The sequence below is a fragment of the Mauremys mutica genome, unplaced genomic scaffold (assembly GCF_020497125.1).
Source record: "Mauremys mutica isolate MM-2020 ecotype Southern unplaced genomic scaffold, ASM2049712v1 Super-Scaffold_100264, whole genome shotgun sequence".
Lineage (NCBI taxonomy): Eukaryota > Metazoa > Chordata > Testudines > Geoemydidae > Mauremys > Mauremys mutica.
Genome location: NW_025423297.1, coordinates 382,496 through 453,516, shown reverse-complemented (window position 1 = coordinate 453,516; position 71,021 = coordinate 382,496). Strand labels below are relative to the sequence as shown.

Sequence of the window (71,021 nt, the reverse complement as noted above, 5' to 3'; positions counted from 1 at the left end):
TTTACAGGTAAAGCAAGCAGAGAAGTCACACCAACAAGGATTTTACAGCAATCTGGCTGGCTGGGTGTTTATAAAAGGGAGATCCCTCCCCTCCCCTTCATTTATCACTGTATGGCTTGTGAGGTAACATTTGAAAAGACATAATCTACTGAATATCCTCCTTAAAATGTGTAGCAACTCTGTATGTAAAGTTATGAGATTTTACAGTATGATATTACTGAAAAAGTTGCAACCCTAACCCTAAGTTCCTCAGAGGCAGCAAGGCAAACAGCTGGTCAAATAGCCATTCTCCAGGAGGGGGAAGGTGTGAAGACATTTACATTCCATCGCAGGGACCACTTGAAGCTCATATCTATGACAGCCTATCACCATGATTCAGCTGAGAACTGGATTTGTTTCTAGTACAAAGGACTGAATTATAAAGAGATGTTAGGAAAATGCATGAGACTCTCTCTGGGTACGTCTATACTTACCGGCCGGGTCGACGGGTAGCGTTCGACTTCTCGGAGTTCGAACTATCGCGTCTAATCTAGACGCAATAGTTTGAACTCCGAACGTGCTCCCGTCAACTCCGGAACTCAACCATCGCAAACGGCGGTGGCAGAGTCAACGGGGGAGCCGCGGTCTTCGATCCCGCGGCGTCTGGACAGGTAAGAAGTTCGAACTAAGGTAGTTCGACGCGTAGCTGAAGTTGCGTACCTTAGTTCGACCCTCCCCCCCTCCAGTGTAGACCAGGCCTCTCTCTCCCCCTCCCGCTCCTTTCCTTCTGCTCATGACAACTCCTGAAGAACTAAATGTGGGCAGCAGGGGCAGGTTAGAGGGAGTCCTGGCTGAAAGGAAAGCCAGCCTGTCTCAGCAGATGGTGACAGAAACATTTGTTTTAAATCATTTTAGCTGGTTAACTTAGACGTTAGTTTGTGCTTTATCTTGCATTTCTTTCATAAACAATTCTGACTTTTATGCCTCATTACTTGTAGTCACTGAAAATCTTTTTTTTTCCCTTCAGTAGTTAACAATCTTGGCTTATTGTTTTATCTAACCAGTGTGGTTGGATTAAAGTGTGTTGGAAACTCCATTTGGAATAACAAGGCTGGTGCATATCATTTTCCATTGATGAAATAACAGATTTCATATGAGCTCCCATTGTTCAGTAGTGTGCTGGACAGGACAAGATGCACATTTCTGGGGGATGTCTGGGAGCAGAGAATTTTCTGGGGCTCTCCTGTGGGTTATTCGGGAGTTGCTGACTAGCAGCACTCAAAACTGTGTAGCTGGGAGCGAGTTACATGCTGGAGACTGCGTGTTACCTGCCCAGGAGTGGCTGCTCTCACAGTAGAGCAGTGTAAAAGGCACCCCAGCCTGGGGAACTGAGGGGACACAGCTGTTCAACAGTCCAGATTGTACTGTGCTTAATGTCACAGACACTCAATTTCAAAGTCTCCTAAAACACATAGAAAGTAAATCCATGTCCCAGAAATCGAAGTCTCCAGACAGAGGGCAAGTCTCCCTGGCTCTGCTTCTTGCTGACAGACAGGTCCAGAGACAAAGAGAGAGTCCTGGGGAAGCTGGGAACATAAGCGTGGGGCTCAGTGGAGAAAGGGGACAGGAAGGGCGGGGATATTGCTTAATGCAGCATCTCAGCACTACTAATGTCAGGATAACACATAGTGCAGCCCACTGGAAAACATAATCCCAAATATACATATAAAATGATGGGGTCTAAATTAGTTATTTCTATTGATTTATATAAGGGCAATAAGATATTCTCTGTATTATTGTCTATCCCTTTTAAAATAATTTCTAACATCCTGTTTGCTTTTTTCACTTCCTCTGCACACTGCTGGATGTCTTCAGAGAACTATCCACAATGACAAAAAGATCTTTTTCCTGATCAGCTGTAGCTAAATTTGCCCCCTTCATATTGTATGTATAGTTGGGGTCATTTTTTCCAATGTGCATTACTTTACATTTATCCACATGAAATTTCATTTGCCATTTTGTTGCCAAATCACTTAGTTTTGTGAGATCTTTTTGAAGTTCTTCACAGTCTGCTTTGGTCTAAATTATCTTGAGCAGTTTAGTAACATCTGCAAACTTTGCCACCTCACTGTTTACCCCTTTCTCCAGATCACTTATGAATAAGTTGAATAGGATTGGTCCTAGGACTGACCCTTGGGGAACACCACTAGTTACTCCTCTTCATTCTGAAAATTTACCATTTATTCCTACCCTTTGTTCCCTGTCTTTTAACTAGTTCTCAATCCATGAAAAGATCTTCCCTCTTATCCCATGATAACTTCATTTATGTAAGAGCCTTTGGTGAGAGACCTTGTCAAAGGCTTTCTGGAAATCTAAGTACACTATGTCCACTGGATCCCCCTTGTCCACATGTTTGTTGACACCTTCAAAGAACTCTAATAGACTAGTAAGACATGATTTCCCTTTACAGAAACTATGTTGACTTTTGCCCAACAATTTTTGTTCTTCTATGAGCCTGACAATTTTATTCTTTACTATTGTTTCAACTAATTTGCCTGGCACAGACATTAGACTTACCGGTCTGTAATTGCCAGGATTACCTCTAGAGCCCTTTTTAAATATTGGCGTTACATTAGCAATCTTCCAGTCATTGGGTACAGAAGCTGATTTAAAGGACAGGTTACAAACCATAGCTAATAGTTCCCGAATTTCACATTTGAGTTCCTTCAGAACTCTTGGGTAAATACTATCTGGTTCCGGTGACTTGTTACAGTTAAATTTATTAATTAGTTCCAAAACCTCTAGTGACACTTCAATCTGTGGCAATTCCTCAGATTTGTCACCCACAAAAGGTTTGGGAATCTCCCTAACATCCTCAGCCATGAAGACTGAAGCAAAGAATGCATTTAGTTTCTCCGCAATGACATTATCGTCTTTAAGAGCTCCTTTTGTATCTCAATCGTCCAGGGGTCCCACTGGTTGTTTAGCAGCTTCCTGCTTTTGATGTACTTAGAAAACATTTTGTTATTACCTTCTGAGTTTTTGGCTAGCTATTCCTCAAACTCCTTTTTGGCTTTTCTTATTACATTTTTACACTTAATTTGGCAGTACTTATGCTCCCTTCTATAGACACCTCACTAGGATTTGACTTCCACTTTTTAAAAGATGCCTTTTTATCTCTCACTGCTTCTTTTACATGGTTAAGCCAAGCCACAGTGGCTCTTTTTAGTTCTTTTGCTGTGTTTTTTTAATTTGGGGTATACATTTAAGTTGGGCCTCTAATATTGTGTCTTTGAAAAGTGTCCATGCGGCTTGCAGGGATTTCACTCTAGTCACTGTACCTTTTAATTTCTGTTTAACTAACCCTCTCATTTTTGCATAGTTCTCCTTTCTGAAATTAAATGCCACAGTGTTGAGCTGTTCTTCCCACCACAGGAATGTTAAATTTTGTTATATTATGATCACTATTTCCAAGCGGTCCTGTTATAGTTACCTCTTGGACAAGATCCTGCGCTCCACTCAGGACTAAATGGAGAGTTGCTTCTCCCCTTGCGGGTTCTTGTACCAGCTGCTCCAAGAAACAGTCATTTGAAGTATCGAGAAATTTTGTCTCTGCATTTTGTCCTGAGGAGACGTACCCAGTCAATATGGGGATAATTGAAATCTCCCACTATTATGGAGTTCTTTATTTTGATAGCATCTCTAATCTCCCTTCGCATTTCATCCTCACTATCACTGTCTTTGACAGGTGGTCGATAATAGATCCCTACAGTTATATTCTTATTAGAGCATGGAATTACTATCCAGAGAGATACTATGGAACATGCGGTTTCATTTAAGATTTTTACTTCATTTGAGTCTACATTTTCTTTAACATACAGTGCCACTCCCCTCCCCACCCCCCGAGTATGACCTGCTCTGTCCTTCCGATATATTTTGTACCCTGGAATGACTGTGTCCCATTGACTGTCCTCACTCCACTAGGTTTCTGTGATGCCTATTATGACAATATCCTCTTTTAACACGAGGCACTCTAATTCACCCATCTTATTATTTACACTTCTAGCATTTGTGTACACGCACTTTAAAAACTTGTCACTGTTTATTTGTCTGCCCTTTTCTGACGTGTCAGATTCTGTTGTGTGTGAATGCGTCTCGTCTGATCTGGCCCCTACTTTATCCTCTTCCAGCCTCTCTTCCTGACTAAAACTAGAAAAATCTCTATCACTACACTCTCCTCTAAGAGAAGTCTCTGTCCGATCCACGTGCTCCTCTGCAGCCATTGGCTTTCCCCCCCATCTCCTAGTTTAAAAACTGCTCTGCAATCTTTTTAATGTTAATTGCCAGCAGTCTGGATCCACTTTGGTTTAGGTGGAGCCCATTCTTCCTGTATAGGCTCCTCCATCCCCAAAGTTTCCCCAGTTCCTAATAAATCTAAACCCCATCTCGCTACACCATCATCTCATCCACGCATTGAGACTCCGAAGCTCTGCCTGCCTACCTGGCCCTGCGTGTGGAACTGGGAGCATTTCTGAGAACGCCACATAGAGGTCCTGGATTTCAGTCTCTTTCCTAGCAGATTAAATTTGGCCTCCAGTACGTCTCACCTACCCTTCCCTATGTCATTGGTATCTACATGTACCATGACCACTGGCTCCTCCCCAGCACTACACATAAATCTATCTAGATGCCTTGAGAAATCCGCAACCTACGCACCAGGCAGGCAAGTCACCATACGGCTCTCCCGGTCATCACAAACCCAGATATCCTTGTTTCTAATGATCGAATCTCCCATTACTAACAGCTGCCTTTTCTTAATGACTGGAGTTCCCTCCCCCGGTGAGGTAACCTCAGTGCAAGAGGTTACCCCAACACTATCTGGAAGGAGGGTCCCAACTATGAGAAGCTTTCCCTCTGCTCCCGTTGACTGCTCTCATTCCCTGGGCCTTTCATCCTCCTCAACAATGTGGGGGGCTGTCTGACCGGAGTTGGGAAAATTCTATAGTGTCCCAGAAAGCCTCATCAACATACTTCTCTGCCTCCCTTAGCTCCTCCAGTTCCAGCACCCTGGTCTCCAAAGCCTCCACACGGTCTCTGAGGGCCAGGAGCTCCTTGCACCAAATGCACACACATACATAACATAAGAACGGCCGTACCGGGTCAGATCCAAAGGTCCATCTAGCCCAGTATCCTGTCTACCGACAGTGGCCAATGCCAGGTGCCCCAGAAGGAGTGAACCTAACAGGCAATGATCAAGTGATCTCTCTCCTGCCATCCATCTCCATCCTCTGACAAACAGAGGCTAGGGACACCATTCCTTACCCATCCTGGCTAATAGCCATTGATGGACTTAACCACCATAAATTTATCCAGTTCTCTTTTAAACGCTGTTATAGTCCTAGCCTTCACAACCTCCTCAGGTAAGGAGTTCCACAAGTTGACTGTGCGCTGCGTGAAGAAGAACTTCCTTTCATTTTCTTTAAACCTGCTGCCTATTAATTTCACCTGGTGACCCCTAGGAAGCTTCTGTTGATTATGCTGCACTTAACCCTCAGTTTTACTTGAGCAAACAGGAGATATTTGACATTGTGCGATACGGCTCCTATGCTCTGTTCCCAAAGTGTTCTGCAGCAGGGGAGGGTCTCTGGTAGTGTATGTGTCACTGGCATATTGGGGCGATGCTGAAACTGGGCAGAGTAGAGGTGGCATTGTGGGGCTGGCGTAAACCTTATCTCTCCATTTCCCCTTCCAAGAACCGAGGGGACAGTAACCCTTACCCAGTGAGGTCACATTCTCATAGTTCTCCTGCATGACATCCCAGTAGAGGGCTCTCTGAGTGGGGTCCAGCAGAGCCCACTCTTCACTGGTGAAATACACAGCCACCTCCTCGAAGGCTACCGGCCCCTGAAAGAGCAAGAGTCCAACACTCAATACCTGCTGCCCCATTCACAGCCCCACTATTTGTGGGGAGAGGAGCCCATCAAAGGGAAGCCCTGGGTGGATTGCAGTCAACAAAGTCCCACCCCCACCCTGCTCAGAGCATCCCGGAAACATCAGAGTGAGGGGAAAAAGAGAGCCCCTTATCTCTCCCAGTAGATCCATCACATACCTACACCTACTAGCCACAGACTGATAGAGGAGAGGGAGCCCCTAGCAGGGACCAGGGAGAGCTCCCTGGTAGGAAGCCCAACACCCTCCTCATTGTGAGGAGCTGGATATGAAGGGAGGGGAATCTCCCCTAACCCTCACTGGTGGGTATCCCCTTCATATTTCACAGCAGCCACTGGTTAGTCGGGTCAGGCTCCAGCACTATGAGTCTGGTCAGTTTTCCCAGCCCCATTCACGTGGGTTATTTTCTGCTCCACAAACTAGAGCATTTCCACCTCCGAACCTCCTGGGTCTGTTCCTAGAATCTAGGCCACTTATTAAACAACTCCCAGCAGGTTTGTCACACCCTGTCCTCCCTTTCTCCACCCTGTGCATTTCCTGCCCCGCGCCAACCTCCAAACCAGACTGTGCAAACCTGCCCATCTCCGGTGTATTTGCTGTGCCTCTCCCTCCTGTAGGAACCCACCAACCCCCGCTCAAAAAAATAATCCCTACCTGAGCTGGCTCCACTGCAGCCATTTCTCTTCCCTGTGTCATGGGAGGATGGGATGAGCTGGAGAAAAACATGGACGTCATTCTGGAGCCTGGCAGGGCGAGAAGGGCAGTTGTGGGGGTTTCAGAACAGGCTTTAGTTAATTTCACATCACGAGTCCCCAAGGCCCCTTCCCTGCAGACAGACATCCTAGACTCTGCCATGCTGGGAACATGCTTGATCTCTCTTTATTAGAGTGTAGACCTGGCCCCTCCTGACAGGCTAAGCCCACAGAGACATTTTTAACCTCCCTTCTGCCTCCCCTCACCCCGTAACAAAGTCTCTGAACACAAGGCTGGAAAAGAGCAGAACCCAAGGAGTCACTGTGGGGGATTCCCTCGGACACTTACTCCACGGCAGTCACACCCCAGCAGGGGAATATGGAGTCAGGAACTGGCTTTTCCTCTGTCTGAGCCTTTTCTTGTTCACTGGACAGTGGTTCTGCCCAGGGATGCTGCAATACATGTGTCTGGGTGAACTAGAGAGCTGGAAATCTCTCCCCTCACTCATTTCTCCCACTGCCCCTTTCAGTATCTCCTTCCCCTGTCCTCTCTCCCTGCCCCTCTGGCTGAGACAGTCCCATTCCTGGTTCTTTGCTCTCCCAGGGCTGGATTTTCTCCTGGTGCTGTTTGTGCAGAGTCACTTTCTTGCCAGTCCCCAACACTTTCCCTGAGGTCTTTCAGTAACCTGGAGTCTGTGGCTCAGAATTTGCATTAACAGGGCCCAGGGCTGCCCTAGGGAGCTACTACCAGCTGCAGAAAGTTATCCCCTGGGCCGGGCAGAGAAAAAAGCTTTAATTAAGGTCACATACCAGCACAGAACCCCGCTGGGGGAGCAGCAGCTGCTAAGCCTGGTCTCCCAGATCACAATGGAGAGTGCAGCGTCTGATCCAGGAAGCTGAACCCCAATATCCTGAGCGCAGAGGGACAGAGCGTTTGAGCAGCTTCCCTCCTTTAGCTCTCTGGGGAGAGCAGCTAATGTGAGAATTCTCACAGGGAGAATTGCTGATCTCGTTCGCCCCACTGTCCATCTGGAGTCACTCCCTGTCTTTCCATGCAGTGACTCTGGATTAACAATGGTCTCAATGAAACCAGATTTCAGAAAGAAGGAGTCCAGAACGCTGTGGAAGAGACCATTGTGTGGCATTTCTAGCCCCTTTCCCACCCATCAGATCTAGTATAAGGACTCGGGGCACAAATTTTACCAATGGAACTGGAAGGTTTTGGAGTTTTCAAGGTGTTTGATAAGTGGATAGAAAGTTATCACGGTGACTGGGCCTGGCTGGGGAATGCTGGGATGTGCTTGGAGCCAGGATTCTGGCACAAGCTGATGAGATAGAAGGAGCATCGTTAGTAGCAGCCCCCAGACACCCCCAGTACCCAGAGCCCAGAGCCCGCAGCCAGGGTCCCACCAGATATTCCCTGGGACCCAACCCCCAAATCCCTGAACAGGGACTCCAGATACCCCTCAGCACCCCACTGGCCAGAGAACCCCCACCAGACCATCACTGGCAGGGTGGGAATCCTAAAGGGTTCCCCCCACCAAGAGCCCCCAAAATCCAGGGACCACCCCCCCAAGGGACCCCTCACTGGGAATTCAGTCCCTCACTGCCTGCCCAAGATTCCCCTACTGCCTGCCTAGGACCCCCACCTGTCCTCCAGCAGGACCTGCCAGGCCGTTTGTCTGGGACCCCCTGATGCTTTACAACGGGACCCCTCCCTCTGCTTGCCTGGCATCCCGACCTAGTTCCTGGCACTCCCCTACCCAGCTCTGTGCACTGGGCATGACTGAGCCCCTGGCACAGCACCAGGCTCCCTCTAACCCCCTGCCCCGCCTCCCCGAGAGATGCCCACCCTCACTGTTCTGCACCAACAAGTCCCCAGGGATACCCACCTCCAGGACCCATAGCCTCAGGGCTGGGCACATCAGAATCCCCCACCAAACCTCCAGAACTCACCAATTTGAGTAGGGTACCCCCTGCCCAGTCACCCAGAGGTCTCCCCCTCCCACAATGCCCCTTCAGCTCCAGCTGCAATCTCCCCACACAGACACCCCATCCCCTACCCCAACAAGTGTTACCTCACTGTGTCTGCTAAGTGGATAGAAAGTTATCACTGCCCCCTGCTGGCCAGTCACACGGGCAGAGGGATCCCTGGGTGGTGCTGCTTTAACAAGAGAATGGAAGGGCAAGAAAGGTCCATGCCCTGTCACTAGCTACATATTCGCACTGCGGGAAGCAACCCCTCACATGGGCTTTGGGATACTTCTGGACCCACGCTGCACTCAGAGTGACCTCCTCACCCAGTGCCAGCTGGAGAAAAGAAAAGGGTCCAGCCAACTCTCCTGTTACCAGCTGGGAACCACTGATCCCCCAAACAGGGGGAGGCCTCTGGATTTGATGGGTATTAAATCTGTTTAGAGAGGAAAGTGGAAAATCAGAGGGATTTTATATCAGTTGTTGATACGAGGTAAAATCTGAGTGTTTCACATCAATATCTGATAACTGAATAGAGAGAAAATGGGCAACATTTGCCAACATTTTATATCCATGTTCAGGAATCTGAGAAAAGGTGTAAATCTGAGATTTTCTTAGTATTTTATAATTAAAGAGACAGGGAAAAATCTCAGGCCATAGTCATTTAGAAATAGACAATTAGAGAAAAAGTGGGGCTTAGGATAATTTTTAGATTTGCAGAGAATACATATCAGAAACTACGCAAGTGATAACATACAAGAGGGAGGAGGGATAGCTCAGTGGTTGGAGCACTGCCCTACTAAACCCGGGGTTGTGAGTTCAATCCTTGAGGGGGCCATTTAGGGAACTGGGGTAAAAATCTGGGGATTGTTCTTGCTTTGAGCAGGGGGTTGGACTAGATACCTCCTGAGGTCCCTTCCAATCCTGATAGTCTATGAACACCGTCGAGATCTGAGGGGATTTTATATTACTGCTACATAACTAGAGGGAAAAGGGGGGCTGTTGGACTGGACATGGCCGGGGGGGGAGGAGCCGGTGACCCCCCGAGGAGCGGGGAGAGAAAAGGGGGGGCTGAGATCCCCTCGGATTTACCGCTGCCCCCCCCGTGGGGACCCCCCCCGCCCCCCCGCCCTGCCCCCTTTCTCCCTAGAGAGCCACGAGCAGCCCCCAGGGTGACCCCCCCAACCCCTGAGAAGTTCCCTGTCCCCCCCCCCAATTGTGCCCCATTTTCTCTCCCCTTCGCCAGTGACCAGTTCAGAGCTCGGGTTTGGGGGGTTTCCCCCATTTCCACCTGCAGGGATTTGTCCTTGTGCGGGTGGGAAATGGTTCCCCCGAGCGATTCCTGAGCTGGGCAGAGGGTGAATGGGCAGAGGCTGGGGGGGCCCTGAGACAGGGACACCGCTGGGCTGGGCTGGGCTGGGGGGGCCTCTCTCTGCTGGCAACGGGGCCTGGGAAGGGCCAGCAAGGGGGGGGAGGAGCAAGTGTCCCCCATGGAGATGGCCCAGCCCCAGGTTTCCTAGTCCAGCTACTCCCCCCCCTCCCCCACCCTGCCCAACCCAGTAGCTCCCTCCCCCCCAGTCACATTCCCCAGACCCCACAGCCAGCGACTTTCTGACTCCAGCCCCACTCCTCGAAAATCTTCCCGCTTTTCTCTCCAGGTGTGTGACTGAGATCAGGGCGCTTATCACACTGAGCAAGGCCCTTTTTCTGCCAGGTGCTGCAGAGACCCCAACTGAGATCTGGGCCCTTTTCTGCCAGGCGCTGAAGAGACCCCAGGTGAGATCAGACCCCACTGTTGTGCCAGGTAAAACTGAGACCTGGACCGAGATCATGGCCCCCTTTGTGCCAGGCAGTGCACGACTATGGCCCAAACTGCTTCATCCATTGTGCTGGGCACTTCAGAGACCTCGACTGAGATGTATGTCCCCGTTGGGTCTGGCATTGCACTGACCCCAACCCAGATCACGTCCCACCACTGTACTGTGCACTGCACAGACCCTGATAGAGATCCTGGCCCCACATTTTGCCAGGCGCTGCAGGGGCCCTAAACAAAATCCAGGATCCTGTAATGCCGGGAGTTGCAGAGACCCTGACTGAGATCAGGCCCCCTGTTGGTCAGGGCTCTGTGCAGAAACTGACCAAGGTCAAGGTCCCCATTCTGACAGGTGCTGAACAGACACCCAGGGTATCTCTACTGTGCCGTTAACCCCCCCCCCCAGCTGGCCCATGGCAGCTGCCTCAGGCTCACAGGGCTCAGGCGAAGGGGCTGGTTAATTGCAGTGTAGATGGCTGGGCTGGGCTGGGGCCAGGCTGTAGGACCCTGCGAGGTGGGAGGGTGCCAGACCTTGGGCTGCAGCCCCAGCCGGAACATGGACACCACCATTAAACAGCCCCACAGCCTGAGCCGTGTGCGCCCAAGTCAGCGGGCACGGGCCAGCCGCCTTTGTCTGACTGCAGTGTAGACGTGCCCACAGGGACAGAGAGGCCTTGCCACAAAAAGCTCAGAGGCTAAATAGGCCAACGGTGGGAGGCGAGTCTCCATTTTACAGATGGGGAAACTGAAGCTCCGAGAGCTGAAGTGATTTGCTCAAGTTTGCATGGAGAATTTGGGGCAGAACCGGGAACTGAACCCAACTTGTTTGAATTCTTGTCTCTCCCCTTAACCCCAAGCCCAGTGTGCGTGTACAGCTTGTTTTGGTCTGTGTTTGCCTTGCATTGGCTTCTGTCAAAGTTAGAATCAAGACTCACAATTTGTCAGACCACTCTGTTTTTATTAGCGCAGCGCTCCGCCAATAACACTCAGATAATGTGAGTGGCCATGCAAGACCCAAACAGTCTTATTTATACAGATAAAAGAGCAGGAATCAAACAAAGGGACAAAGAGAGAAAAACAGCAAAATTCACCTGGGGCATAGCATGCATATCCTACTTCCTTACTAACTCCTATTGATCTAAGGCTAATGCTTCACCAATTGCCCTTAAACGGTGCAATTGTTCTATGTTAATGTCTGTAATCCTGACACCTGGACTCCAGCATTCCAGCGATTTTCCTTAAAGGTACAGACAGCATTTCTTTAATCCTATCTATTTTTGTAATATAATTCATTCTACTTTCACAATCCCTCCTTTTGGTCACGCTTCGCCATGACCAACGATGGACTGGGTTCCACATATTAACCGTTCTTTATCTTTTTGTTCATCAGCGATATTTAAAATCATCATATTAGCACTCTGTTTTGGGGCAGTCACCTGGGTGGCATATTTTACACAATTTTGGATACAACAGGAGATTAACTGAAAACATACAAAAATCACTAGGATTCCAAACAGGATAGTCAGGGCTCCCTGAAACAACCAGTTTCCTAGGCCAGAGAAATTGAACAGGTTGCTTAGCCACTTCCATAAAGAACTCGGCTCTTCATGGGGAAGATATGCGATTTGTTCTAAGTGGCTAGTGCGATCTATTACCTCATTGGTATTGTCAGGTATATACACACAACATTCTTTTCCAATGAGTGCACAGGTCCCTCCTTTGGCCACCAGCACTATGTCCAATGCCTGACGGTTTTGAAGGGCCACCTGTCGGATCGCCTCTGTTTCTTTGGCCAGAGTTTTTAAACTCTCTCCGGTTTCATTTGCCATTATTTCAACTACTGCTTGTAACCTCATGAGCCTTTTTGCATGGTGTATTACTCCCCCAAGTGGGATAAGGGAACCGCCAATGGCATCTTCCCAGGTTAAGGGGCTTATGTTATTTATATACCATTGGGCATCTGGTAAGTCCCTTCTTTTTCGCCTGAAATTACGGAGGCGTTCTCGTGGGAAGGAACCTAGCACTCGGAATTGTGGGAAGAGTTGGGCGGGATAACAGATACCTGACCAGTTAGCTGGTAATGCAGTATAAGCTTTGGTTCCACAAACCCAATGATGGCCTATTAAGGCCGGGAAGGATCGATTGCATCCATTTATTACATAGGTGTCTACAAATGAGGAGTAATATCCTCCAAAGGGAACAGGGTAATTCTCCTTACGAGGAGTGGTAGTGTTTGTATGGCATTGAAAGATTGTATTATTTTTACTAAAATTACTGTAAGGGGAACATGAGATTGATTTTTCTGTTTGATCCCAGGTTGAGAAAAAATTCATATCCCCATACCCAGCCCGCCACTCTTTAGTTTTGTTTGAATAATCCCATACACCATTGGCCACGATATGCTGAAGGCAACGGCTTTTTCCCAGATCCAGCCCTGTCCCATTAGACACCCAACACCAGCGACCCTTTCCCTCCACCACACTTATCCAGTTAGATACACTTATTCCCACTGCTTCCCAAGTGTCATTGCTGTTCCATGTTTTGTTAAACGGACGAGGTCCTCCCGTGAGATCTGGGGAATTGAGTGGGATAGCCAGGACAGGAATACCAGCTTGAGAATGGGCTGGGATGTGGCTGCAGACCCAGCATTTAGAAATATTAAGGGTCTGAGCTATCCACACTTGCTGCTGGATAAAAGAATTGTCATTGTGGGCTCCCCAGACCTTAAGACACCAGCAGCCGAGGAACAGGCGCCACCAGAGGTGCATGTTGGAGGCAAGGCCCTTCTGGTTCTGACAACCTCAACTGAGGGAACCACAGTCATGGTTTTACATCCACCAGGCAGCAGGCGCTAGGCTCACTACTGCTTCTTTTGGTGGGCCTTGCTTTAGGTTGTCGTCTGCTTCTGGCAACCCTTACGAGAGCGTAGATTGTAAGGTATTGCAGGCTGTTTCTCTACGTCTTCTTCTGGAGTCAAAATTGACTCTGCGCGGTCCTGAGGTGATGATTGGTTCGCCGGGGAGGGTGTCTTCTTACACTGCGAAGCATGTATCCATGCTGCGATGCCAGATAGTTTAACAGCCGTCTGGGTAGTAAGCAGTACCTGATGAGGACCCTTCCACCGGGGTTCCAAGGCGTGTTTTCGATGATGGTGCCGTACGTAGACCCAGTCACCTGGCTCGAGGTTGTGGCAAGCGTCGGAGGTGGGTTCCGTCGGCCAGGCGGCTCGAACCTGTGAATGGAAGTGACTTACAGCTTGCATTAATCCCTTGCAGTATTGAAGGAGCATACTGTGAGTCAAGTTCAAGTCTGGGACTGGAGTAATGGTAGCCACAGCTCGCATAGGGCGTCCCATAACAATTTCAAAGGGACTCAGTTTATGCCTTTGGGATGGAGTGGATCGCATTTCCATAAGGGCTAGTGGTAAAGCTGCTGGCCAGCTTAACCCTGTGGAGTCACAAATCTTAGCAAGCTTATTCTTAAGTACACCATTTCGCCTTTCCACAGCACCTGCACTTTGTGGGTGGTAGGGACAGTGCAGCAGGTGTGTGATATGTAATATACGATCCAGGTGTTGAACAATTTGTCCAGTAAAATGTGTACCCCGGTCACTGGACAGAGTGGCAGGAATTCCCTTGGCAGGCATAATATGATTTAACAAACATTTAGCAACAGACAGTGAATCAGCCTTGTGACAAGGAAAGGCTTCAATCCAACCAGAAAATAAACATACCATAACCAAAATGAATTCATATCGTTGGCACTTGGGCATTGTACAAAATCAAGTTGCCAATGCAAGAAGGGTGCTTGGGGCAGGCCCCGGAATCCCTGAGCCACTTTTACAGGTTTACCAATATTGTGGCTTTGACAAGTGGTACAGGTGGCACAGTGGCGGGCTGCAAAAGAGCTGAAATAGGGGGCCCACCATCCCACCTTAGTTACAGCAGAGACCATCCCCTCCTTTCCGACATGCGAAACACTGTGAAGCAGGGCGGCCAGAGACGGGTAGAGTGAAAAGGGAGCCACAAAGGCACCAGTAGGCGAACGCCAAAGGGAATCAGGATGCAGAGAGCAACCCTGGGCAACCCAGGAGTCTTTTTCGGCTTCTGGGGCAGAATCCTGGAGCAGGGTGAGGTCAGTGAGGGACGGCGGTGCTATAGAAACAGAAAGGGAACCTAGAAATGCATCTGGGGAAGGTTCTATGGCAGCAGCATGTTTAGCAGAGGCATCAGCAAATGCGTTACCCTTAGCAACATCAGTATCTGCCGTCGAGTGGCAGGGCACTTAACAATAGCTAGGGCAGAGGGAAGTAAAACTGCATACAGGAGAGCAGCAATGTAGGGGCCGTTTTTAATGGGGGTACCGGCGGAGGTAAGGAAACTCCGAGCTTGCCACAGGGTGCCAAAGTCATGTACAACCCCAAAAGCATAGCGGGAGTCAGTGTAAATGGTGGCGGAGCGTCCCTCCGCCTAAAAGCAGGCACAGGTGAGGGCGACTAATTCAGCAACTTGCACTGAGGTCACAGAAGGTAAAGGCGCAGCTTCAAGGGTTTCAGAGAGTGACACAACAGCGTATCCTGCAAGGAGACGACCTTGGCTGTCTCGAAAACAGGAACCATCAGTAAACAAAACAAGGTCAGAGTTAGGGAGAGGGACATCAGAAAGGTCAGGGCGCGGGACAGTGACAGCAGACACAGTTGCAAGACAGTCGTGGGGATCACCATCATTAGACAAGGGAAGGAGAGTGGCAGGATTTAACTGAGAACAACGCTTTATGGTGATATACGAAGCCGACAGCAGTAGAAGTTCGTACCTGGTAAGGCGAGCGGAGGAGAGGTGGCTTGTGTTACGTTGTAACAGCAGAGTTTCCACAGAGTGAGAGTAAGGGGAGAGTGAAGGACAAGGGATTCAGACATTTCGACTAGGCGCGCTGCGGCAGCCACAGCACGCAGGCAGGGGGGTAGGCCTTGGGCCACAGGGTCCAAAGTGGCAGAGAAATAAGCTACTGGGCGGTTCTTTTCTCCGTGCACCTGAGTAAGAACTCCAAGTGCACATCCAGATTGTTCATGGCAGAAAAGGGTAAAAGGCTTAGAATAGTCTGGCAGCCCTAAAGCGGGGGCAGAAGCTAAACCTTGTTTGAGGGAAACAAAGGCAGAGTCTGCTTCAGGGGGCCATGGCATGGGATTAGGCACAGAGAGTCGAGTGATTTCCTGGAGAGGTTTTGCAAGGGAGGCATATTGGGGAATCCATTGCCTGCAAAATCCAGCCATGCCCAAAAATTTTCGGACCTGGCGTGGGGACAGGGTCGGGGAAAGCTAAGGATAGCCTGGACACGGGTGGGAGAGAGCATACGGGAACCCTGGGAGAGGAGAAAACCAAGGTATGTGACAGAGGCTTGACAGAGCTGTAGTTTAGAGCGAGAAGCCTTGTGACCTTTGTTTGCTAAGGCAGTAAGGAGCACTAAAGAATCAGTTTTTGAGGCAGATAACGAGGGGGAACAGAGGAGTAGATCATCCACATATTGGACTAGAGTGGACCCGGATGGGAAAACAAGGTCAGCTAGGTCTCGGGCTAATGCCTGGGAAAAGTAAGATGGGCTTTCCGTATACCCCTGGGGAAGCATGGTCCATGTATATTGCTGTCCCTTGTAAGAAAAGGCAAAGAGGTACTGGGAGTCAGGGTGAACCGGAACAGAAAATAAAGCAGAACACAAATCAACAACAGTAAAATGAGTTGTAGCTGGTGGGATAGAAGCCAGAATCGTTGCTGGGTTTGGGACAACAGGAAAGGCGGGTATGACAATACGATTAATGGCTCGGAGGTCCTGAACAAATCGCCATGATTTGCCATCAGCTTTTCGAACTGGGAGGATAGGGGTGTTACAGGGACTGGAGCAGGGAACAATAATGCCTTGCTCCCGCAGGGCAGTTATGACTGGAGCAATGCCAGCCTCTGCCTCAGGGTTTAAAGGGTATTGAGAAAGGCGAGGCAGGGGTTTGGAGGAGTCCACAGTAATGCAGACGGGGTCAGTGTTTAAGCGGCCCACCTCAGAGGGATGGGTTGGCCACAGAGAGGATGGGACCTGCGAAATTAGGTGTTCAAGGGATGGGACCAGTGGGCAACAAGGGACTGGAGTGGAAAGGGAAGTATCAGACAGCAGGGAGGCTACAGAATCACTCAGAGAGGACTGGGGAATTTGTAAATAGACCCCATCCGGGGAACAGTATATGGTGCAGCCAAGCTTACATAACAGATCCCGACCCAAAAGGTTTACCGGAGTGGAATCAGAGAGAAGGAAGGCATGATCCGCAGAAAGGGGACCAACCTGGATTGGTAGAGGTTTTGAAAGGGGATAAGAGGTTGGGACTCCCGTAATGCCCACAGCGGACACAGTTTTTCCGGAGCGGGGAACCGCAGGCAGATCAGTAGTACGAACTGCAGAGAGTGAAGCTCCCGTATCAACAAGGAAAGGGAGAGAAAGATCATTGATAGTTAACACACACTCACCCGTAGGAGTGAGTGGTAGTAAAGGAGTTAAAATTTCCTGAGGTTCCCCGGCATCCCATCATTGCTGTGAGACAAAGTAAGGCTGGGGACTGACTGGCTGTGCTGGCAGGGGGTCTAGCTGGTTATTTACAGAATTACCAGGCCGGCTGGGACATTCCTTCTTCCAATGTCCGGGCTTTTTACAGTAATTACAAACATCCCCATAACCCGAAAAACCAGTTCCTTTGCCCCTCCCTCAACCACGTCCCCGTCCCTGGTATTTTCCCCGTCCCCGGAACTGTTTGCCCTGCCCTGAATAATGCTGTATTTGCAGGGCCATTAACTGTTGAACTGATTGTTCCTCCTTTCCCTTTAAAGTACGTTGCAGTGCTCTGCCACTGTTTGCAATTTGTCCATGGTTTCAGTCTCCCACCCAACACTTATTCGTTTTAGCATATTGCCAATAGCAGGTAGGAGGCCATTAACAAACGCACTAGCCAGGGCGCCCTGTCCATTTCTATCTGGCTGTTGTATACCAGAATGTTGCAGAAAAATGTAAGTTAGCCGAGTGCGATAGTCGCCCGGGTTCTCTCCCTGTTGTTGCTTACAGCCATTTATGACCATCCAGTTGGTTTTAGGAGTCCATACCTGAGGGATGGCTTCAAATAGATTTTTAGCTCGCTCTTTACACTTTTTCCGGTAATCAGCACTAGGACCAGTGTCTGGTAAAGTAGAGTGGCGGTCAGCAGTGAGCCAATTTGCTGCTGTGAGCCATTTTTCATGCTCACTTGGGGCTGCTACAAGTAGCTTGCACAGCTGCAGGAGGTCTGCCTCAGAGGGTTCATAGGTGTCACATACTAACAAAAATTCCTCTGCAAATTTGGTAGGATTTTCCTGGGGCTTTGGAAAGCCTTTTACAATTGAAAGGAGCTCTGTGCGAGTCCAGGGTTTATAGCTCCAAGTGGGACCCCCTTCTTGGCCCCCAGTATGCAGGATTCGGAGGGGAGCCTGGACATTTTTAAGGCCCAAGCGCGAGCTTTTACGGGGCAGAGTGGGTTCAGAGGAATGGGCCTCGGCCGTACTGGATGATCCAGACAGGTCTGAACTGGAGATCTCTGGGAATTGTTCATGAGCTGAGAAATCTGGTGACAGTTGTTCCTGAGCTGGGGCCGTGGGTGGCTGTCTATTGATCCGACGCAAGGCTGCCAGGCCAATTAATGCGTCTTCCTCATCACCGTCCCCGGAATCTAGCAAGGGGTTTTCTTCGTCTTTTCCCACCCGGAGACAGGAGTATGAAGGGGGATCTGCTTGGAGAACTGGATAAAGGGGAGCGCTCGGTCTAGTGGTGGGAGAGGAGGTTTCCAATAAAGCTTTTAACTTATCATTTGAATCTTTGAGAGAGGCGAGTTTCGATTCTGTCCATCTACGATTTGCCTCTACCCACCATTGCATGAAACAGTCAACCTCTCCTTTTGCCAATTTAGTTTTAGATTGGCCGAGTTTGTCTTTTAAGACGTCTACTCGGTCCTTGTCCCAAGATCCTAACAGTGGCCACTGAGTTTTGGGATCTCCCTGAGTTAGCCTAGACCATTTTTCCAGAAATTTACACGAGTCCGGACCCTTCCTAAAATGCATAAAATGAGCCGGGGTTCCTTTAGGGAACTGTCCCGACTTAGACGTCTGGTTACCCATACAGGAGGACTTTACACACCAATCACACAAGAAGGAAATTCGGGTTCGTCAGAGCGATGCCCGGTGCCACACACAAAAGGAGCCCACAGGCTACTGCCTCAATCGCCCTTGCTTTCACACCAGGGGCTTTACCCAAGGTGCGGTGCGGCTGCGATTGTGCAGATTTCACTCACTCAGACCGCGGGGACAGGAACCCCTTGGTCGGCCAATCCCCGGACGGAGACGGCACCCAGACTCAAACACTCCACAGAGAGGACGGATAGACACAGAGACAGGACAGTCCTCAGTCCGGACAAAACACAGATATAATTACCTGACCAGATTCCTGATGCCAGATCCTGGGATCCCTACCAGAACAGAGTGAGAACCAACAGGTTCGATGGCGTAGACTTCACTGTGGTCGTGCACCCTTCCGTTCAGAAGGAGGACCGCTTGGGCCAAATGCCCAGGTGCCGGCTGCCACGGTCGTCCCACAAAATGGTCAGGGATCACACAGCCCCAGTGAAGACGGTTGCCATCTCGTTGGAACCTCCAAATTGTCAAAGTTAGAATCAAGACTCACAATTTGTCAGACCACTCTGTTTTTATTAGCGCAGCGCTCCGCCAATAACATTCAGATAATGTGAGTGGCCATGCAAGACCCAAACAGTCTTATTTATACAGATAAAAGAGCGGGAAACAAACAAAGGGACAAAGAGAGAAAAACAGCAAAATTCACCTGGGGCATAGCATGCATATCCTACTTCCTTACTAACTCCTATCGATCTAAGGCTAATGCTTCACCAATTGCCCTTAAACGGTGCAATTGTTCTATGTTAATGTCTGTATTCCTGACACCTCGACTCCAGCATCCCAGCGATTTTCCTTAAAGGTACAGACAGCATTTCTTTAATCCTATCTATTTTTGTAATATAATTCATTCTACTTTCACAGTGTCTTGGTGCTAAGATGCAGCCACCTCTGGGTTACATGGTGGGGCTGTTTACAGGACAATGGGGACAGGTCCCCCCCCGTTCCAGGAAGTAGGGGAATGTCTGGTGTTTGGGGCAGAGCGTTCCACCTTCTATTGAACTGTGATGCTCTGAGCACCTTTCCCCTGCATGAAGAAGACCCTGTGTGGCTCCAAAGCTGGTCCAGTAACAGGTATCACCTCACCTGCCTTGTCTCCCTGGTATTCTGGCCAGTGTCCAACTTCCCCTTCGCTGTTGGTCCTCAAACCTCCTCCAAGCAACCCCCCCCCCAGTCCTTTAAGCTGCCAAACCTCCCCTGGAGCCCAACCCTGGGAGGGGGGCACCCCACCTGAAAACCCTACGGCATCATGGGAGTGGTAGTGTCCACTACCTCCATCTCCCACCAGCCAGGACAGGCCCCACAGCACCATGGGAGTGGTCGTGTCTCCTGCTTCCATTTCCTGACAGCCGCTGCCAGGCCCAGCCTAGACTTCCCATTTCTGGTGCGAGTCTGGCAGCAGATGCTGCCATGAGGCGGTGCTGGGAAGGGTGGTGCTGGTGTCAGGAGAAAGCAGGAGGAGTAGGTGGGGTCTGTGCTCCTGCGGGGAGGTGCTGCCCTTGCTGTGAAAAGGCCCCGCCCTTAGGGGAGATGTCATCTCCCTGCCCTGCCACGCTCTGCACCAGCCCCTGCTTGTCACGGGAGCAGGGCTGGCTCCAGGCACCAGTGTAGCAAGCAGGTTCTTGGAGCGGCCAATTCAAAGGGGCGGCCCGTCCGGTATCGGGGCAGCACGTCTGGGTCTTTGGCGGAAATTCGGCGGCGGGTCCCTCATTCCCTGTCTTAGTCTTTGAGCTGCCGCCGAATTGCTGCCAAAGAGGAAGGGAGGGGAGACTCGCCGCCGAACTGCCGCAGAAGCAGCAGTGTGGTTGAGCTGCCGCCGAAGAGCCACATCTTGTCCTGTTCCCCCCTCCTGCTTGGGGCAGCAGAAAAGCTGGAGCTGGCCCTGCACAGGAGGGGCAGGCTCCAGTCTGTGGAGCTGCAGCAGGGAACCTTGATGCCTCAATTCTCTTTTTCCTGGCCTTGTTCCAGAGCCCTCACAGCCCAATTCTCTGCCCTAACGTTGAGCCCTCTACTGCACCCTGAACCTCTCATTCCAACCCCACCCCAAAGCCTGCACCCCCAGAGCCAGTGCTCTCATCCCCCTGCACTCCAACTCTCTGTCCCATGTAGCCTGATTTAGGGTGTACTAATAATATTAATTTGGAAAATATGATGAAAATTTAATTTATTAGCTTACATTTTATTTAATTTAATTGAGTTATAAAGTTACAGTTGCATTACTGCTATTCAAAAGATACATATGGCATTATATGCAACAAAGTTTTGGTTAATATACTCACACCCTTCCTTGATAACCTGGTGGTAAGAGACATAGAACCAGCCTTGCAGTTCAGGTTTCTCAATTCTTGAGTGAAAGATGCAGTGCTTAGGAAAAGCTAATGTTACTTTGGGTTTACTTGAATAAGTTAAACTTAAAATCAAATCCTAATAAACAAAGAATAAAAACTTAGGGAAACCGAGCTTAGCCGAGTTACTTTGAAACTTAATGTTTAAGAACAAGTACAGCCTACTGATAGTAGATAGAGAGAGAGTGGAGGAAGTAAGTCAGAATGATAGAGCGACGTGCTCTAGCGAGGTGGGTTACCTCTTTTATAGGGCACAAGTGCCGGAAATCCTTCCTCCTATGCCCAATTTTCATTCCTTACCCACAAAACGTTAGGGTACGCTTACTTCATAGGCTAGTATGTTTGTGCGTGTTGATGACATGTACATATGCACATAAGTTCCCTTGTGGTGTACATGTTAATTCTGTGGGTACAACACTGAAAAACCCCTTATGCCATTCTCCATTGTCGATTGGTCTAGGTAAAGGTCTTAGACAGGCGTGGGTACTTCTCTCTGTAATTAACAAGATAAAGGTCAATTTTCCTTTCTGAGTAAAAGGTCACACTATAGAGATGCTAACTTTGCCTTAGCTTAACATACAGGATATGGCCTGTAGGTCCTCTTAAGTCATGTGCCCCAGTCCCCTAATCATTTTTATTGCCCTCTGCTGGACTCTCTCCAGTTTGTGCACATCCCTTCTCATGTGGGTCCCAACCCCAAAAGTACTCACATTTCACCCCAATGGCTCCAAAATGTACATAGGGTGCTGCCATGGTCAAGTCACTCCCGAGCTCTCCAGTGGAGCCTGCTGGCAGAGAACAAGGTGAAAATTAGCCAGGACGTTGTTCAGTCAATTCCCTCTGCTCCCAGCAGGTGGTATCGGAAACCTCCAAGATCACTCACTTCCCTTTCTCTCATCAGCTTCAAGCCCCAGGGTTACAAATGCACAAACCAGTTGAGATTCTCCCCTGGGCTCAGGGTGTGGGGCTGCTCTGAGAGGATGGACTTGCACATTTGGGATATTAGTGCAAAGATACAATTTCAATTTCTCATAGAGAAAACTGAGGGCATTGGGAAAAGTTTTCAACTAGCAATAATCACGCCTCGGATTAACCTCATTGGCTATGATACTGCCACTTCTTATTTAGTGAAAGGAAAGCTGCAGTGACAGCCTGGTTACTGAGATGCAAAATACTTTCCTCCTGGGAGAAACAAGAAGTTAGAATTAGAAATTTACATAGTTTGTTCCAATGTTGGCACAGGTTTAATTTTGCTTCTGTGTAGGTTTGTTTCAGGCTGTGACTGTTTTGGTTTATTGGGTTGTTTTGTTTTTTTTAATTGGAATGGAGCTTTTAATTGACATTTTCTGGATTCGAATGGCTGACCTGCAACACCAGTTTTGACATAGTTCTGCATATTTTATACAGATTTGGCCAGTATTCAAGGATGTGATTCCTTTATGGGAGGTTTTAGTGGTCAGGCTTATTTATTTTATGTTATTTTCTCATCCTGCTGTAGCACACCTTTTTGATAAAATGTTGAAATTATTAATTTATGGCATTTGTTAGTTTTTATTTTTAAAAACAAAGTTTTTCTTAATGTTTGGGTTTTAAATTAAACATTGTTTTTTGTTTCAATTTTTCATTTAGGTTTTTGTTGTTGATGGGATCTTTAAGAACTTTGGATTTAAATAATATTTTTATCTCAAGGTTCCAAAGACTCAAACAAGGTTTTCATCTCGAGGCCAAAAGACCAAAAACATCAAGACACTTGATCATGTCCTTGGATAGACCAAGAGACTACTCTCACTTGATCTGAACTCATAGTATTAAAATTTGGACAGATTTAGATTATTAAAGTAAACCCTGTTTACTATTTTATTTTAATAAAGGTTGTATTGCTCCCATAAAGGATGGAGCCTGCCCCCCAATTTTTTTTGTCTAGCCCATCTCAGTCCCCCACCAAACGAGAAGAGTCTGATGCCACCCCTGCTGGTCACTGGGTGTCACTGCTCCTAGAAGGCAGACACACGCTGTGCATTACGCCACCTGGCCACTGGGTGTCAATGTTGTATCAAGGGAAACACCTTCTGTGCATTACCCTGAATGACCATGAGGTGTCACTGCTGCGCCAACGGAGCCACCTTCTGTGCATTACTCTGACTGCCCACTGGGTGTCGCTGCTGCGCCAAGGGAGACATAAGAACGGCCAGACTGGTTCAGACGCAAAGTCCATCTAGCCCAGTGTCCTCCTGTCTTCTGCCAGCGGCCAGTGCCAGGTGCCCCAGAGGGAATGACCAGAGCAGGGAATCATCCAGTGATCCATCCCCTGACGCCCATTCCCAGCTTCTGGCAAACAGAGGCTACAGGCACCATCCCTGCCCACCCTGGCTAATAGCCCGAGATGGACCTGTCCTCTGTTCATTTATCTAGTTCTTTTTTTTGAACCCTGTTATACTCTTGGCCTTCACAACATCCTCTGGCAAGGAGATCCACAGGTTAACTATGCAACTGCCCTGAGTTCCCTCCCCCCCACCCCGGGTTGTATCTGGAAAAGAGGATGAGGATGAGGAGAGCCATGATGTGTCTGTCACTGGCTGGTGCCTCAGTTTCCTCTAGGCAGCAGTGCTGCAGGCTCCTTTGGTCAGTTCCCATGCAGCTGTGTTGGGGGAAGGGGGAGTAGAGGCTCATGCTCCCCAGCCCCACGCCCCTCCCCCAGCAGCTGGGGAATCCAGGCCAAATGTAACCCTGGTAGCTGGGCCGGGATAAGCCTGGGCTGGGGTAGGGCTGGTGAGGAATTGCGGCGGGGGACAGATGCACCCGCTGTGAGGGGAGATCCTCCCATTCCCTGCCAACCCCCCTCACTCCTTGCAGCACGGCGCCCCCTAGCACTTCTTTCTCTGTCGTGGGGGTGTCTGCTGCCTGCTTCTCCCTTAGCATCAGCTCTCCCCACCCTGGGGCACTGGTGTCGCCCGTCCTGTGCAAACAGGCAGGCCCTGGTGTGCCCATGGCACTGCCCTGCAATTGGGGGGGGGCAGCTGTTGGCTGGAATATGGGGGGGGCAAGGCTGGGGACCAGGACTCCTGGGTTCTCCCCCCAACTCTGGGAGGAGAGGAGAGAGGAGGGGGGTTAATGGGTAGAGTGAGGGAAGGTAATAGGTAATAATTGGAGATATACCAATCTCCTAGAACTGGAAGGGACCTTGAAAGGTCATCTAGTCCAGCCCCCTGCCTTCACTAGCAGGACCAGTTTTTGCCCCAGATCCCTAAGTGGCCTCCTCAAGGATTGAACTCACAACCCTGGGTGAGGGGCAGGGCTGGGATCCAGGGCTCCTGCTTTTTCTGGTTTTCTCCACCTCCTGCAGCTGCCTTGGTCCTTTCAGTGCGTTTCCTGTTCCAAATTCATTTGTTGACTTGTGCAACCCACCCCAGAGGTGGCTGCATCTCAGTGTTGGGTGAGGCACCCTTGGCTGCATCACCCCCTAACCGCGTCTCTCTCTCCCTGCAGGTGACCCTGCAGCACTCGGCAAACATCCGCAAGATCGTGGGGGGCGCTTTGAGCATTGGGCAGGCAGGGGCCAGGCGCCCAGCCCCCCGCCCCAGAGAATGGGACCCAGCGCCCCCTACTTTTTACAGGGATTAAAAAGGGGCAAAGGGGGGCAAATCAGAGGAGGGGGGTGGCCAGGGTCTGAGCAGCGGGTGGGAATGGGTTGGTCAGGGGGGTCAAGCAGCTGCAGGCAGAGTTAGGAGAGGGGCTGAAGGGCAAAGTCAGGGAGGGGGGAAGGAGCCGGAGTTCAGCCCAGGGGGAGGCGCTGCCAGAGGGTTAAACCCCGGCACAGGCAGGGGCAGAGGGGTAACAGTTACCCCGGGGGGCTGAGACTCCAGTGTTTGCAAAAACAGGGTGGGGGGAGCAGAGGGGCTTTTCTATTTCCCCTCCCACAGGCAGCACCTCTCAGCATGGGCTTCCCAGGGCTGGGCTCTTAAAGGCACAGGCATCCCACTGCCTAGACACTGCAGCTGCTCTCTGATGTAACCTACTGAGGTGCTGCAGTAGGAGACTCAATTCAGTGAAACCGGGCATTCCCTATACGCCCCCCAGCCAGGGGGCTGTGCACCCCTCCCCCGAATTTCCCCAACACCCCCCAGTGGTCAGGTAGTTACATGCAGCGCTGCCAATGTTGTCATTGGTTGCAAATCTGAATTGAAATTGAAACATTAACACACACTTTAAAAGCAGATACAACATATGAAAAATACTTGTACCTGAGAAAGTATAATAGGGTTGGAAAGTCTGGACAAAGCCAGGATTCCTCACCCAGCTGTTGTGTTTGCTGACAATGTCGGTCCATTGGCTTCCGCAATGTTGGCCAACCTCAGAATTTCAAATGACGATTTGGAAGCAAGGTGTGAATGAGCTCTGCCCTGACAGCTAGTGACCAGCCAGGGTTGGGGGAGGCTTTGGGACCAGACTGTATTTACATGAACTCACCTACTCTGCCGAGGTGTCCAGCAGACAGAGCTGGGCCGCCTCTACTCTAGGTGCCCAGAGGAGGAGGGAAGGTGTGTGGGGCTCCAGCCTGGGGCTCTTCCTCCCTTCTGCCAAGCCCTGACTATCAATCCCAGCCCTGACCCTCCTTTCTTCAAGCGCCATGTGGGCGCCAGGAAGCACAAGGGCCGAACTTGTGGGCATCAGGTGAAGCAGCAACCATCCGAGTAGCAAGTTCTAGAGCCGCAACCCATTGTGACCATCACAGCCAGAGACCTGGCTCTAGGAGGTGTGAGTCACCCAACAGGATGGGGAAGACTGGCTCTTGCACCACTGGAGACAGGGAAGTTGAGCACTGTGAGCTCCAGGGCTTCACCACAAGGTCCCACTGAGATTTGAACTCAGATTGCAGGATTCAGAGTCCTGAGTGCTGCCCGTTACACCATGGGACCAGCTCGTGCTGCCTTCTCTGCACATCAGTGACCCTCATGGGGCTGGCTTGTGTAAGGGCGGGGGCTCTTGGCCCTTTACTAAAACTTAAGCCTGGTCTACACTAGGCGTTTAAATCGGTTTTAGGAGCGTAAAACCGATTTAACGCCACAACCGTCCACACTAGGAGGCACCTTATATCAATTTTAATGGCTCTTTAAACCGGTTTCTGTACTCCTCCCTAACGAAAGGAGTAGCGCTAGTATCGGTATTACCATATCGGATTAGGGTTAGTGTGGCCGCTGATCGACGGTATTGGCCTCCGGGCGGTATCCCACAGTGCACCACTGACCGCTCTGGACAGCAATCTGAACTCGGATGCAGTGGCCAGGTAGACAGGAAAAGCCCCGCGAACTTTTGAATATTTCCTGTTTGCCCAGCATGGAGCTCCGATCAGCACGTGTGGCGATGCAGTTAAAAATCAAAATAAAGAAAGAGCTCCCACATGGACCATGCGGATGTGATCGCTGTAAGGGCAGGCAAATCTGTTCTATCAGCACTCCGTTACAGAAGATGAAATTCAAAATCATTTTTTTAAAATCTCCAGACAGACGCCATAGCAGGGGCTCAGCGCACTGCTGCGTGACAAGCGTAACGGAAAGCCAAAGAATCAAATGGACGCTCATGGACTGGAGGACTCAAGCTATCCCACAGTTCCTGCAGTCTCCGAAAAGCATTTGCATTCTTGGCTGAGCTCCAAATGCTTCTAGGGTCAAACACCGTGTCCGCGGTGGGTCAGGGCATAGCTCGGCAATTTACGCACCCCCCCACCCACCCCCAGAAGTGAAAGGGAAAACAATCCTCTCTTGACTCTTTTACATGTCACCCTATCTTTACTGAATGCTGCAGATAGATGCGTTGGTGCAGCACTCAACACCAACATCCTTGCTCCCCCCACGCTATGGATGGCTGATGGTACAATAGGATTGATATCCATCGTCATCATCAGCCTATTGGCACATGGGGCAGTGCAAAAGGGCTGGTAACCATGCCAACTAGCATCAGTGAGGTCAATCAAGGGCACCTGGCCCTAATTTTTCCTTGTAGATGGTGCAGTATGGCTGGTAACCATCCTCATAATAGCAACAGGGGGCTGAGCTCCATCAGCCCCCACCCTTCATGTGTAAAGAAAAGATTCAATTGCCCCTGAACTAGCAGAGGGATGCTGGGCTCCTCTCCTACACACTCCTTACTGTCCTGTCTGGACTATCAGAGCAGCTGGAGGCTGCCTTCCACTCATATCTCACTAACAAGTCACTGTGTCTTATTCCTGCATTCTTTATTACTTCATCACACAAGTGGGGGGACAATGCTACGGTAGCCCAGGAAGGCTGAGGGAAGAATGGAATCAACAGGTGGGGTTGTTGCAGGAGCACCCCCTGTGAATAGCATACAGCTCATAATTTTTGCAGGATCTGACACAGAGCAGCTGTGCTCTCTGGTTCTCTGATACAGTGGTTCTCTAGTACACTTGCCCATATTTTAGGCAGGAATGATTCTATTTTTAGATACCAAAAAGGAGGAATTGACTCAGGGAGTCATTCCCAATTTTGGCTTTTGCGCCTCTGGCTAAGAGCAGCCAGGGGCACTTATGACAGCAGCAAATGGAACAGTGCAAAAGGACTGGTAGCTATGACCATCTTATTACCAATTTATGGTATGGTAGATGGTGTAGTATAGCTAGTAACCATCTCTGCTATCATGCAAAAGCAAAAGCATGCTGCTGTGTAGCGCTGCTGAATCGTCTCTGTGAGCGGCATCTAGTACACATACGGTGACAGTCACAAAAGGCAAAACAGGCTCAATGATTGCCATGCTATGGCATCTGCCAGGGCAATCCAGGGAAAAAAGCCGCGAAATGCTTGTCTGCCGTTGCTTTCCCAGAGGAAGGAGTGACTGATGACATTTACCCAGAACCACCCGCGACAATGATTTGTGCCCCATCAGGCACTGGGATCTCAACCCGGAAGTTCCAAGGGGCGGGGGAGGCTGCGGGAACTATGGGATAGCTACGGAATAGCTACCCACAGTGCAACGCTCCAGAAATCGACACTAGCCTTGAACCGTGGACGCACACCACCGATTTAATGTGTTTAGTGTGGCCGCGTGCACTCGATTTTATAAAATCTGTTTTACAAAACCGGTTTATGCAAATTCGGAATAGTCCCGTAGTGTAGACGTACCCTTAGTGTGTGTGTGGGGGGGGTTGGTTGGCTAGTTCCCAGCACCAATAGAAGGGGGAAGTGCCAATGGGAAATCAGGACCCTGAGACTGACAGTCCCCTGGGCACTTGCCTCTGTGCTTGAAGGAAGCAGGGCCAGGCTTCATGGGCTGGGCAGGCGGGAGCCCAGCACCTCTCCTCCTCTGAGCACCTAGAGCAGAGGCAGCTGGTGCTGACTGCTCTAAGGGAAGGCTTAAAAGCAACTGAGGCCAGGGCAAGAGGAGGGGAGGACCATGCTTATGTGTGGCCAGCAGACAGCCACATGGGCCAGCCTGCTCCCTGCTGTGCTGAACCCCACTGAAGGCCACCCACAGGCCACCTGCAGATCAGCTGCTGATGCTCTGTGGCCAACATCAGAAGAAGGTAGGAAAGCAGGGCCAGCCCCCCTGGTGGGGCCTCTTATGGTTCCCACCCCAGCTGCTCACTTTGGCAATGGAGCTGCCCATTTTCTTTGGCAAGTCAGGAAGGGCAAAGGTGAGATTGGAAGCACCTGGGACTCATGCCCCAGCCTTTGTGACACTCAACCCCCAACTCCTTCCCGGGGCTCTAGCTGAAGCCAGAGCACTGAGTTGAGTGACCAAGAAGAAGTTCCAGCTGTGAAGAAAGCAGGACTTGCAGCACAAAGTGAGCACAACCACGAGGGGACTCAAATCCTGAATCATCCGATCCACAGGGAGATGCCTCATCATTTAGGCCACATGATGAGTGGTTCTAAACACTTCTTTGGAAAAGCCGGACACTGTGTTTCTCAGGTCATCTGCTGAGGGGAGCTGAGACTCTCTGGGCACAAGAAGTTAAGTTCCCAGCGACACGTGAGACTTAATTGTATGAGGCCAGGTGCAGGGCTTTGGCAGGGAGGCTCGGGCATGGGGGATTGAGGTGCAGCAGATGGACCGGCTGTCTAGGCACAGAGATTTAGTCTCCCTTAGGAGGAGGAGGAATCCTTCTGACAGGCAGTGGCTGTGCAGAAAAAGAGGAGGGGTTCCTGGGACTTTTTTTGCCTCTCTTTTGCCTGCCTGCTCACTCTTGTGCTGAATGGTGAAGATTTTTTTCAACAAGCTCAGGTAGCTCAGTTGGTAGCGCATCAGGCTCTTAATCTGAGGGTCCAGGATTCAAGCCCCTGTCTGGGTGCTGGTTTTTAAGTTGCCTGGTGTGCCAGGAGCCAAACTCTGTTCACAGCCACATGCGGATTCCCAGAAGCTGTGGCCATTTCCTGGAATGATTCCTTTCCTTAGCAATCAGGAGAGAGGCTACATCCACAGGATGAGGCCTAGAACACGCAGTCTCTGGCCCCCAGGAAGTGCTGTGGGGCCGGGTGCTGAGAAAGCCCAGAGGGGGAGCAGCAGAGATGGGGGGAAGGGAGAGAGAGAAGCAATGAGGACAGAGCACAAGTGTACAGGGGCATCTGGTCTGGCTATTGGGGCAAACTTCCCTGGTTTATACACGACCCTGGTGGAATTGGCCATCAGGAGGATCTGAGTCCCCACCCCCTTACCCAGAGGCTGCCTGACCTCGAGGACTGTTAGGATACAGATATTCAGGCCAGTCTGCAAAGGCCTGTACTTTAAGAATTTAGGTGTATTTTTATCACTTAGCTAGTTATAAAGATATAAAAGAAAGAATAAAAAATCACTGTCTGTCTGTGTAATGGCCTTCTCTTACTGTGACAGTCTGAGGCCTGGTTCTTCGGCTAGGCAGCAAAGGCAGCCATAAGGTGGGAAGTGTATGGTCACATCCTCACATTCCCAACTAGTCACACTGAAATAAGGTGCTATTGGGCTGTGAGGAATACAATCCTGTCCTGATATTCCTATCACCTCCAGAGAAAGAGAAACTTAGTTTGGTAGCATCCTGTCTGGCAAGAACTCACTTATCAATAGACACAGCTGGAAAACCCTTATGTCTGTATAGATATAGTTGTGAAATCCTCCCTTCTGTATTGTTTTGTATGTTTATTTGCATGGTCTCTGTCTGGTTCTGTGATTGTTTCTGTCTGCTGTATAATTAATTTTGTTGGGTGTAAACCAATGGAGGTGGTGGAATATAATTGGTTAAATAACCATGTTACAGTATGTTAGGATCGGTTAGCTAAATTTCAGTAAAATGATTGGTTAAGGAATAGCTAAGCAAAACTCAGGTTTTACTATATAGTCTGCAGTCAATCAGGAAGGCGGGGGGTGGGGAGTGGAATGGGACCAGGGACTGGGGATGGGGGAATTGGGATCATGTTTTGCTACAGGGGGAAATGGGAACGGGGATGGGAACAGAAACAGGGACACAGACAAGGCTCTGTGGTGTCAGAGCTGGGAAGGGGGCACTGAGGAAGGAAACTGGAATCGTGCTTGCTGGACGTTCACCCCAATAAACATCAAATTGTTTGTGCCTTTGGACTTTGGGTATTGTTGCTCTCTGGTCATGTGAGAAGGACCAGGGAAGTAAGAGGGTGAAGGAATAAGCCCCCTAACACTGTCATTTGTTGCTCTAGGCTCCATTCACATCCCACTCCTGACACAATCACTGTCTTCTATCTGACAAAATCGCCTAATTTCAACCTCTCCTGTAACATTACACCACCAACTATTTAGCATTTGTATGAGAGAAGTTGGAGGGAATTCAAACATCTTCAAATGGCAAAACTTTTCCCCCGACCTGGTGAGTGAATCCTATGGTGAGAAACTTTCTGTGCATTTCAGTTTCTTGTATTGTCGGCGGGGGCTGAGGTGCTGGAAGGGAAATGTCCATGGAAAACTTGGACATCACTGTTTTCCGGAAAAAGGCAGGTGTTAGACACAATCGCTTCTCGTATTCCCGTGGAATCCGAGTCTAGCTGAAGAATTTCTGTCTATCCTAGAGAGAATCATCCATTGTAAATACAAATGCAATGAGATCTTCAGGTCGAGGCAGCGCCTTTTAAAAATATTTACTGAGCAAAAAGCCATTCTTTGCCTTGTTGATAAGGACAAGAAGCCCTCTTTTCCTTTCCATTTCAAATGCGAAATGAATGGAGATTTTCATTGAAAAACTTTTGGTTTTTAGGGGGAATTGAACCCAGGCCATGGCTGTTAAAACACCAGAACCTACTGCTTAAAGCACCAGGGAGGGCTGTTTTTTTCTCACAGCTAGTGTTGTTTTTCTCAGCCTCCTACTTCACCAATGTCAGACTCTGAGTGCAGTTAAGCTCTGGAATAGGCTCCCAAAGGCGTCTGTGGTGTCTCTGTCCTCAGAGGTTTTTAAGAACAGGTTGAACAAACCTCTGTCGAGGATACTCTGCATATACTTGGTCCCATAGACAACCTGCTCTGGCTCTATCTGCTACCTTCATCGTGTTTGGATGTAAAGGTGGGAAATGATGGGGAAATTGGCCCTCTTTCAAGTTTAAATGTTGTAACTTCTACATCTAGACCAGGGTGGCCAACCTGAGCCAACGTAACTGCCAAACGTGCACCTTTGTATGCAACTGCTAAGTCAGTTGTCAACCTTGCTACCATTATCATTATCCCTTTGAAAGAATGATGGAGATGGACACTTGGCTGTATATCCCAGTGTGCCCTGGACGTCTACAGGCTGCATTAGCCAATCCAACCATTCGGCACTTGCAGATGGGCACCTCTGTATTGTGCCTGAGTCTTGTACAGCTATGAAAGGCTGGCAGATGCCGATATTTTCCCATCTTTTTAACCAGCACTAATACCCAGCCAGGCCAGGGCTGGGAAGAGAGAGAGAGCAGCAGGTTTCCCCTATTGTGGCCGTCTTGCTTTTTCTTATCTAGCTTCACCTCTGCACCAACTTGTACTTCCCACATGTGATCCTGGCTAGCTCAGTTGGCAAAGCATCAGACTTTTAATCTGAGGGGCCAGGGTTCAAGTCCCTGGTCAGGTGAAAAACTTCTCACTGTGACTATAAAAATCTGTCTTGTTCAGTGTTACTCTTTCTCTCCAGGATTTTGCCTTTCCTAAGAAGGGCCTTTCTGTGGGGGGGAATGAAGGAGCAACTCCTTGATATCCCCTCGGTCCTTGCAGGCTGGAGGAATAAAGGCCTCTGGGCATAGAGCATGTTCCTCCCCTGCACACACAAACACACAGAATATTCATAAGGAATTAGAATTAGAATCCACCATATTCCTTAGGAGCTTGTTCCTGTCATGAATCATCCTCGCTGTTGAATATTTGTGCCTTAGTTGTAATATGAATTTGTCTCTTTTCACCTTCCAGCTATTGGGTCCTGTTATACCTTTCTCTGCTCGATTAAAGAGCCCTTTCATACCCAATATTTTCTCTCCATTAAGGCCCTTCAACACTTCAGTGAAATCACCTTTCAATCTTCTTTTGATAAGCGAAACAGGTTGAGCTCGTTCAATAGCAAGGAGCCACCAAATGTTCTGAGGGCTGGAGAAAAATGTCTTCTAGGGAAAGTGGTGGATTCTCCATCTCTTGATATCATTTAATGAAGACTAGATGCCTTTCTGGAATGTGTTTGCCCAAAAGTAGCTCTTGTATCATACAGGAGGCCTGTGATATGCAGGGGGTCAGATTAGATGCTCTTATGGTCTCTTCTGGCCATAAAGTCGACAAGTTTCTGAAAAACTGAGTGTAGCATTGGGAACAGCGTCTGATGTTTTCCTGTCTAGCCGGCCTGCTTCCTAGAACGAACGCTCCTTGAGTGGGGTGATCCACACGGAGTAGCTCAAACCTCCGCAGTGCCTGGCCAGGGGCAGGACATTAGCACAGCAAGGGAGTGGTGAGGCAGTGACATCACAAAGGCCTTTTGCAGGACCTCAGACTATTGGTCAAAGGTGGTGGGGAGGTGGTGACCTCACAGAGAGATGCTGACATCAGCCAGGCAGGAGAGGGGGAAGGGGCCAGGGAAACCTCAGAGACCCCTGTGGCTTTGCTGCAGCAAATCTCCTTCTCCAGGTCTCTCTTTGAGGACAGAGAGAGTATTCGGTTTCATGGATGTGAGCGCCAGGAGGAACCTCTTTTGAGTTTTCTCCTTCCCTTTTAGTGATTTTACTAGAAAACAGAAGTCCTTGTTTAGAAGGTAAGAGCCTCCTCGAGGGAAGGGGTGTCATGGGGGTGTCACATTCAGATGCCGGTGCCCCCATGTAAGGAAGTTCCCACCACCCTGCTCTGTGTTTGCAGGGCGGGAGAGAGCAGCATCCACGGCAGTGATTTGCTCCTGGCTGCCGGAGCAGAGCAGCAGGCTCAGCTGTCAGAACTTCCCAGAGCGATGAAAGGGGAGGGGCCCATGGCTCTGTAGCAGGAATTCAAGGCAGGCAAGTTCACAGCAGGCATTGTGGGATACTGGGGAAGGCCAGTTATGGTGATATAATGAACAGCAGCGTTTACTCTGTTACTTTAAGTTTGCTGCAAAAAGCTCTAGGCCTCTCATTGAAGTCGTTTTATTTTGTCAGCAAAACAGGGCAGTTTTGTCGCCAGACATGGCATTGCAGTGTGTGCACCAGCCACAAGCTACCGACTGAGAGAGCGTTGTGTGTTTTTCACACACCTGAGCAATATAATTCTGCTGAAACAACTTTGTAGTGCAGACCTGGCCAAAGATTCACTCACACACCGCTTGCAAGGAAAACCTCACCTGCTCCTCTGCTTTGCATTATCCAAACTTCTCAGGCCCTGGTGGCGATGGCAGGGAGTCAGGTGTGGGCAGACAGTGTGTTATAGGTACCCACTGGCACCATGGCTTAGCTGGCTAAAGCATCTGTTTTGTAAACAGGAGATCCTGGGTTCAACTCCCAGTGGTGCCTTGTTGACTGGTTGTTGGGGCACCAGGTATTGGCTACTGTCAGAAGACAAGATTCAGAGCTAGATGGGCCTTTGGTCTGGCCCAGTGTGGTTTTTCTTATGGTTTAAATAACACTCACAGGCACTGATAACAGAGTTACTGAACATTTGGGAGTTAAGAGCGGGTAGGTCAGTGGTCCAGTCCCCACACAGATGACCCCCTTCCTCTGGGACAGGGGCAGGTCTGAGCTCTCACCCAAATGCTCATTGTGGCTGCCAGAATCTGTGAGCAGCTTGTTTAGTTTACGAAAAGGTTGAGTCCTGCTTTGTGCACCGTGTGTGAAAATGAAAATCCTAAACCGCCCTTTGAAATGACGAATGCAGCAGGATGTGTTTTGTCCCTGCCCCAAAGCAGACAGTTATGCCCATATTGCAAATTATTTCTAAATTCTTCTTATTATCATCGGTGTATTATTTTCTCTGCTGTCTAGACATTGACTATATCTTGACCAAGAAATTTAGATCTTAATAAAATAATTGACTATCCCTGGTTAAGGCAATGGACTTGATACCCACTGGGGTGTCCCTACACAATTTCAAGTACTAACAACAGTGGCTGCCTTTAGCCATAGATTTTAATCAGGGCAATAAATTGATACGAACTCCTGTAAAATCATTTTCCAGCCCGACTCCTTCACCCACATTCGTTAGGGCATTGGGCCACCATGTGAACATTTCATTTTCCTCCTCAATTTCACACAGAGACACAATTTCCTTTGCACAGATCCATGAACAGCAAAACCTCCCTGTGTCTCTGGTCTGAGACAGGGCATTCGATTCCATTGAAACCTTCTCTCCTGCAATGGCGATGGTCAGACAGAGGGGACGTGGCCACCTTCACCTCTGACAGTGAGATATTGGCTCAGCTCTTTATGCTGCTGCTGTTAGTCCATGAAACATCAGGGATGGAATGCAAGGCTGAGTTCAACCCCCTGAAACATTTCAGTGCCCCAGAGAAATCCTGACCCCGGCTGTTGGAATGATATGGTGGAGATTCGAATAGGAAAGGGACTGTCTGAATTGTCAGTGTGGGGAATGAACAACAACCTATAGCAATGTCATTAAACACAAACACACTCTCATCATGCTCCAGCTGGAAGGGAAATGGGCAGGAACTCTTGCTGTTCAGCCATGGACACACTTACACTAATGCAGCCGTGAGTGTGCTGGGGGAGCTGGTCTGAGCAATTTGAAGTGACAATTCTGTGAGAACAGAATCATGGTGTAGTGAAGTAACTGTACATTCAGTACTTGTGGCTGAGTGGCTAAGATGATAGACTAGAAATCCATTGGGGTCTCCCCACACAGGTTTGAATGCTGCCAACTATGGAGGCATTAGTATGTTGCTAGTGTCTGAGTGTCCACAGAGCCAGATCTGGTCTCACCGTGAGGCTGGCTATACTAAAAATGCTGCTGTGACACTGCTCTAGCACTGTGGAGTAGCCAGCTGCTACAGTAACTGGAGGGGTTTTCCATCCCTGTAATAGCTACATTGACAGAACAAACTTTCCTTTCATTTAGCACTATCTAACCACGGCTTAGGTCAGCTTAATTATAGTGGTTTTGGGGTTTTTCACACCCTGAAAGACCATCATGCTTTACCAACTGAGCTAGCTAGATTTAAAGTCAGTCAACTGCCCAGTCGCAGTGTAGAAGGAGCCTGAGGGTGTTTATTTGTGAGCTGAGGTTCCCTGTCCGACATTTGCCTTTTTTCCTGGTTTGTTATGTGTCCAGCAAGCAAACCAGAGCTGTTACAAGGCTGGTTAGATGCTCCTTTCTAGACCAGAGAGCTGGGTTTGATTTAACATGCTGTCGCCATCAGCTGGTCAGAGTAACCAGGGTGGGAGGGTGGAATTTAGGATTCTCCCACCAAGGGGAGGTGCTGTTGGACTCATCTAGTGGGGGAGAGTCTGAGTCTGAGTTCTCCACACGCCACACACACATTTTCACAGGGAATCAGGTCCCCTGTGGAAAAACTCAAAAGAAGCCCAGGCCCAGGAGTGTCAGAGAAGGGAATCACTGTTTGCCTTAAGAGGTGGGTGAGGGAAACCTGCAGGTCCTTAGATCCCTCCAGCGCCTGATAGAACCATTTGTGGGGAAGGTCTGGGGAAGCCGAGGAGGACAAGGAGATGGGAAAAGGGCTTGCAGCTGTTGTGCAATCCCCATGCTCCCAGCAGAAGGGTCTGGGGGGCTCAGCACTCAGAACTCACAAGATGGCAAAGCTCAGAGCCCCATTACACGGAGTCAGAATGTGATCAGCTCACACCCAGGGGGAGAAACACCCCTCCCATGATCTCTATGCCAGAGCTCCTATCAGCTCAGTCCTTCCCGCAAGAGCGGGCTGCTGAGAGGTTTGCAATGGGGTAAATGAAGGCAGAGGAGGATTGTTCCTCATGGGGTTTTTTTTGTGTGTCTCTGTGATCCTGCTGGAGGAAGCATCATTTGAGTTTGTTTCAGTGACTTGGGTTGGGCTGAGGTTGTGACCCTGAGCACAGGGGTTCCTGCACTCTCTGCTCCTAGCCCCTCAGGGAGTGGACAGTGGAGCAATTTCAGAAAGTGGCTAGAAAGTAGCCTAAGAAAGTGTAGCATAAGTGAGAAGAAAAGCAATATCCTCACCTCCCTGGTGGTCTAGTGGTTAGGATTTGGTACTTTCACTGCCAAGGCCTGGGTTCAATTCCCAGTCAAGGAAAAGTGACTTTAAACCAAGCAAGCTTTGTTTTTTCTTCGCTTGCAATGTAAATAAATCCATGTTATTTTCCTGATTCCCCCATCTTCCCAGTGTCTCCATGGCAGGGCTGGCTCCAGGCAGCAGCGCAGCAAGCAGGTGCCTAGGGCGGCCAATGGAAAGAGGAGGATTCAGCGGCAATTCGGCCCTCTCAGTCACTCTCAGAGGGAAGGACTTGCCGCAAAACTGGCAGCGGTAGAGCTGCCATTGATTGCAGCTTTTTTATTTTATTTTTCTGCTTGGGGTGGCGAAAACACTGGAACTGGCCCTGCTCCATGAAAGACAATTTGTTAAATCCCAGATGAGTGCAGTTATATCAGTTCTCAGCCTGAGTCCTTAGGTCTTAATCCTGAGGATATTGTCCCACCATGGGGCCATTTCCCGCCTCTCTTTCCTAGGGAAGCACAATTTTCCTTGCACAGACGCAGGAACAGCAAGATCTTTCTCTGTCCCTTGTGCAAAGCAGGGGGCCAAATTCCCTGGAAACAATGGATGAGTTGGGGGCCCTGGGCACATCCAGCCCTGGCCGTGAGATGTTCCCTCCCCTCTTTCTTTATGCCCCTGTTGTTATTTCATGGATTGTCTGGGATGGGGGAAAAGCTGAGTTCACTCCAGGTGGAGGGGAAAAAGGACCCTGAAAATCTCAGGCCCCAACCCCTGCTACCAGGATCACCGAGGTGCTGGGGATTTGAGCAGGAAAGGGACGGTGTGAATTGTCAAGGTGGGGAATGAATAACAATCTACAACTAGATCCACCTCATTAACCACTGACACAGGCTAATCCTGCTGCAGATAGAAGGGAAACTGGGAATAATTATTTGCTGTTCAGCCATGGAAACAGTGACCCAATTACACCGCAGTGAATGTGCTGGGGAAAGCTGGACTTCACAGGCAGGTGGAAAAAGCAGATCCTAGAAACACCTGGAGCTTCCCACAGCACTGCTGCCACCAGGGTCAGGTGTTGAGTGACTCACAGCACCCCTCCCCTCCCATTACCTTCCAGCAGGTAGTGGCAGCACCCCTCACCCAATGCAGGGGAGAGGCCTGATTGTATCTCTGCACCCTGAGTCCAGGGCACCCACTCTCTCTGCCCCACACATCAAATCTGGCCCTGCTGAAAAGTGACCCCTAAGAACCAGCAATCTCCAGGACAGTAGGTTTGGCCCTCAGAGCAGGGAATGTGTCCCCCATGCTGCTCTTAGGCCACTGGATGCTCTGGAAACAAGAGGGCTCTGAGTGTAACCCAGGGGTCAGCAACCTTTCAGAAGTGCTGTGCCGAGTCTTCATTTATTCACTCCAATTCAAGGTTCCGCATGCCAGTCATACATTTTAATGTTTTTAGAAGGTCTCTTTCTATAAGTCTATAATATATAACCAACTATTGTTGTATGTAAAGTAAATAAGGTTTTTTAAAATGTTTAAGAAGCTTCATTTAAAATTAAATTAAAATGCAGAGCCCCCAAGACTGGTGGCCAGGACCTGGGCAGTGTTAGTGCCACTGAAAATCAGCTCATGTGCCACCTTTGGCACATGTGCTATAGGTTGCCTACCCCTGGTGTAACCCATAGCAAACAAAAACTATCTGGGGATGTAGCTCAGTGGTAGAGCACATGCTTTGCGTGTATGAGGTCCTGGGTTCAATCTCCAGGCTCCTTTTTCACCCTGCTGCTTTGCTCATGCCCAGAGGGGATGTGGCCCAGCAATCTCCCTGCAGGAGTTTCAATCCTGCTCAGTGAGGGGCAAGCGCCAATTGCATGGAAGGTCGGGGGCGGTTTCTGCTCCTAAGTCACCTTGGTACATGTAAGATTCCCACCCGCTGTGCTGCTTGGGACAATGGTAGATGAGAAGGGTGAATCCTCCAGCACTGGAGGGAAAGGTCCCATCTGCACAGACTGAGAGGCCAGGAAACAGAGGGGCAGTCAGTGCTCAGAGAGGAGGGAGGTCAGTGATTTACACCCACCAGGGGACACTCTCTTTCTGAGGCGAGTGCAGCTGGCTTGGGATGGTGCTGACAATGGATAGAAAAAAGGCTGGAGTCAATGACTGATGAGACCACAGAAGGGGAAGGGGAATGGCAGCCCCACAGAAGGTCCTGGGTGCTCAGATGCCCCAGTTATTGCACCCTGGCCTGTCACAGAGAGAGAAAAGACACGGAGGGACCCAGCCCCCCTGCAGTGATCCCATGGACAAGAACCTGGCTGGGAGTGGGGTGAAAGCTCCCTCTGGGCAAAGGGGAGCTGAAATCCCTCAGTGTCCTGGAATTTAAGCAATGGAAGCTTCAAACCCTGCACGGGTCTGGGCTGAGGTGCGTCAGCAGAAGGTTGGGCTGGACGGGGCGGCAGGTTTGTACAATTTTTGGTGGTGCCCAGAATGGGACCAAGTCCTGCCCCACCCCACCCCACCTCCACACAGGACCAGCTTTAGGCCGATTCTCCTGATTCCCCTGAATTGGGCCCCACCACTAAGAGGGCCCCATGCCCAAGCCCTGGTACTGCGTACTGGCAAGAGCTGGTGCGCTGTACCAGGGTGGCCTGGCTTCCTCAGGGGGCAATTTAAAGGGCCTGGTGCTCCCAGCAGGGGCTGGGGTAGGGCTGCGGGGCGCTGTGGGCTATTTAAAAAGTCCAGGGTTCCCATTGCTTCTACCGCCCCGGCCCTTTAAATAGCCCCCAGAGCCCCGCAGCTTCCCCAGGGCTCCCTCAGCTATTTACAGGGACGGGGCAGTGGAAGCAGGGGAGCCCCGGGCCATTTAAATAGCCCCCAAGCCCCAGGCTGCTGCTGCTACCCCAGTGCTAAGGGGGGAGGGGGCACTTACCGTACAGGGTGGGCTGTACCCCCTGTACCCACACCCCCTGCCCTGCCTCCAGCCCCTCACCCCCTGCCCTGCCTGCACCAGCCCCTGCCTCCAGCCAGCCCTACACCTCCTGCCCGCAGCCAGCCCATCTCCAGCCAGCCCTGCACCCCCTGCCCGCAGCCAGCCCCTCACCCCCTGCCCTGCCTGCACCACCCCCTGCCTCCAGCCAGCCCCACACCCCCTGCCCACAGCCAGCCCATCTCCAGCCAGCCCTGCACCCCCTGCCCTGCCTGCACCAGCCCCTCACCCCCTGCCCGCACCAGCCCCTGCCTCCAGCCGGCCCCACACCCCTGCCCTGCCTGCACCAGCCCCTGCCTCCAGCCAGCCCCACACCCCCCTGCCCACAGCCAGCCCCTGCTGCACACCCTGCCTGCACCAGCCCTGCACCCTGTCTCCAGCCAACCCCTGTCGTACCCCCTGCGCCCCTGCCTGAAGCCAGCCAGCTCCCCACACCCCCCTGCCCGCACCAGCCCTACACCACCGGCCCTGCACCTCCTGCCCTGCCTGCAGCCAGCCCCACACCTCCTGCCCTGTCTCCAGCCAACCCCTGCTGCACCCTCCTGCCTGAAGCCAGCCAGTCCCGCACACCCCGTCTCCATCCAGCCCCACACCCCCGTCTCCAGCCAGCCCCGCACCCCTTGCTCTGCCTGCAGCCAGACCCTACCTCCAGTCAGCCCCTGCCCTGCCTCCAGCCAGCCCCATGTCCACTGGTGCCTGCAGTTCCCAGGGCAGTAACCCTGCTCACCTGTTTCAATGAGGGGGGCTGGGAGCAGCTGGAACCCACACATGTGCACACCGTAGGGTGACCAGACAGCAAGTGTGAAAAATCGGGATGGGGGTGGGGGTTATTAGGATCCTATATAAGAAAAAGTCCCAAAAATTGGGACTGTCCCTATAAAATCAGGACATCTGGTCACCCTAGTACACCCCCAGGGAGTGGCAGGGACCCACACATGTAAAACGGAATTCATTTCTAGTTCAGGCCCATCTTTTTAAAAAAGAAATTTAGGTAGGGTTAACATACACCCATATTTTCCTGGACATGTCAGGCTTTTTGGTTCTTAAATCACTGTCTGGGAGGAATTTTTAAAATTTAAAAATTTAAAAATTCCTCCTGGGAAAATACGGATGCATGGTAACGCTATTGGTACAAAAAATACATACTGTGGCACATCCCTTAAATCAGAACTTTTTATAGGGAACCGGTTCCTAAGGAATGAAAGTATTTTTTATATATACATATATATATCTATATAAATTCTCATTGGACAGATGGGGAGACACCTGAGGTACAAAGAAGTACAAAGAAGGGAAGTGACCTTCCCAAGGGTCTACACAGCAAGCTGGTGGCAGAGCCAGAAAGAGAAGCCAACAGTCCTGACTCCTGTTCTAATGGACAAAAAAACCCAGAGAAAGGGATAGAGCCCAGGAATCGAGATGGTGGGGAAATTTAATTGAAACCATTTCTGTCAGAAAATCCCCTTCAGACTAAACCAGTTTGTTTCTCGAAATCAAAACAAGTGGGATGAAAGTTCTTTGCACAAATATTTTGTTGCAAAACAAAAGCATCTCCTGTTTGTCAGAGTGTGTTAAATTGTCTCTTCGCACACAAAGAGGAGACACTTAGATCTCAAACATTAGATAAGATGCTTCAGTCTGAGCTAAGTAATTGCTGCTCTTAACAATTTCAAAATAAAAAAATACAAATCAAATAGACTATTTCAGCTATTCTATTATGTCATAATCTGCTCGGAGTAAATGTGATAGGACACCTCATATTACACACTACTCCTAGTGACACTCTCCAATGGATCCCCACCCACCGTGAGGTAGGTAGGAGCGGATCATTATTATCCCTACTTGAAAGAGGAAGAAGCTAAGGCTGAGAAAGGAGAATTGACTTGTCTTAGGTCACACAGCCAGCCAGTGGCAGAGTTGGGAATAGGACCCAAGAGCCCTGATTTTCAAACTAACCATCAGATCTTGAATTTCAGACACTGAATGACCTGAATAAAGTGCTCTCAGATGAGCTCCAGACCAACAACAGTGCACAATAAATATTCAGCAAGTATTTGAGGAGAACTGCAATGTTAGAGAGAATCATGAACTGCTCGGAGACAATTAATGCAGAGGAGCAACAACATTCATCAAACATATGACTGGTTATGACTTATTTCCTTGGGCTTAAAAGAGAACAACAAGGACCTGAGTCTCCTCCCTGTCAATAACCCCCTGCTCAGCCAATCAGGGTAGAGACTGAGGATGGGAGGCTGAGGGTTCTCGCCCAAAGGATGTCCCAGGTCACCGGTGGGGATCACTGCCCGAGCACTATTTCAGCCCCACATTTTTGGGTGGACCTCCCACAGTGGGAGCTGCAGAGCACTCCCCTGAGACACATACGCACACCCCTCCTGGTGTTGGGAGGGGAACAGGAGAAAGGACAAAAGAAGCAAGAGACAAAGAGAAAGGAGGAAGGGATGGATGGAGGAAAAGGTGAAACAAAAAGGACAAACCCTAATGACCCCAGTGATTCTAAGGGACAAAATCCCAGGTGCGCAATAAAATTCTGCCTCCTTAAGCTCATGTTTTCCATGCCTAGATTTCAACGGTCACCAGATGGATCAGACTGAACAGGTTTCAAACCTCGAGGAGGCTCTTACCTTCTAAACAGGGACGGCTGTTTTCTAGTAAATTCAGGAAAAGGGAAGGAGAAAACTCAAAAGAGGTTCCTCCTGGCGCTCACGTACGTGAACCCGAATACTCTCTCAGTCCTCAAAGAGAGACCTGGAGAAGGAGACTTGCTGAAGCAAAGCCACAGGGGTCTCTGAGGTTTCCCTGGCCCCTCACCCCTGTCCTGCCTGCCTGATGTCAGCATCTCTTTGTGAGGTCACCACCTCCCCACCATCTTTGACCAATAGTCTGAGGACCTGCAAAAGGCCTTTGTGATGTCACTGCCACACCCCTCCCTTGCTGTGCTAATGTTCTGCCCCTGCCCAGGCACTTTGGAGGTTTGAGCTACTCCCTGTGGATCACCCCAAGCCGGCTAGACAGGAAAACATCAGACGCTGCTCCCAATGCTACACTCAGTTTTTCAGAAATTAGTCGACTTTATGGCCAGAAAAGACCATTAGAGCATCTAATCTGACCCCCTGCATATCACGGGCCTCCTGTATGACACCAGAGCTACTTTTGGGGCGAACACATTCCAGAAAGGCATCTAGTCTCCTTTAGATGACATCAGGAGATGGTGAATCCACCACTTTCCTTTGTAGCTTGTTCCTGTGGTGAATCATCCTCGCTGTTGAATATTTGTGTCTTAGTTGTAATATGAATTTGTCTCTTTTCACCTTCTAGCCACTGGGTCTTGTTATGCCTTTCTCTCCTTGATTAAAAAGCCCTTTAATACCCAATCTTTTGTCTCCATTAAAGCACTTCAACACTTCAATGAAGTCACCTTTCAATCTTCTTTTGATAAGCTAAAGAGGTTGAGCTCGTTCAATAGCTCACTAGAAGGCATTTTTCTCCAGCCCTCAGAACACTTCGTGGCTCTTTGGTCATCAGACTCCTGAACTGCAGCTGGATGTGGCTCTTGTTCTTCTGCACAACATAGCTCCTGGAGAAGAGGGATCTGCAAATGTACATTCGTATGATACCTTTGTTTAACTGATGAAGACATAAACTAGACACTTAGAGGATTGGAACTGATTTCAGCTGATGGACAGCTTTGCTAGGTTTTTATGCATTTGGACAGCGAAATGTTGAGTGTTTACATTGATATCAAGCACTCCTGTATAGAGGAGCCCCTGAACATAATGGAGATTGGAAATGAAAATGTTTTCCTTTTTTAAAAAAAACACACACACTGAGATCACGTCCTTGGAGGAACGCAAGCCCTCCACAGAAGGACCTGGTCTGTTCCATGATGGCAGCCCAGCCTGGGTGAGTCAAAGTCTCTTTTTATACAGGCACATCCCAGAGATCCTGACTAGGGGGAGAGAGACACCCACCCACCAGAGATCCTTAATGGTCTAGGGTGCACCCACACACCACGGATTCTTATGGGCGGGAGGAATGGAGACAGCCAGACACACTGAGATCACTTCCTCCCAGGAGCCTGGGCCAGACAGGGAGACACAGTCCCCCTTTACAGATCTGCCAGACAACCTGCCTCCCACCCCCTCCACACAATGTTCTTATCTGGAGGTGAAGCCAGGGAAACCACATGGAGGATTCTTATCTGGGGAACTGGGGGGACCCACTTACCACCAGAGATTCTTAAGGGCAGGAGGAACAGGGACTCCCACCTCTGTAGCATGGGGGTGGGTCGCCTGCTGGGATCACCTGGGCATATTTCACCTTGTCAGCTGCCTGCCATTGCCTTGGGGGCCCCTTGTTCGCGAATTCTGTGTTATTCGGGGGTCAGACTAGCTGAGCTAATGGCCCCTTCTGCCCTTAAATGCCATGAAAACATTTCCCTGGTTTCTCCTTGCGCCTGACAGACACCACGGTGAGGGGCCCAAGAGAAGATCCTGGACACAGCGCTCTGGCTCTTACTTTCCTTGGGGACATCAGCGCTTTCCTAGCAAAGCTGCTGCTAAAGCGCTGGATTTGGGGAACGGTTCGGCTCCGATTCAGAGATCTGCCTGCGGGGTGTGAACCTGCCACGAGGAGCGGGAAACGCAACCAGCAACGGGCGGCGTTGGCTGAGCTCCAGGCTGCCCCCGTGTGGCCAAAGCTTAGAACTGAGCAGCGGAGTTTAAAGCTGGCGCTGGGAGGGACCTGAACATGCGGGGCACGAAGGCTCCTGCGTGTAACGCTTTTTGGGTGCGCAGCTGAGCGTAGCTGATAGCCGGAGTTCAGGGCTGCACCCCGGGGTGCTGAGCAGGTGTCTGTGCTCAGGTTGGCCTCGCTATGATGGTTTCTGGGAAGTTTGGGGCCGCCAGTCTCCCTAAAGAGAGAGGAACCAGGCCAGAAAAGGAGACTTTCAAAACTCTGGTACGAATTGCCAGTGGGACTGACCCTGTGAAGAGCCGCTGCAGCCCCGCCAGGGAGAGCCGGTCTCTCTTTGTGCAGCCCCCTCCATTCCTCAGGACGAGGGTTGTGCTCAAAGATCTGTGTCCCATGTTTTTACCTCCGTGTGAAGCGCGCAGAGCAAATAACCCTCAGCGCCTCAGCTCAGTTCCAGGCTCCACTTCCACCTGCTCAGGCAAGATGGTGCAGAGCAGGGCTGGCTTTAGGCCTATTTCACCAATTCCTCCGAATAGGGCCCCGCGCCTAAGAGGGCCCCACGTCCAGTGAGAATCCCTTCCCTGGCTAGAGGCGCGTTTTTAATTTTTACTCACCTGGCGGCGCTCTGGGTCTTCGGCGGCACTTCAGCGGCGGGTCCTTCAGTGCCGCCAAAGACCTGGAGTGAGTGAAGGACCTGCCGCCGAAGACTCGGAGCACCACCCGGTGAGTACAAGCCCCGCACTTCCTAAAGCCGGCCCTGGTGCAGAGGAGCCCCTGGGTGGCTGTGGGCCTGGGGAGGATGGCTTTTGATTTTTCGGCCTGACCGCTACGGGCAGCAAGGCCAAAAGTTAGATGGCCCGCTCTCCTGTCCACCACGCTCATCAGGAGCCCTTAGTCGACAGGCTCAGAGAATGCGGGCAGCGTCCCCCACTACTTCTTGCATGCAAAGCGAGCGCTCTGCCGCTTGAGCTAATTCCCCGCAGCTGGCCTGACTCTCAGGCACCGGGCAAAAAAAGGCAAGGGCACTGTGGCCTTAAGCAGAACACAGCCTGAAATGGGGAGCGCTACCCAGAGCTGGGGAAGGGGGTCCGAGTCCCAGCCACGCTCCTCGGCACAAACACCAACGCTCCCTCCCTGGAGTGTGTCTGGGCTGAGAGTTAGCCCCTGAAACAAGCACCAAACTTCAGAAGACAACGCAGGGATAGATCACTTGACGATTGCCTGCTCTGGCCATTGCCTCTGAAGCGCCTGGCATCGGTTACTGTCAGAAGACGGGATAGTGGCCTAGCTGGACCATCGGTCTCACCCAGGAGGGCCGTTCTTATCTTCACCACTGTCCTCTAACCCAAGCAAAGCCAGGAGCAGGCCCAGCTCAGCAACTCTAGCAGGCTCCCTGGCCCCTGGCCCAGAATACAGCAAAGCGACCCTGCCTCCACCAGGATAGACAGCCACCCACTCCCTCTTCCAGACCAACGCAGCCCTTCCCCGCTTTGGCTGTCTCCAAGCTGTCTGCGTGCTCTGCTCTGCTCCACGGCTGCCATGCTGCCTGAGATCAGGAGGCTGCGAGGTCTCACGGTCTCAGCTGAGCTGGTATCGCGTGCCACCCCGCCCATCTCCTCATTCCCTTCATGGACCCCGGGGATGTGAGTAATTCTGTATTTGAGTGGCTCTCCCTCCCGGCCAATGAGCTTGGCGTAGACTAGCAGGGAGGGAGGAGGAAAGGGATTGTGCTCCAGTGAGAGCTCAGAAAGAAAGGTGCAGGTCCCCCACTAGAGCCCAGCCCAGCAGAGCAAAGCAGAGCAGAGCAGGCTAGAGAATGTGTGTATGGGTCTGACTGCTTCTCCCATGCTCTTCCATTTGAGCTAACTTCCCCCAGCTGTCTCCAGCCTCCCAGTCAGCGCAAGGGGGAGAAGGGCCGGGGAGGAAGAGCTTTGTGCTCCGCAAGGGCTGGCTTTCTGGGAGGCCAAGCGGGGAGAGGGATGGAGGCCACGGGAGGAGCTGAGCCGGCTGACTGTCCATGGCTTCTAAAAGAAGGGCAAGAGAAGGTCTGCGGCTGCCTTGCCGCTGGAGAATGCGGGCATTGATCCCGCTACCTCTCACATGCGAAGCGAGCGCTCTACCACTTGAGCTAATTCCCCTACCTTGACAGATGGTGTCTTGATCCATCCATTCGATAACGGAGGCCACATCGTTCCCCGCGCCAGCCAGTGACTCCTTCCAAAAGGGTCAGGCAAGGGAGAGCTTCCCGTAGGCCGGCTAGCTCAGTTGGTTAGAGCATGGTGCTAATAACGCCAAGGTCATGGGTTCAAGCCCCATGCTGGCCACTGCGGGAGGGAGAGGGTGACTTCTGCTCTTTTGGCTGACTGCTAGGGGTGGCAGAGGCCAAAACCAGGTGGGCCGGGAGCGGGCAAGAGCCCTGCTGGGCGCTGGGCAGGACGAGGCTCCGGACACCTCCTTGGTCTCCCCTCCCTGGGCTCCTCGCTCCACCTGTTGCCTGAAAGGAACTTGGGCCCGGGAGGAGACGGGTGAGCCCGGCTGGCTGCCTTCCAGGCTCATAGGAGGCCAGGCTTGAGCTGCCCGCCCGCGAAGCCAAAATCGCAGGCCTGCCGGCTTCCCCGACATTGTCCACAGAGGGTTGACCTGATGGCCCGAATTCTTGCCGGCCGACAGCTCCACCCAAATGGACCCGACGCCGGATCACGCTCCCCAGCCCAAGCCACAGAGGAAGGCTTAATCCTCGGCACCCAAACCTAGGGGAGAGGCTTCACACTCCGCCGGCGCAGGGTGACCTTTGGGACTTCCCTGGACACCATCCTCCCACCACCCACAGCCAGACCCCCCAAGCCCACCCCTCCGACAGGAAGGAGCAGGAGGACCACTCCGCCCAGGGGCACCACCACTCGAAGTCAGCTTCACTTGCTTTCTCTTCTACCCCTTTCCTCCCAAGTTATGCGCGCCTCACGGGAGCCGGCCCTGGGAAGACGCAGGCACCGCACTCTGACTGGCGCAAGCCAAACGCCCACACCGAGAGTTTAGCACGGGCTCTTGGGGCACTGGAGGAACCCCATGCAGACGCACTGACGGAGCTAAACTTTACGGCCAAGGGCCCTACCTGTGCAGAAAGCCAACTTGCTTGTGAAAAAGACTCCTCTTTCGGCTCCCCTTCCAAACTTCCAAATGCCTCCCAATGGGAAAACACAGACACTGAAACACCCAAACGGGCCTAACGCTGGGGCCAGGCGAAAAAGAAAAGCAAAGAAAAGATTTCTAAATGGCCACCCTGCCAGAGTCGTACAGCTCCGCAAGTGAAACCCATGGGAGGGACATTACACAGAAAAGGGGAATGGAAAGCTGCCCAAATTGAGATGCTGTGGAAAGCTACAGCCCCATCGCTACTCCTACTCTGCACACTTCTTGCAACAGCTGATGAACGGCCAGGTGCTTTTCGCATCCAAGCCCACACCAGGGGAAGACCTTGAGAAGTTTCCCGTGGCTTGCCTGGTTCAGCTGGTCAGAGTGCGGCACTCGTGGAGGCCAGGGGCATCAACTTATATGGGCTCCTGGGGCTAAAGCCCCAGGAATATTCACAGTCAGGGGCTCTGCTCCACCAATATTTGGAGCTAGGTTTCTCCCCTGCTTGGAGCGCCCCCCCCGCCCCCGCCTCTCATCCCCCCCACCCCCGCCGCCGCCAGGGCTCGAGCTTCCCCCCCGCTCCCCGCCCTGGAGCTTCCCTGCCTGAACGTAAAGAGCGCGCAGCGCGCGTCTCTCTCCCTTGCTGCTGCTGCTGCTGCCGCCTAAGGGCTACAGCATAACAGCAGTGCAAGCTGCTGGTGCTGTAGCACCTCAGGAGGGGAGGTGGCCGTGCCGTGCCTGGCAGCCCTCCCCTCCCCTGCCCCTACCTGGAGGAGACGCGAAGGGACTTCTGGCTAGGAGACGGACATTACTCACCTTAGCAGCTGCTGGGGCTTCCGTATTTGACCCTATGATTCCCCCCCCCAGCCCCAGCCCCCGCCCCCACTCCTGCCCAATGCTGGGGAAGGGGGGGCAGCCCCACCCCCTCCCACCATCCCCCAGGGAAGCTGTGGTGAGGGGCAGCAGGCTGCAGCAGGGGTCAGGGAGGCAGGAAGCCATATGTGAAGGCAGTGCCCCTCCCACCACCAGGGAAGATGGGGGAGGGGGTTCATAGGCCTACCTGAGCAGCTGGGGCTTGGGTGTATTTTGTGCCAACTTGCCCTCCCTGTTCCCCCCCCAGCCACCACCCTGCAGCCCCCCCACTCCTGCCCCACGCTGGGGACGGGAAAGCCTCATCCCCTACCCCCAGTGAGGCACAGCAGGCTGCACAGGGGAGGCAGGAAGCCACATGTGAAGGCAATGCCCCCTCCCCCAGCACCCACCAACCCACCCGCCACAGGAGGGATGGGAGATGGAGGCTTCCTAGACCTGAGCAGCTGGGGCTTGGGTGAATTTTATGACACCCTGCTCCCCCCCCCGCCATAGCCACCACTCTGCCTACCCCACTTCTGCCCCATGCTGGGCAAGGGGCAGCCCCATCACCCATCCACAGTGAAGTTATGGTGAGGGGCAGCAACACGGAAGGCCACCTGTGATGGCAACCCCCCCCCCGTACTCATCATAGGGGAGGGGAGTGAGCTTTCTGGACCTGAGAGGGGCCCTAGGAGCATGTGCAGTGACTGTGGTGCAGAGTGAGTGTGCTGTGGGGGGCTGAGGGGGAGAGGAGGGGTCCCTCCCCTGGAGCTTGCTGCTGCCAGTGGTGGTGATGGGGAGTCCTCTCTGGCCCTAGCCCTGGGGCAGCCTGTCTGCACCCCAAGTTCCTCATCCTCAGCCCTGCCCCACCCCAAAGCCTGCACCCCCAACACCGAGCACGCTCCTGCACTGTGAACCCCTCCTCCCCAGCCCCACCCCAGAACCCTCACCTGAGGGGAAAAATGTGCAACTTAAATTTGGTGGTCAGTTTGGAGTATCATTGTATTTAGCACAATATTTGATTATTTTACACCCTTCAAAGTATGTAACCGGTCGTATGCAGGTGTTACAAACTGGGAATGTGCTTAATGTTTTCTCTGAATACTGTCTGTATGCCTCAGTTTCCCCAATGCATTTCTCAAGGCTCTAGATGGTGGGATAAGGGGGTGTGATTGTTGTAGAGCCCGAGAGGGACAGTGTGATGCCGTCTGCACAGAGAATGGCCAACGCCCTGTCTCCAGGCAACAGATGGCCTGGGCCCTCCCCTGCAAAGGTGCCAGCTGAAGGTGTTGGTGCGCTCCCTCCAGCTCTGACGGTGCCCCTCACTCCCGACCCGCAGCCCCTGCCATTCCAGTCCTGACCTCCAGACTCACAGCTCTGCTGGTGCCCCTCACTCCTGACCTGCAGCCCCTGCTATCCCAGTCCTGACCTCCAGACTCACAGTTCTGCTGGTGCCCCTCAATCCCAACCCGCAGCCCCCTGCGCTCCCTCCAGCTCTGACGGTGCCCCTCACTCCCGACCCGCAGCCCCCTGCGCTCCCTCCAGCTCTGATGGTGCCCCTCACTCCCGACCCCCAGCCCCTGCCATCCCAGTCCTGACCTCCAGACTCACAGCTCTGCTGGTGCCCCTCACTCCCGACCCGCAGCCCCTGCTATCCTATTCCTGACCTCCTGTGACGTTATGAGTATAATATAATATTTCATTGAAAGGTGACAGGGCCAGAAAGAGTTAATTAACTCACCTCACCCACTGACCTGACCCATGGGTGAACCTTAAGGACTGGTTAGGAAGATCTGTAAATGAATAGAGCTTTGAAATGCAAGTCTGCATTATTAGAGGTAGAAGGGGAGATGTTTGCTCAGGGCTTGTGATGTCAGCAAACAAGTCTTGTCTATTGCTGTAGTTTTAATTCAAAGATCCAAAAAGGAATATTAATATTTATGATCATACTTGAGTGAAATAGTATTATTGTCTCTGTGTCTCTTTGAAGGTTGTGCTAACCTGGATCTGAACTGTTTAATGGGTAAATTACCCTGTGCTATTTGCCAGTATGTTTGGGAGAAGGAGTTAAGCCTATTGTTTTCTCAGGCTGAAAGGCTGCTGGAAATATATAAGAACCTGGGACATGATCCTGCTTCATCTCAGATCTGCTTTGGGATTTAAGAGGGGGAAACCTTAAGCCATAAGGATTGAGATCCTGAGTCACTGACTGGAGTCACCCTGAATATGGACATTGGACTATCACCTCTGGACTATTTCTAAAAGGACTTTTGGCAACTACAAGCTCATCTCTGCTATGCATCTGAACCTCAAGAATTGAATTCAAGTCTGTCTGTATATTGATCTTTTAACCAACACTCTCGCTCTCTCTTTTCTTTTTTAATAAATTTTAGCTTAGTTACTAAGAATTGGCTGTAGCGTGTATTTTGGGTAAGATCTAAGTTATAATTGAACCTGGGTGTGTGGCTGATCCTTTGGGATTGGAAGAACCTTTTCTTTTATATAATGAGATCAGATTTTCAGGAATCTTCATCATATCTGACATGTGTGTCTGGACAGAGGCCTGAGGCTGGGCACTTTAAGGAAACTGCGTGGTTTGGACTTCTGAGTAACCAGTGAGGTGCTACAGAAGCTGTTTTGTGCTGGTTGGTAAATCTAAGTTTTAGAATAACCACCAGCGTTTGGGGTGTGTCTGCCCCGTTTTGTTTGAAGTTCACCCTGATTGAGTGACCTCAGCTGGCTCCCACAGGCAGCACCGTCACACTGCTCCTTTCTAGTCACACTTTCTACACATCCAACATTAGTATATAATGTTATACAGATCTATCCCAACACCTGCCGGAGGTCCTCTGGTAACGCGGATTCGGCAGCATGCCTGCGGGAGGTCTGCCGATCCTGTGCCTTCGGCGTAACCACCACCGAATTGCCGCTGAAGCCACAGGACTGTCGGAGCTCCCACAGGCATGCCACCTAATCCGCATTACCAGGGGACCTCCTGCAGGCAGCCTGACTGCCACCCTCACAGCGATCGGCAGGCCGCCCTCTGCAGCTTGCTGCGCTGGTGCCTGGAGCCGCCCCTGTCCCTGACCCAGGGCAGAGGATATTGAAGCTGAACAGCCAGAGCTTGCAAGATAAATGGGGCAGGGGGGCGAGGCCTGGCGGTGTTGGCAGAACAGGAAAGCATCAGAGGGTTCTATGGCAACCAGGGGGATTGGTGGGAGTCGGTGTGGGAGGAGTTGGTGGCTTTGTTCTGGTGGCCAGGGTAACACCACAACATTAAAGACACCCACTGAAGGCCACCCACAGACTAGCATGACTGGCTCCCCTGCCTGGATGGTCTTGTGGAAATCCCACAGGCAATGCTGCAGGACTTGGAACCACTGGTTTCTTTAATGTTGTGGTGTTTGCCCGACTGCCGGAACAAAGCCACCAACTCCTCCCTGACTGACTCCCACCAATCCCCTTGGTTGCCATTGAACCCTCTGATGCTGTCCCGTTCTGCCAACACCGCCAGGCCTCGCTGTCCTGCCCCTTTATCTTGCAAGCTCTGGATGTTCAGCTTCCAATATCCTCTGCCATAGGTCAGGAAATTGCCCACATTGAGCACACGGTGAGAGCTGTGTGATCCGAACAGTCCTTTGGCACCACCCTGCACTGGGCTGTCGACGTGCTCTCCTTCACGGAAATCCGGTCAATGCGACTCCTGGCCTGTCCCCGCAGAAAGGTGTATCCCCTCTGCGGCTGGTGTGAGCTCAGATCAGAGGAATAGGAGGCTACCGCCTGCCCTCCACTGGTTCCACTGTGGAGAAACACGTCCTCTAAGCCAACCTTGCTACAGACCTGCACCAGGTAGTGCTCACCATAAAAGAGTTTCCTCTGACAGTCAGGAAAACAGGACCAGCAGTCCTCAGGCCGGCTGCACCAATTGAAATCCCCCCCGACACCAAAAACAGTGCGGTCCAGAGGAAGGGAGCCAGTTCCTTCGTAGAACTTTCCTTTTACACCTTAACTGGGGACCATACACAATAATATAGCCGTAACCAGTGCCATGGAGCACAAAGCCCACCAGTAATGCTCTCCCTGGTCAGAGCTCCAGCCCCTTCTGTACTCGCACCATGAATGTGAAGAGCAAGACTCCAACCCCATCATTCTTCACTGGCCTGGAGGACCAGAGAGATGGGCCCTTCCACCAATCACCCTCTGCCCATCAAGCTACCCTAGAGTTGTTAATGTGCATTTCCTCAACACCCACCATGTCCAAGTCCAGCTGCTCCAAGGCAATGAACACCTAGCATCTCCTCCTGGGCCCCCAAATCCCTGCCACCTTCCCATTTTCACAGATGCCCCTTCCAGGGCACTGCCCTCACTCAGCTGCACAGAGGAGTTTTCATCCCCTATTCCTGCCTGTCACTGCCCAGCACCCCTATCTGGCACCATTCCTGAGGCCACCCTGCCTCACTCTGTTCCTGCCACATTGGGTCCACCAATAACTCACATAGGAGAGACAGCTCCCATCCTTCATTGTTAAGGGTCAGGCCAGCCAACTAGGGGCAGAAGCCCACAGTTTTTTTTTTCCTATTGCAGAGCCCAAGCTCAGGGACTCACCTTGGGTGCAGGCACAGCTGTGCTCCCAGAAAATAAGCCACCCCTGTACAAAGAGGGATAAAAGGGCCTGCCAAAGCCTGGGATTGAACCAGGGACCTTTAGATCTTCAGTTTAACGCTCACCCAACTGAGCTACTTTGGCAGCAGCATTGTAGTATTTTGGCCTGTTGCTCCTCTGCCTGGGATGTTTTTGCAGCAGTTGCACACAAAAAGGACATCATTGTGAGCGGCCCATGAAGACAAGGCTGCCTGCCTTGCTCAGCTTGACTTGCTGCCTCGCCCCGTTCCTGCCTGAGTTCCCGGATTGACCTGGTGGTGGAAGGGGACTGGGGGCCAGTGGCGCGGGGAGGAAGTTGAGCTGGACCCTGAGCAAGACTAGACCCTTGCAGTGAGAGTCTGGCCACCACTTGCCGCCCCACCCTGTTGTCCTGGCTTCCCCCACTGGGCGTCATTTCGGGAGGCAGCAGCACTTGATGCACTTCCTGTGGGGAAATGGCTCCTTGGCGTCCAGCTGCTAGAGTGAGAGCCAGGAGAGAGCAGTGTCTGGCTCACCGTGGGGGAGAGAAGAGACCTGGTGACTGCGGATCTCCCTCAGCCTCCCCCACAACGCTGGTCAGTTGTATTGTCACTGTGATAGTCGGTGCTTCCCTTCAGGGCTGGCCCTAGAGGGGTCTGGGGTCCGGGACAAATCCCCCCTTTCCTCCCCAGGCCCTGCCCCCACTCCCCCCCTTCCCCCAAGCCCTCACCCCTGTCCCATCTCTTCCCAGCTTGCACCTTCCTGCCCCATTCCTCTCCTTCTCCCACCTCTTTTTGTCCCTGCTCCTCCCCCTCCCCCACCAGGGGCGGCTCTAGGAATTTGGCCGCCCCAAGCAGAGCGGCACACCGCAGGGGGCGCGCTGCCAGTCGCCGGTCCCACAGCTCCGGTGGACCTCCCGCAGGCATGACTGCGGAAGGTCCACCGGAGCCGCCTGCCGCCCTCCCGGCAAAATGCCACCCCAAGCGAGCGCTTGGCGCCCTGGGGTCTGGAGCCGGCCCTGCTCCCTGCCCAGCGCCTCCTGCATCCCACTGAACAGCTGATCACTGGCAGGTGGAAGTCACTGAAGGGGAAGAGGAGGAGCTTGTCAGCAAGGCCTGTAGTGGGGGGGGAGGGAGCTGGCTGCCAGTGGGTGCTGAGCACCTATTTTTTCCTCTGTTGGTTCTGCAGCCCCGTAGCTCCCATGGAGTCTCTGACTCGGCTCCTTTCACACTCTAGAGAGAGGAGCAGAACCAGGGCTATGGCTGATCTATGGGGCACTAGGTGAGTGGCAGAGGCTTCAGGTGCTGAGAGTTTGCCTGACCCCTCAGGGACACAATGTGAGGGGGTGTCCCAGGGATCTCTATGAAAGGAGCAGAACAGGATTTACTTGGGGTGGGGAGAGAATTGAGAGTGTCTCAGGGGGTTGTACAGAGGTATTGCCCGGGTGAGAGACTGGCTAAAACACAGGCCTCGCTGTGAGCAGGATTCAAACCTGTGCAGGGGAACCCTATTGGATTTCAACTCCAACACCTTAGCCACTCGGCCATCACAGCTGTGAGTACAAAATTGCCCCAATGCCAGAGAAACTGGTAAAGAATCACAATGTCCAGGCGTGAAGTTTTCTGAACCACAGAATTCCCACCGCAAACCTGGCTCCCGAAGCACAGGGGGGCTTGGGGGTTTGTTCTCTTTGCTTAGCCATGTGCAGTCGCACAGAGAGCGCGTTTAAAAGTCTCCCCTCCCACAGAGCAGGAACGGGGAAATGATTCTCAACTGGAAGCTTGATATGAATGAGGATGTCTGGGCCACAGGGCCAGGGACTGGCCTTTGCTAGAGAAACCAGTGACACACGGAGCCAGGCTAAGGAAAATGTTTCCTGGAGTCAGTAACTGGACGAGCAGCAGTATTGTGCAGAGAAATGTCTCACAAGAGGAGTCAGCGCATTGGTAGTTCGGTGGCAGAAGTCACAGCTACAGCGGGGGAGGTCTAGCTTTGGTTTCTGGCCAACAGAGGGATGAGATTTATTGTCTCCAAATTTCAGTAGAAAAATTCAGACCCAAACTGGGTGTGGTGGGGGTTTCTCTGGTTTGTTTGTTTTTCTCATTTGAAATGTCCTTGATCATTTTTCTGGAAAAACTATTTGGACAAGGCCAGGGAAGAGTTAGAACAATTATAAATCTCCATGGGAGTGAGGGGGTCTCACAGCACCAGGGGAGGGGTGGAGATTTTCATGGAGGGGAGTTGAGGAGATAAATGAGAGGCTTTTGCTCCAGCAGAGGGAGCGGCTTGGCAGGTTCATTTTTACCAAGTGAAACCCCCCCCCAAACACACACACGTTGCTCCCCTGCTGCTGCTACCCCCAGATCAAACCCCACTGTCACCCCCAGCATGTGACCTACAGCTTCCTGCTGACAAAGCCCTTATCTATCAGAGACAAAATCCCCTCGTCTGCCCCTTCTCCCAGCCGAGCCCTCCCCCCACAGAGCCCAGGACAACCCCGACCTAGCCATGCCGGGGGGTCGGGCTTAATCCTCAAGGCCGAGCGCAAAACCTTCAGCCGGGCACGTTTCGCTCCCTTCCCACCTTGGCCCAAGCGGCAAGGGAGAAACGGACGAGACACGCCGGCTGGAAGACGCCTCCCTCCCACTTCTCTGTAGCCTGCTGTGACGTTATGAATATGAACTGGGACCGTAGAGATCATTGTTGCCACCACTGTTATCTATGTGCAGCAAATACTGTGCAAAGGTTGGCGTGTGAGGTGTCTAGGACAAGGTTATGATTGGCAGGTGATAATGGCGCTGGCTGGATGTGGGCACCATTTCTGTATTTGAAGTTATGAATATGGGCTCTGTACTTGTATCTCAAATGTATTTGATTCCAAGTAGCCTCAGTGTCGTCAGCCCCCAACTCCTCCAGGAGTCCATAGCAAAGAGACCCCCCATCACTGTCCTGGACTCCCTGGGAGGTGCCTCCCACTCCCCGCCCAATGGAGCACCAAGGATTAAAGTGGCAGCATCTAGTGTCAGTGGGGTTCAGTGGCTCAGGCCAGACCCCTGAGCTGGGGACCTGCCCCCATAGCACTGCTCAAGGGCCTGGGCCTGGGGTGTTCACAGCCCCCTGCTCACCCCTCCCTGAGCCCAGCCTGGCTCCTCACCTGGAACAAAGCAGAAGCGTCCGTCGGCCTCACTGCTGTCTGAGTCCCAGGTGCTGCTGCTGTCCCATGGGGAACGGGCCGAGCTGCTGGGGCTGGGAGAGGATCCTCCACCTCCTGCCCTGGGAAGGCTGGAAGGTCCCCACTGACCGGGCAGGGCGATGCCTCCTGCTGGAAATCAGGGCTGGGTTCCTGGGGCCGCTGCTGCCCACACAACAAGCCCCGGAGCCACCCTGCCCGGTTCTGCTCCTGGGCTGGGTCCTGCCTGCCCAGCCGCATCCCGGCCCAGCTCCATTTTGGCCTGGCCGGTGCCTCTCCCACCTCGGCGCCTGCGCCAGGAGCAGGTTTCCTCTTCCAGAAGGCTGGGCACTTCCACCTCCTGGCCCGGCCGGGAGCTCCTTCCCCGCCAGTGGGGACGGAGGGGCCGCTCCGCTCCTGGGGAAGATGGCAGCTGCTCCCCTCAGGCTCTGGGGCCACCTTCAGAGCCTTCTTCCTGAACATCCTCAGGAGCCCGGCCATCCTGGAACCGAACGGGGAGCAGGCGTGAGTCCGGGGTCAAGGCAGCCTCTCACTAACCAGCCTGTTTGGTCCCTCCCCATCCCTGCCCCAGCCAGAGCAGCTCCTCCTCCCCCCACAGGGGTGCAGGGAGTGCAGGCTACACACACTGGCAGGAGTTCATTGCATGATCTGCTCCCTCTCAACGTTCCCCCTCCTCATCCCTGGGGCTGCAAGAACCGGGGAGTCTCGTCCTTTTCGAGCACTGGGGTCAGTCACAAAGACCATTGGTCACTTTGGACAAGCAGCTCCCTCCTGCCAGCCAAGGACACACTCACACCTCCCCCCCAACCTCCCGCCCAGACTAGAGAAGGAACAGAACCCAGGAGTCCGGACGTCTCCTGGGAAACCATTCCCCACGTCAAAGTCCCTCGGCATAGCAAGGCCAGGGCCCCCTCGTTTCCCACTGATTTCCATGCTCAGCAGCTCCCCGGGTCTGGCCCAGCTCAGAGACTCTCAGCCTGGGGAACAGTCTCCCACAAGGGAAGGGCTGGGAGCCCCATTGCTGGGACCTTGCCAAACACACTGGAGACGGCTCTGGAGAAGCCCCTCCCCAGTCTGAGAGTGAGGGGCTCCTGGGGGCTGTTTGCAAATCCAATCTCCTTTGGGAGAGATTCTCTCCCCCTCTTTCTGCCTCCCCCCAGACAGACAGGGGACGCCACCGAGGAACCCTAATGCCACTCACTTGCTCTGGTGATGGAGCGATGGATGGAGGATGTTCAGTGTCATCCCTCACCCTTCTCCTCACTCTCCAAGCCCAAGGCAGGCTGGAGACAGGGGTGGTAACCTGAGGAGTTACCTTGCCCAGCCAGCAGGCAGGGTGATGACACTGGGCAATTGGCTGGCTGGGAGAACAAGAGTCTGTCTCATTGCCAGGGAAAGGAGACACTTGACCAGCAGCAAAGGGTGCGGAACATCACCCTAGTGCGGGGGTGACAGCGCCTCCAGGATCCTGAAATCCCAGCACTTTACACACCTTCCTGGAGCCTCCCAACCCCCCTGGGCTGTCGGGACTGCGACCCCAACCCCACTGATGAGAAACATGCCTGGGGAGGGGAAGCGACTGGCTCAGGGTCACACCAAGTGTCAGAAGGATGGATGGGACCCAGCAGTCCTTCTCTCCAGGCCCCTTCGCTAACCACTGCTGCACACTCCCTCCCACAGCTGGCAATTACAAGCAGCCCTCACGGCTCCCCCTGCCTTTGAGAGGGAGTGTGCTGCGCTGGAGTGACCAGGCCAGGGGATGGGGAGTCAGGACTCCTGAGTTCCATTGCTGGGGATTTAATACTTTCCCGCTAGTGGAAAGTGCTGGGAGAATCCCCCAGCCAAAGCTGCTCTGACAGCGCTAAGCAGCATCTGACCATTCAAGGTCAGAGCTGTCGAAGAAAAACTTAGTTCTCGCTTTTTGTTTGGGTGCAGCAAAATTAAATACTTTATTATTTCTCCAGTAATTACCATGGAGGGAGAGAGTGCCATAGGACACAGGGTCCTGGACAGGTCTCTCAACTGGTAAACAATTACATCAAGCCTTTATACCTTTTTTACAGACAATTTCTAGCAATCATGGAGACACTAAAAAGCAACAAATACATTTTGTTTATACATAAGCTTTTCTGCTATCTCACTAGAAAAACTAGACTGCAAGACTGCATATTGCAAGGTCGTAATAACTTTCACACAATTCACTCTGTCCTACATTATCTTGCTTCCTCACGTCACCAGGGTCACAGTTAGCCTAACTCAAGATCATTAAGATTTCTTCAAAACCTGGTTAATTATTTACTGGCTTCCACAGAGCGCACTGCCCAGGAGGAGGAGGGTTTGGCTCTGGGGTTTCACTTCAGCCCAGTCTAGAGAGAGGGGCCCAGCCATGGAGTTTGGCTCAAGAAGACCAATTCTGCAATTTGTTAAGGGTGTTTTCAATTCTGATCGTGTGCTCCAAAGTGGTTGGTGTCATTTGCAAATTTTAGAAGCATGCTCTCCACTCCATTTCCCAAATCAGTAATGAAAATATTGTGTAGTACCGGACCCCGGACTGATCCCTGCCGGACCCACTAGGTTCACCCTCTCCGTTGGACAGCCAGAAATGGAGAAGGGCTCTTGGAGTCTGGGCTTTCAACCAGCTCTGCACCCACATGACACTGATTGCGTCTAGACCGCATTTCCCTCCTTTGCTTGCGAGAATGTCCTATGGGACTGTGTCAAAAGCCTTAGTAACACTGAGATAGATCCCATCTACTGTTCACCCACTTCCACTAGGCCCGGAACCCTGCCGAAGAAGGAAAGAGGATTGGATTGGAATGATTTGTTCTTGACAAATCCATGCTCACTTGTCCTAAGAACCAAAGTGTCCTGTAGGTGCTGCTGACAAACTGAGTGTTAGAGGGCTTGGCTACACTTACAAATTTGCAGCGCTGGAGCAGGGTGTGAAAAAACACCCTCTCCAGCGCTGCAAATTGCGGCGCTGCAAAGCGCCAGTGTGATCAAAGCCCCAGCGCTGGAAACGCGGCTCCCAGCGCTGTCCGTTATTCCCCACAAGGAGGTGGGGTACGGACAGCGCTGGCGCTGGCGCATTGACTACACTTAGCGCATTGACTACACTGGCGCTGGCGCTGGCGCATTGACTACACTGGCGCTGGCGCTGGCGCATTGACTACACTTAGCGCTTCAAAGCGCTGCCGCGGCAGCGCTTTGAAGTGCAAGTGTAGCCACAGCCTGAGAATCTATTCCAGTATCTCTCCAGCTGTGGAAGTGAGGCTAGCTAGTCTGTAAGGCCCAGGCGTCTCTTTGTTCCCCTTTTAAAGATAGGTCCTGTGCTGTTCATGGATGGGAAGATGTACTTTTTCAGGGATCTCAGATGAGAACTGGGGTACAACACCTGGTTTGTTAAGGCCACAGTAATGGAGGCAGGAACCTATTCTCTCCTGCTGGCAAAGAACCCCAGGTACCTAAGAGACAGGGACTCACATCCCTAAATGGGCTTTAAAAAAGTCAGTGGTTAAAAAGTTTGGCCCCGACCATTTCTTGTTTCCACAGACTAGACATCTGAGCAAACTTTAGAATTCCTTGGTGCTAAACACCGTGAAACTCCCCTTTCTCCTTCACAGAGGCCTTTAACACCCCTTATCTCACTCAGGCTCATGACTGCCCAGAGTTCGAGAATTGTCCCTGTTCCCATTGGACAGATGGGGAGGAGCCTGAGGTCCAGAGAAGAGAAGTGACCTACCCAAGGGCCTACACAGCAAGGCGGTGGCAGAGCCAGAAAGAGAAGCCACCAGTCCTGACTCCTGTTCTAACCAACAGCAACCCACCCAACCAGAGGCAGGGATAGAGCCCAGGAATCGAGATGGTGGGGAAATTTCATTGAAACCATTACTGTCAGAAAATCCCCTTCAGACTAAACCAGTTTGTTTCTCGAAATCAAAACAAGTGGGATGAAAGTTCTTTGCAAAAATATTTTGTTGCAAAACAAAAGCATCTCCTGTTAGTTAGAGTTTTAAATTGTCTCGTCACACACAAAGAGGAGACACTTAGATCACAAACATTAGATAAGATGCTTCAGTCTGAGCTAAGTCGTTGCTGCTCTTAACAATTTCAAAATAAAAAAATACAAATAAAATAGACTATTTCAGCTATTCTATTATGTCATAATCTGATCAGAGTAAACATGATAGGACACCTAATATTATGCTCTACTCCTAGTGACACTCTCCAGTGGATCCCCATCCTCCACCCATCGTGAGGTAGGTAGGAGTGGATCATTATTATCCCTACTTGAAAGAGGGAGAAGCTCAGCCTGAGAAAGGAGAATTGGCTTGTCTTAGGTCACACAGCCAGCCAGTGGCAGAGTTGGGAATAGGACCCAAGAGCCCTGATTTTGAAAGTAACCATCGGATTTTGAATTTCAGACACTGAATGACTTGAATAAAATGTTCTCAAATGAGCTCCAGACCAACAACACTGCACAGTAATTATTCAGCAAGTATTTTAGGAGAACTGCAAAGTTAGAGAGAATCATGAACTGCTCAGAGACCATTAATGCAGCGAAGCAGCAAAATTTGTCAAACATATGACTGGTTATGACTTATTTCCTTGGTCTTCAAAGAGAACAACAAGGACCTGAGTCTCCTCCCTGTCAATAACCCCCTGCTCAGCCAATCAGGGTAGAGACTGAGGATGGGAGGCTGAGGATTCTCACCAGAGACAGCCCAAAGGATGGCCCAGGTCACTGGTGGGGATCACTGCCCGAGCACTATTTCAGCCCCACATTTTTGGGTGGACCTCCCACAGTGGGAACTGCCGAGCACTCTCCCGCAACACACACACACACACACACCCCTCCTGGTGTTGGGAGGGGAACAGATGAAAGGACAAAAGAAGCAAGAGACAAAGAGAAAGGAGGGAGGGATGGATGGAGGAAAATATGAAACAAAAAGGACAAACCCTAATGTCCCCAGTGATTCTATGGAACAAAATCCCAGGTGCGGAATAAAATTCTGCCTCCTTAAGCTCATGTTTTCCATGCCTAGAATTCAACTGTCACCGGATGCATCAGACTGAACAGGTTTCAAACCTCAAGGAGGCTCTTACCTTCTAAACAGAGATGGCTGTTTTCTAGTAAAATCACTAAAAGGGAAGGAAAAAACTCGAAAGAGATTCCTCCTGGCGCTCACATCCATGAACCCGAATACTCTCTCAGTCCTCAAAGAGAGACCTGGAGAAGGAGACGTGCTGAAGCAAAGCCACAGGGGTCTCTGAGGTTTCCCTGGCCCCTCGCCCCTGTCCTGCCTGGCTGATGTCAGCATCTCTCTGTGAGGTCACCACCTCCCCACCACCTTTGACCAATAGTCTGAGGTCCTGCAAAAGGCCTTTGTGATGTCATTGCCACACCCCTCCCTTGCTGTGCTAATGCCCTGTCCCTGCCCAGGCACTTTGGAGGTTTGAGCTACTCCCTGTGGATCACCCCACTCAAGGAGCGTTCGTTCTAGGCAGCAAGCCGGCTAGACAGGAAAACATCAGACGCTGCTCCCAATGCTACATTCAGTTTTTCAGAAATTAGTCAACTTTATGGCCAGAGGAGACCATTAGAGCATCTAATCTGACCCCCTGCATATCACAGGCCTCCTGTATGACACAAGAGCTATTTTTGGGGCAAACACATACCAGAAAGGCATCTAGTCTTCATTAAATGACTTCAGGAGATGGAGAATCCACTACTTTCCTTGGTAGCTTGTTCCTGTGGTGAATCATCCTCGCTGTTGAATTTTTGTGCCTTAGCTATAATATGAATTTGTCTCTTTTCACCTTTCAGCCATTGGGTCTTGTTATGCCTTTCTCTGCTCGATTAAAGAGCCCTTTAATTCCCAATCTTTTCTCTCCATTAAGGCCTTTCAACACTTCAATGAAGTCACTTTTCAATCTTCTTTTGATAAGCTAAACAGGTTGAACTCTTTCAATAGCTCACTAGAAGGCATTTTTCTCCAGCCCTCAGAACATTTGGTGGCTCTTTGCTGCCACAGCTCCAATTTCACAACATCTTTTTCAAATGAGGACATCAAAACTGGAGGCAGTATTCCAATATCAGTCTCACAGATGCTGTGTCACCTCCTGTGATGTTATTGACATAATCTGTAACTGCATAGATCACCATTGCAACCACTGTTGTATATTTGCAGCCAATATTGTAGAAAGGTTGTCATGTAAGGGGTGTATGGAGAGGTTCTGATAGGCTGATTATAATGATGCTATCTCTACAAGTGTATCATTTTTGTAGTTGACGTTATGAATATTGGCTCTATGCTTTCCGTATTTCAAACTTGTGCTCTGCTTCAGGGGAACATCCCAGCCAGACAAGTTGGTGTCAGTTCTGCCTAGCCTGCTTGATGGCCCATTAAGGACCATCAGCTATACAATCGACCCATTGAGAGAAGGCAGATACGCCTTGTGACTCAGCAAGGTATGCAGGGACCTGCCTATGGACGGAACTCAGGTTTTTCTATGCCACGTGCTGGATAGAGTGTCCTTGGGACAAACAAAGCAAAGACCACATGGCAAGAGACTATAAAAGCCTGATGCCTCATCTCCATTTTGTCTTCAATCCTGCTTCATACCCCTGGAGATACTTTGCTACAAACTGAAGCTCTGTACAAAGGACTCAACGACCCATCCCAGCTATGGATGGACTCCAGAGACTTGATTTGAACCTGGAGTTTCGTCCATCACTGCTACAAGCCTGAACCAAGAACTTTTCCATTACTGGATGTGAAGGGTTCAAATCCATGTGCATTTTATATAACAACCTGGTGTATGGATTGTGCCAGCTCTTTTCCAGACCCGAAGTCCAGAGTATGGTCAAGGGACCAGAGTCTGAGCAAATCGTGATCAGCTAAGAGAAAGCTGGGGTAAACAGAAAGCCTTGCTTGCTAAGATAGTCCTGGTCAGCAAATTGCCAGGTGTTGGAGCTAAGAACTAAATAATTGTGTCTTATTCAGAGTTGCAGATTGAACAAAGAATCCCTGTTCCTACTGTGTCAGTCTTTTCTGTAGGGAACGTTCTTCCCACAGATTCAACCTTGAGTTTATGAGAAGTTGGCACGTCGATATTAGATACGGCATCCTTCCACCTTCCTTCCAAGGGACCAATGCCTGCCTTTAGACACAGAAAACAATCTTTATTGCCATATACTTTCACTGTTTTTTTGCTTTATCCCCTAGGAATGTACCTGTTGGACAATCAAAGGAGTTGCTCCATTCCTGTGGACCCCAAATCAGAATTCAACATATATATTTTATACTAATAATATTTTATCAAAGTATTAATTAAATGTTAACTTGCTAACTTGAGACCATGGGTGGAGACATTATGTAACCTGTTAACCACTGGCTAATGTGCTTATCTTGTCTTGCTGCAAAACCTGTCCCGGGGTGTGGCACTGCCTACCCCGTCACTTTCTCCCGCCCATGGAAAACCTCCATATTCTATTGTAATCAATTGATTGACAGTGGCTCTGAGCGTAATAAGCAAGGTGACACACCGCCAGCGCTGTGTGTAATAAACTCCTATGCTTGACCTCTACATGATGTGGATTTATGTCATTCACTGGTGAAGCTAGTAGTTTATAAACCATAATAGCTTTACAAGTCGCTGTGCCTGTCTTCAGTACAAGTTACCATCAAGTTTATGATAAAAGTAAATAAAAGTTGATAAGTTGTTATATAAGGTGATAGGTAGGTTAAGGTTAGTAATCAATGTATTAGTATTACATAGAGAATTGTATTTGTGGGGGGTGGTAAAGCTCCTGGGCAATCAGTAATAGTAGTGTTGCACGTGCTTGTGACTATTTTCAATATATTTTACCTTTTATATGTGCACTTATAGGAACAGGGAGTTAATGCATATTACTTGGACTTGAGCTTGTCTCCAGTATAACTTGCCATTTGTATTAGCCTCACTCAGTGCTGGTCTTTAATTCTGTTTTTCTCATTCTCTCTGTGTTGCCTTTATAGTCATAAGTCATTAAAAACCTTTCTGGAGGAATAATTAGCTGTTTAGTTTCTCTTTTGCAGACACTACTCAACCTCTTTACATCTGTGTTGGGTGGTGGGAAGTAGCGATCACCCAGAGCCCCACTAGGGCCCTGACATGAGCCCCCCTAGGGCTGTGACGTGAGCCTCCTCCTTCCATTAATCTCCACAAACCACATTCAGACATGGGCATGGTGACCTTCCTGGGAATCTTGACAGCTTTAGCCAGCTTCTTGGTGGCTATTTTCCTGCTCACAGCCACTGTCTTCTTCTCATGCCTTGTCCTGGGGGCCCAGCTGCTGGTTGAATGTGAAGGAGACAAAGTGCTGGTGACTTTAGCCTGCACCAAGTTGCCTTTGCTCATCAGACTCCTGAACTGCAGCTGGATGTGGTTCTTGTTCTTCTGCACAGCATAGCTCTGGAGAGAGGGATCTGCAAATGTACATTCATATGATACCTTTGTTTAATTGATGAAAACATAAACTAGACACTTAGAGGATTGGAACTGATTTCAGCTGATGGACAGCTTTGCTAGGTTTTTATGCATTTGGACAGCGAAATGTTGAGAGTTTACATTCATATCAAGCACCCCTGTATAGCGGAGTGCCTGAACATAACGGAGAATGGAAATAAAAATGTTTTCCTTCTTTTTTAAAAAAAGAAAGAAGGTTATAAGAGGGCACTTGGGTTTGAACCAAAGACCAGTTGATCGGTAGTCGAATATTCTAGCACTGAGCTCTATCCCCATGACAACAGGAGCAGGGAATTGTGATCTCCAGGACTTTGAAGGGCAAACCCTGCTTCATCGAACTCCTTTGCCATTCCCAGATCACAGGTGGTTTTAAAAATGGGGTTTGATTAAACTTCTTAAATGTGGTAAACACCACAGCTTGCACACCCACCGATATAGCTTCTCCCACTGACATAGCTGCCACCTCCTGGGGAAGTAGACTAACTACACCCAGAGGAAACACTCTCCCATCAGCATAGAGCAGTGGTTCTCAAACTGTGAGTCAGGACCCCAAAGTGGGTCATGACCCTGTTTTAATGGGGTCACCAGGGCTGGCATTAGACTTGTTGGGGCCTGGGGCTGAAACCAAAAGTCTGAGCCCCACCACCCAGGGCTGAATCCCTCAAGCTCTGGTTTTGCCCTCCCCACACTGGGGCGGGGCTCAGGCTTTGGCTCCCCCCTGCCCCTGCCTGGTGTGGAGGGGCTTGGTCCCTCTTTCCAGGGCCATATAGTAAGTTTTTTGGCAGAAGAGTGTTGCAGTGAAAGGACATTTGAGAAACCCTGGCATAGAGCATCTCCATTACTGAGCTGCAGCAGCATAGACTCACTGTTTGAAATGTTGATTTGTCCTTAGCCTCTGAATACGTCTAGACTTGGCTCCCTGGGGCACTGTGGGCGATCAGACACTGGAAGTGCAGCCATGGAGACACCACACACCAGCCTTGTCTAGCTGGCAAAAATCAAACCTCCACAGAAAGACGCCCATTGCTTTCCAACCCAGCTCCCTAAGTCCTCAGCCACAACCACTTAACACACGGGCCTTTCTCCACTCTGGTTCTGTTCTCACTGAAGGGTCATTTCCAATTGTTTGCTCAGACTATCTTCCCCCAGCACACTCACTGCTGTGCAGCTCTGTACGTGTGGCCATGGCCAAACAGCAATGGCTGGAGCATGATTAAAGTGTGTTTGTGGTTAATGATGCTGTATGTTAATGTTGCTGTAGCTTGTTCATTCCCTGCCTTGGCAATTCAGACATTCCCTTTTCCTGTTGTATTGCCTGTACGACGAACAAAACACAAAAACAAGACAACTTTCAGTTTTCCAAAATAATTCAGATTATCTCACAGTCTCTTACTCTTTAACCAATAACTTCACCTATAATTTCATTTTAATTGGTAACAACAACATATTCAAAGATCACACATTCTTATCATATGTTAGTTTTCTTTTAATCCCCATTGCCAACAACTGAACGCTGGTTCTTATTGTGGTTTGTCCCAACATAGGTCCCAACCATTTCTGTGAGTTCATATATCTCTGGTTCTTCTGCCACATGTGTTCGTAGAAGGGGTCTTCTATGTCGGAATGTTTGCATCATGGAGAAAAATACCTCTCTTTTCACACTTTTTAATCTTTCAAAGTAGGAGGAGGTAGAGAAGTAATGTAAATGCATAAAACACAAGAGAAAACTAAGGTCTGGTCCACACTAAAGGCATTTATTGGGATAACTATATTGCTTAGGGCTGTGAAAAATCCAGTTACACAGCCCTAACCCCCTTGGGTAGATAGCGCTACATGAGCGGGAGAGCTTCTCCTGCCAACACAGCCACCGCCGCTTGCGGGGGCTGACTAATCAAGTCCGATGGGAGAAATCTCTCCCATTGGCTTAGAGCGTTTGTAATAGCAGTGCTACAGCAGTGCAGCTACATTGGTGCAGCTGTGCCAACATCAGCTTTATTGTGTAGCCACAGCATCAGACACAAAACCATAGAATCAAGGCTCAACATGCATGTATCCGGAAGTCTGAAATTGGAGCCTGACAAATTCGTTGCCTCTTTGGTTACCATCATTTCTACAGCCTGAAAGTCCTTGTAACCCAATCAGGCAGCCAGTTTGGGATCCACAGGGAAGGACTGTCCTATGAAGCACTCTCTCTTTGCATCCAAACAGTGAACGATGACTGTTCTCAATCTAACCCTGGAATCGTTTGGAAGTATAATCAGTGACACTGAACTAGGGAGTGGAGTTGCACAATCAATTTTCCTTGGGTCACCATCACTTCCTTTACCGGGGTGGAGACCAAGAACTGGGTGTGGACTCTTTCAACCTCAGCTCTTTCCAAATCCTTGGTCTTGGATAGGGTAAATTTACACTTCTCTGAAGTAAAATCCTTTACAAAACCACTTCAAATCTCAGCAGTGTTAATGAGGAATGGCTTCCTGAAACATGCCCAGCTTTTCTTTAATTTGGTGGCACAGGTCCAGAGAAGGGACCGGATACAGGCCTAGAGCAGAATCTTCGTTAGTTACCAGAGCTGGAAATTCTATTAAAAATGGCTATTTTTCTGAAGATATAACATTTTCAACACTGGTTTCATTTTATACAGATCTTTAGCTCCTACAAAAGATAATTTGACAAAAAACTCCACTTCTATTTCCTCAACATCTGTGTCATGAAGGGCAGCATTTCCCATACCATAGGATTAGCTAGGAGAGATCTTCTGTAGGGCCTGAGTTACAAATGCTTTGGGAACCAAACACATGGGCATTTTGCCTAGTTCAAAATCACTTACCATGGAATTCTCTTCCCAGATCAAAGGAGACAATATTGCCTTAAACAACTGAAATACACTGTGATCATATGCACTTCCTTCAGTTAGTTGGGGTTCTGCTGTTGTTCACCATTTCTGAGTGGAGATTTTAAATCACTGCTATTTCCCTGTTAGCCTGTCCAGTAAATTAGAGAGTTCTCTCCAGCTGATAGAACTGCACTTCAACATTCTCTATGTCATCATGGAGGGATGGGGAAAAAGCAAAGCTGAAATCATAAATGAGGACTTCAGCTAAGGGTCATTGTCTTAAATTCTCCAATACATCTGAGCTACATCCTATCAAACTGAACTAATATCCAATTCGGTGACCAAATAGCCTTCAGGAAAGATAGAAACCCACATCACATAGAGATAATACATTACAAAGAAAGTGTCAAGTGAAATTCCAGAGCAGGTTACATCTGATTATTCAGAATCGGGACAAGAGATTCTCCCATCACATTCTCCTCTGATCCATTCAAACCTGCTTCACTCACCCCTGTCTACATAGTTATGTTATTTACAACATTTTTAGTATCCTAGCATTCCCATAATGAGGGAAAAACAGCCACCTTGCCAAAAGTGGCTTTACAATAGATGGAACCTGGGATTTAAACTCCAATAACACTGTATTTGGGATCCATTTGAATTCCGCTCCCAGGACTTTGGACACTTTCATCTCCAGTCATAGCGACTCTGAGATAGGATTAAAGAAGTCAAAACATCATCTCCAAGCACAGACAATGCAGAATGCTTCATCACATGACACTTTGAGAAGTGGATGGATAGAACGTAATGAAGATAACCTCTGCATGGCTCAGGTAAAAGGTAACAGTTCTGTAGTGATGGGGAAGGAGGGAATCTGAGTCACTCCATCTCCTTCCAGTGTCACAGAAGCTGTAATTATATTTTTTTCCTGCCCTTGCTTCTCTTCATTTACATATAATTTGAAAAATTCCCAATATATCTGCTCTTCAGCACAACCCAGAGCAACGTGAGAACAACTGGCAAGGATACAATCTGTATCATTGGTGACTCTAACAATAACTTTGCAAAAGGAGGAATGGTATAAATGTGACGCTCCCTGGTTCCTAATAGGAAGGGCCACTCCAATTACTTGTGGGACAACAGAAAGGACAAATAGGTCCATCTCATAAGAGGGCGAACTGCAAAAGGCAAAAATGGGCCTCTCATCTGGACAAGCTGAGGGATAACGGTGCTGCAGACAGTTCAAAGAGCTTTAAAAGTTACTGTGTGGGAATCAGGAAAAGTATTAAAGAAAAGAAAGTCTTGATAGCCCTAGAGATTTTTACAATGTTGATCTCCCTTGCAGATTCTCTGATGGCTAACGTGGGCTGAGTGCCAAGAGAAGGTTTTCCCATACTCGCTGCATTCATAGGGACTCTCTCCTTGTGACGGTGCAGTTCTGGCAGGATCCAACTGAGAGTGCCAATTCAGGACCAATTGCTCAAACAGGGCAGTCACAGCCCTAGGCTGGGGTTTTTCCACCTCTAAGGCAAACCAAACCAGCCAGACAAAAAGGACTTTGGTCTCACCCCACTGGCTAACCACAAGTCACCCAAGCAATTTCCTTAGACACTCAAGTCTCCCAGTATCACCACCAGTCCCACTCATCCTGGGGATGAATGGTTATAAAAAACAACACCCCAATAAAAGAAAACGGTTCTCTCGATCCCAAAGAATCAAGCCCCAGACCCAGGTCAATATACACATCAGATCTTACCCACAAATTACGCTGTTGCCAATCCTTTAGAATCTAAAATCTAAAGGTTTATTCATAAAGGGAAAAAGGTAGAGATGAGAGCTAGAATTGGTTACATGGAATCAGTTACATACAGTAATGGCAAAGTTCTTGGTTCAGGCTTGCAGCAGTGATGGAATAAACTGCAGGTTCAAGTCAAGTCTCTGGAACATCCCCCACTGGGATGGATCATCAGTCCTTTGTTCAGAGCTTCAGTTTGTAGCAAAGTCCCTCCAGAGGTAAGAAGCAGGATTGAAGACAAGATGGAGATGAGGCATCAGCCTTATATAGGCTCTTCCAGGTGTAAGAACCTCTTTGTCCTTACTGTGGAAAATTACAGCAAAATGAAGTCTGGAGTCACATGGGCCAGTCCCTGCATACTTTGCTGAGATACAAGGCGTGTCTGCCTTCTCTCCATGGGTCAATTGTATAGCTGATGGTCCTTAATGGGCCATCAAGCCAGCTAGGCAGGGCTAACACCAGCTTGTCTGGGATATTTCCCAGAAGCAGAGCATAATACAAAATACAGACAGTACAGAGCCAATACTTATAACTTCAACTACAAAATGATACACAGACATACAGACAGCATAATCATAACCAGCAACCCAGAACCTGGTCTTAGACACCTTATATGACCCCCTTTACTTAAGATTTGGTGCCACTACAGGACCTTGGTTGCCACCCATGTTCTATATGGTCCCAATTTATATCAATAACGTCACAGATGGAGATTCCACAACATCCCTACGCAATTCATTCTGGTGCTTAACCACCCTGACAGTTAGGGAGTTTTTTCCCCAATCTCCATCCTAAACCACCCTTGCTGCAATTTAAAGACATTGCTTCTAATCCAACCATCAGAGGTTAAGAAGAACAATTTTTCTCCCGCATCTTTGTAACAACCTTTTATGTACTTGAAAACTATTACCATGTCCCCTCTCAGTCTTCTCTTCTCCAGACTAAACAAACCCAATGTTTTCAATCTTCCCTCATAGGTCATGTTATCTAGACTTTTCATCATTTTTCTTGCTCTTCTCTGGACTTTCTCCAATTTGTCCACATCTTTCCTGAAATGTGGCACCCACAACTGGACACAGTACTCCAGTTGTAGCCTAATCAGTGTGAAATAGAGCAGAAGAATTATTTCTCGCATCTCGCTTACAGTACTCCTGCTAATACATCCCAGAATGATGTTTTCTTTTTTTGCAACAGTGTTACACTGTTGACTCTCATTTACTTTGTGATCCACTATGACCCCCAGATCCCTTTCTGCAGCACTCCTTCCTATGCAGTCATTTCCCATTTTGCATGTGTGCAACTGATTGTTCCTTCGTAAGCGGTGTACTTTGCAGGTGTCCTTACTGAATTTCATCCTATTTACTTTAGACCATTTCTCCAGTTTGTCCAGATCATTTTGAATTTTAATCCTATCCTCCAAACCACTTGCTACCCCTCCCAGCTTGGTATTGTCCGCAAACTTGATAAGTGTAAAAGAGACTGTTACTGGGAGGGTTTCACGATTTCTCAGAGGGTTACACCCTGGTGGGAGGGGGCTAGGCCTGTACAGGAATAAGGTCACTCTGTGCTTCACAGTGTGGCAGAACCTAGAATATCCATTAGCAGGGAAAAACCCTGGGGGGAATCAGCTTGTGGAATGGATGAAAACCCCATCTGAATTCTCTCTCATTGCCCTTCTCGCCCTGACAGGCTACAGACTAACGTCCACGTTTGCTCCAGATCATCCCGTCCTCCCAGGGGGCAGGAAATGGCTGCAGTGGAGCTGGGTCAGGTAAGAGATTATCATGGAGCTGATGGTGGGCTCTGCTTGG

The 71,021-nt window shown here is 50.4% G+C and overlaps 7 non-coding genes across 7 annotated transcripts; 3 read left to right on the top strand and 4 right to left on the bottom strand.

Annotated features, from left to right (window-relative positions):
• Window positions 1-21,986: 21,986 nt before the first annotated feature.
• Window positions 21,987-22,126, bottom strand: LOC123360435. The gene has a single exon (XR_006576016.1). It is a non-coding gene; the product is annotated as a U4 spliceosomal RNA (small nuclear RNA).
• Window positions 22,127-25,842: 3,716 nt separating this feature from the next.
• Window positions 25,843-25,914, bottom strand: TRNAQ-CUG. The gene has a single exon. It is a non-coding gene; the product is annotated as a tRNA-Gln (tRNA).
• Window positions 25,915-33,859: 7,945 nt separating this feature from the next.
• Window positions 33,860-33,933, top strand: TRNAT-UGU. Its single transcript has one exon. It is a non-coding gene; the product is annotated as a tRNA-Thr (tRNA).
• A 2,654-nt stretch (window positions 33,934-36,587) lies between these two features.
• TRNAE-UUC lies at window positions 36,588-36,659 on the top strand. The gene has a single exon. It is a non-coding gene; the product is annotated as a tRNA-Glu (tRNA).
• A 9,865-nt stretch (window positions 36,660-46,524) lies between these two features.
• TRNAI-AAU lies at window positions 46,525-46,598 on the top strand. The gene has a single exon. It is a non-coding gene; the product is annotated as a tRNA-Ile (tRNA).
• A 6,333-nt stretch (window positions 46,599-52,931) lies between these two features.
• Window positions 52,932-53,004, bottom strand: TRNAF-GAA. The gene has a single exon. It is a non-coding gene; the product is annotated as a tRNA-Phe (tRNA).
• A 1,345-nt stretch (window positions 53,005-54,349) lies between these two features.
• Window positions 54,350-54,431, bottom strand: TRNAS-UGA. Its single transcript has one exon. It is a non-coding gene; the product is annotated as a tRNA-Ser (tRNA).
• Between the last annotated feature and the right edge of the window lie 16,590 nt (window positions 54,432-71,021).